At 33.2% G+C, this 72,089-nt stretch overlaps 1 protein-coding gene, 1 long non-coding RNA gene and 1 pseudogene across 2 annotated transcripts; 1 reads left to right on the forward strand and 2 right to left on the reverse strand.

Annotated features, from left to right (window-relative positions):
• Positions 1–28,604: 28,604 nt before the first annotated feature.
• On the reverse strand, positions 28,605–39,572 carry LOC145039932 (protein FAR1-RELATED SEQUENCE 5-like; annotated as a pseudogene).
• Positions 39,573–47,318: 7,746 nt separating this feature from the next.
• On the reverse strand, positions 47,319–50,346 carry LOC145039933 (uncharacterized). Its single transcript, XM_078987927.1, has 5 exons — positions 50,047–50,346; positions 49,794–49,982; positions 49,618–49,717; positions 48,347–48,843; positions 47,319–47,657 (listed from the first exon to the last, which is right to left on the reverse strand). The coding sequence occupies exons 1-5, from the start codon at positions 50,344–50,346 to the stop codon at positions 47,319–47,321; spliced, it is 1,425 nt and encodes a 474-aa protein (XP_078844053.1).
• A 4,497-nt stretch (positions 50,347–54,843) lies between these two features.
• On the forward strand, positions 54,844–55,704 carry LOC145038701 (uncharacterized). Its single transcript, XR_013679503.1, has 4 exons — positions 54,844–54,884; positions 54,999–55,032; positions 55,161–55,234; positions 55,550–55,704. It is a non-coding gene; the product is annotated as an uncharacterized LOC145038701 (long non-coding RNA).
• Positions 55,705–72,089: the final 16,385 nt, after the last annotated feature.

Genomic DNA, 72,089 nt, shown 5'->3' on the forward strand with positions numbered 1-72,089 from the left:
GTTATAGGCCAATTACACAAGTTTCTCAAATTGTACGATTTTATCAGAAATCTTTTGTGATAAATGATACCTAAGCAAGAGAGTTATGAGGCATAGATGTGATCAAACATGTCTAATTAAATTTGTTATTAGCGATCCCGTAAATTTAGGAATTATATAGTGAGATATAATTGATAATCGATATCTATCGGGTTGAATTCAAATGGATGGGATAAAGGATACCTAACCATTTATATGTTTTGCAACTTGGATCGTAGACTTTGATAATTAATGCTTTTGGAAACTAGAAGGGTATTAATTATTGAAGATTAAATATTAAAAATACTTAATGAATTTTGTTAAAATTTTGTAGCTAAATAATCAATTCTCATTATCATGAATTGTCATTTTCTTTAATGACCATGAAATAGTAACATTCAATAGATACAACTTCAATGAATAGGTTCATGTCTCAAGAGTCAATCTTGTGAGATATATGAAATTGTATACACTTAAGGTTCCTAGCCCTAAACTATTTGATACGAGCGATTAAACCTGAATATGATACCTAGTAAGGGCGTCACTGTTATTCATGACTTCAAGTAAGTCTTGGATAATATAAACATATATCTGATGATATAACATATCAAATAATATTCCAATAAATATAGTGATATTTTATTTAATGCAAGTTTAAACATTGTAATAATGAAAGGCTAAAAGAATCATCTTGTGTGATCCAGGAGGCCAATGTTTTATGGACTGAACACCTTTAAGCCCAATAAATCTACTAAAGACCAGATAGATGGATCTTGTTTCTTTTGTGAAGAAACTAGACACTCGAAGAGTATTTACTCCTCTTATTTGGAAAGAAATTATGGAAGAGACTAGTAATTCTTGTATCTACTAATAGAACTCATACTTTTCATATAACATTTAGGTACTTGGTACTTAAATGTTAATCTAATATCTATAGATGGCTTGCAGGTATTTATTGAAGTTTAACCAACTGAGCACAATCAAGCAGGAACTACACTCTCGCAGTGATTTTTGCTTAGAATATAGATTACTTGTAATGTAAAAAAATATTTGTTTTGGAACAATGTATGTTTTAATTTAGCATGTCTAAACTTATATCTCAATTATTTTATTAGAATGATTGATAATTTACTTAATCATTTTTCATAACGATAATATTCATATTCTGAAATGATTAACTTCTATTTATGAGACTATATCTATTAATAGAGTTGTGAAGTAAATATCAACATTTCATAAATAAAATTAAGCTCTACATGCAAGCACTTTTTGACTTAAACTTGTTTTAAGCCAAACTCATCTTTGATATTGTTATCATTATCATATAAATGACATTCACACATTTCAACTTCAAGAATAAGGATATTTGAAGGCAAATATGGTAGTTTATTTGACATATGTGAACCTTATTTATATTGAAATAATTCCTAATGATATTTTCACTAAGGTGTAGAGAAAATAATTAAGGAACTATACACTTTGGTGTATGACTTCCTTTCTAATGAATGTATGAGATTAAGCACAAGATACCAAATTAACTTTATTAACAACAATAATAGTTTATATTGTGAAATCTTTATTGAAGGCTTCAAAACGTTGAAATACAAACCAGGAAAAATCTTAGTTGGTACGATTTACTTTCTAATCGGTAGAAATATCCTCCTTTAATATTTTTGGGATAATACTTTAATAATCATTAATTGTATCTTGAATACAAATACAAACTAATAAGTAGATTAAACACTTTATAAGATTTAGTATGGAAAGGCTCCATCATCATCTTACTTAACGTTTTTTGGGTTTAAATTCGATGTTGGACTAAAGCTTCTAAACCCAAAATCTATTAAACACATATCTATATAATACTCTAAATGTGGCTTAGATTATCATATGAAAACCCGCAGAATAAGTCCTATTATTCTTGTGAAAGCTAAGTTAGTAGAAAGCAAGCTTCTAATGACAAAGCAAGTGGTAAGTACATGGAACTTGAAGCAGCTCAAGAACCATAACCTTATGTAGTAAGAGTTGGCACTAGTTTTAACAAGAATTCTTAATACTGAACAATATCTATTCACAAATACAAATTGTTCGCATTAATGGTAAAAGTCATATATGTCTTGAGAAATATGGAATCACTCATCGATGAGATTTTATTGATGGTTTCTGGAAAATCCATCAAAAACCAAGATGTTATGTCAGATCTCAAATCTGATAAATGACTTCGAGTCATGAACATAAGATGTAATCCATGTATAAGAATCAAGTATGGGCTTGATTAAAATTTATCCCTATAGGAAGGCTAGAAGGATAAAATGATTCTTCTAGTAAGAATAAATAAAATTGGATAACCATACACATTTAAAGCAAGACTTGTAGTAAAAGGATTCTCTTATACTCATGTCATTGACTATGGTCCTCATCATACTCATGACATTGACTATGATCAAACCTTTTTCACAAGAAGCTATGATTAAATCAACAAGGATATTGTTTGCTATAAATTCATATTCTTAATATGAGATATAGTAAATAGATTTCAAAAAAAGACCGCTTTTCTTAATAGACATCTACAGGAAGATATCTATATAGATTAGCCTGGAGGTTTTATTAATCCATGTTATCCTAAGCAAAATATGTCGAGCTTGAGATCCACTTGTGGATATAAAGCGAACATCTCAATTTCTAATTTTCATTTTAATGTAAAAAAACAAGGTATGTTTTTATATCAAAATGAATAGAACATGTGTGTTTTCTAAGAACTAGTGGGAGCTTAGTGAAATTCCTAATCTAGTATGAATGAGACATACTTAATCATTTGAGATCACATTTTGACTAAGCAAGGTAATTTTTACCTTGACTCAGAAAGTGTTTCTAAATTGAAAGACTTAAGAAGGAGAAGATACATTATTGGAATGTAAAATTTATAAGGGATAGATAAAAGGAATGTTAAAAGTGTCATGTCCTTATACATATATTGACAATATCTTGAAAGGGATCAAGACACAAGATTCTTTTGGAGAATTATTGTCATTGTCATATGCCACCATTTTGAGCTAGCAAAGTTCATAGCTCATAAGTTTGAGATGAAATGATTTATATTCGATTTGCTTGGCAAATGAATTCATCATTTATGTTATATTATGCATAGGATATGGTATTTGATCATGTTGTAAGTATGTCATAGGGTGACATCCCCATTTTTACGGCAAGAAAAGACCGATTTGTTTATGCTTTGTTTTATAAAATCAGAGTAATCTTTTAAAGAAAATGGTTGCGGAATTTGTTCCCAAAACAAGATAAGATAATAACTTATCAAAACATTTCTCAAAGAGAATGTATTTTCATTTAATAATAAAACCTCGGGATATCATGTTCCGATACAGACATATAAGCATAAACAGAACTTACATTTAATTACACAATTGATTTATATCTCCTTTAAATCACTCTGTGAAATATGTCTTCGTATTAATACCTGTGATACAAAGAAAACTGAGTGGGTCAGGCTTGGGAGCCTGGTGAGCATATAGGGTTTTCATCCCACAATGTTATATCATATATTTATAAATATAGAACATTCAAACTTGTACAATTTCACCATATAAAGGCAACTCTTATCCCACCTCATCGATCCTCACAACGACACGATCTAAACTCTCGTATCTAAAATTTTCCTCTTTACCTGATCCCTACTCACGGATCTAAAACTAACCTTTTTCACCTGATCCATACTCACGGATCTAAACCTACCTGATCCATACTCACGGATCTAAAACTAACCTCCTGATCTGATCCATACTCCCGGATCAATAATTGTACCTAATCCATACTCCCGGAATAAGGACAATTAACTATACCTTAATCCTGATATGATCCATACTCCCAGATCAATAATTGTGCCCAATCCATACTCCCGGACTAGGGACAATTAACTTAGTCTTAATCCATACTCCCGGACTAATAACAAGTTTTATCTCTTTACCTGATCCATACTCCTGGATCTAAAACTAACCTCTTGGTCTAATCCATACTCGCTGAATAACTAGATCAACAACAACAACATCGGGGCCTCTCATCTGTTTATCACACATCAACTATCTACCCATGTTCTACCCAACATATTAGTAGAATAAAATATATATTTTTATACATAGTTTAAAACCTGTATAACATTCTTATTCAATACCTATTCCACATAACAGATGAGGCATACCCACATAACACGTATTTCATAAAGAATAAATCAGATCTATGAGACAGAAGAAAGTGAATATACATTCACGCATATAACAACAAAATATACACATAACACATATTTTATATTAAATACTTAATAATTATGCGTTAGGAGAAAGTAACCACACACTCACTTGATCAGAAGATGATCAGACAGCACTACGACTCTAAGAGTAGTACTTCTTCGGTGAAACCGAGATTACTTCACACACCGGGTTTCTCGCGGACAGAGCTTTGACTCGGAAACTCTTTTTCTTCTCGAGATCTTCGGGCTTCGGGACTTGCTTCGGGTCTCGGGATGATACCGGGGCTTCGGGGGGGGGGGGGGGGGGGGGGGGTAAAATAGGGCTTAGAGAAGGTATCGGGAGTGAGAGAGCAAGGGAGGAGCAACCAAAATCGGCTGATCCTTGATTTCTATTTATAGGGTGAGATTTTAGGGTTCACGTCGTGAGTTTTAAGGCTCACGTCGTGGGGATTGATCGTCACTGCATGCGTCACTCATCCACTAGTGTCTGACAGCTCTGGAAGGTCAAATCTCAAAATTCACGTCGTGAACACAGTGTTCATGTCGTGAACTCTGACACAGTACCGGGTTTCGTGCCCCGAACTTCAAAAATTCATAACTTTCGCATACGAACTCCGTTTTCGACGTTCTTTATATCGCCGCGAAGGTGAGATTATGATCTACAGCTCTCGTTTAGACTCCATTGGCTAGTTTTGACTTTATTTTTAATATATTATAAATATATTACTTTTAGTAGGCCGGGACACGAAAACTCCATTTGAAATTCATAACTCCTTCATCTGAACTCTGTTTTCGTCTGTCTTTTTATCGTTGGACTAATATTGATGAGATCTTCAATTCTCATTGAGAAAGTTTTGGCTAAATATCACTCGACCTGAATCTCGAGTTTCAGGCTGCATATTTCTAATGCTGAAACTTCGAAAAATCATAACTTCCTCATACGAAGTCAGATTTAGACGTTCTTTTTATCCACGCTCTCGGTTTAACGTATTCTACGACTTTCATTTAGATCGCTAAGGACAAATATTGCGCTAACGTAAATTCACTATTTACGTCGACTGTGTCGTGCCGGTTATGTCGCGAAACTTCGACAGGTCATAACTTCTTCGTTATAACTCGGATTTCGGCGTTCTTTATATGCACGGAAACCTTGTAACATATACTATAACTTAATTAAGATTATTCCTTCAAAATAATCTTCCATAAAAAAGTCATTTTTGATGCTTAACGTCTCTAATTGACTAACCCGGATCTACGGGCGTTACAATTATCTCCCCCTTAGGATGATTACGTCCCGGAATCATCAACGAAAATAGAAATTGTATAATGATTCCATACACTATCTCTTCATCCTAGGTAATAACCGTAAATTCTATGTTTCCTCGAAAGAGTTTTTTTAACTCTATGGCTTTCTTGACCGCAGACGATGCCCAATCTTGCATTTGCTTATCGTACTATGTTGTACTTTCAATCGTAACCCTCGAGTTATCAAATAAGTCTTTATTATGGACTCCTTCTTCTTCTTAGGATAAATACTTTCCTTTATCTATTGTAACAAACCGATGGGTCGTGCTCTACTGACCTCTCATCGCACGATGCGACACTTAGACTCGGTCTTTAATGAAGTTAAATTCCAGAATGGAATATACCTTCCTTCATATTCTAATGTGATATAATCACATTTCAGCATGTAGCATTTCTACCTGCAAACTTCTTTTAACAACGAGCGTGACACTATCAATCACATTTAACTTCAACCTTCTGACTTAAGTCAGATGTTACATCTAACTTGGTCCTCTAGACCACGTAACATACTCCTCGTAGTCGAACTCAAATTTAAACATGACCACTAGGGTCGGAACAAGAACCATATTACTAGTCATTACCGAAACAATGGTAATGACATACCAAAATAAAGTGGAATCAATTACTAGCTTCTTGGTAACCTTGTGACTTTCCCTGATCCAAGTGTGAGTCCTGTGCTTCCGGTAGTATATGCATCTACTATCTTTCACACCTACTCATACTCGTCCCAAGTATTGTCCCGCAGTCGACCAAGTCACCATACAAGAAAATCACAAAACAGTTTAACACATACGAATGTGTCCAAGTAATCATAAACAATTTCCCTAGACTCTACTAGGACTTCTTCATTGCTCAATCTTCAATCATCAACTCTACTTCAACTCGATTAGTGATGAAAATATCAGACGATGAGACAACTTCAAGAATTTCACCAATCGTTCCATCATCCTGCCAATCGAAGGTGTACTTTAGACGTACCGTACTCCTCTAAACGTATTTTTATTTCATAATACATACTCTAAAGGCAAGATACCACTCTTACGATATCTTCTGATAGGTGTCATCCACTATCATAAGCCTTCTTCATTTCCTCCATTTACTCAATTTCTCTACAAGTCTTCACCATGACCCCTTCCAAGCAGACATTCAGTGTACCAAGCGAGAATTTTAAGATAAGAAAGTTTTAATTACGATAAACGTATATATCTCCTTATCACTCCGAAACGTTTACATGCTAGTTCTAATTTCGTAGCCGTACGCTTAGAATCCTAAACACATAAGGTTTCCAGATCCGGTCGGCAACAGACCATAGATCTGAACAAATAATAGCATCAATTTAGCTATCACACAAAACAGTTAGCACATAAAATCTTTTTAGGCATCATTCCTAAAATAAACTAGTGCTTATGCCAATTTAGGTGTACTACCTAACATATTTTAGACACACTCCTCACAATCATTACTTAGAATTCTAAGTTTAAGTCTAGAAACTTCCTACAAATTCCTAGTTCGCTTAAACTAATGCTCTGATACCAACTGTGACATCCCCATTTTTACGGCCAGAAAAGACCGATTTGTTTATGCATTGTTTTATAAAATCAGAGTAATCTTTTAAAGAAAATGGTTGCGGAATTTGTTCCCAAAACAAGATAAGATAATAACTTATCAAAACATTTCTCAAAGAGAATGTATTTTCATTTAATAATAAAACCTCGGGATGTCATGTTCCGATACAGACATATAAGCATAAACAGAACTTACATTTAATTACACAATTGATTTATATCTCCTTTAAATCTCTCTGTGAAATATGTCTTCGTATTAATACCTGTGATACAAAGAAAACTGAGTGGGTCAGGCTTGGGAGCCTGGTGAGCATATAAGGTTTTCATCCCACAATGTTATATCATATATTTATAAATATAGAACATTCAAACTTGTACAATTTCACCATATAAAGGCAACTCTTATCCCACCCCATCGATCCTCACAACGACACGATCTAAACTCTCGTATCTAAAATTTTCCTCTTTACCTGATCCCTACTCACGGATCTAAAACTAACCTTTTTTACCTGATCCATACTCACGGATCTAAAATTACCTGATCCATACTCACGGATCTAAAACTAACCTCCTGATCTGATCCATACTCCCGGATCAATAATTGTACCCAATCCATACTCCCGGAATAAGGACAATTAACTATACCTTAATCCTGATATGATCCATACTCCCAGATCAATAATTGTGCCCAATCCATACTCCCGGACTAGGGACAATTAACTTAGTCTTAATCCATACTCCCGGACTAATAACAAGTTTTATGTCTTTACCTGATCCATACTCCCGAATCTAAAACTAACCTCTTGGTCTAATCCATACTTACTGAATAACTAGATCAACAACAACAACATCGGGGCCCCTCATCTGTTTATCACACATCACCTATCTACCCATGTTCTACCCAACATATTAGTAGAGAAAAATATATATTTTTATACATAGTTTAAAACCTGTATAACATTCTTATTCAATACCTATTCCACATAACAGATGAGGCATACCCACATAACACGTATTTCATAAAGAATAAATCAGATCTATGAGATAGAAGAAAGTGAATATACATTCACGCATATAACAACAAAATATACACATAAAACATATTTTATATTAAATACTTAATAATTATGCGTTAGGAGAAAGTAACCACACACTCACTTGATCAGAAGATGATCAGACAGCACTACGGCTCTAAGAGTAGTACTTCTTCGATGAAACCGGGATCACTTCACACACCGGGTTTCTCACAGACAGAGCTTCAACTCGGAAACTCTTTTTCTTTTTGGGATCTTTGGGCTTCAGGACTTGCTTCGGGTCTCGGGATGATACCGGGGCTTCAAGGGGGGGGGGGGGGGGTAAAATAGGGCTTAGAGAAGGTATCTGGAGTGAGAGAGTAAGGGAGGAGCAACCAAAATCGGCTGACCCTTGATTTCTATTTATAGGGTGAGATTTTAGGGTTCACGTCGTGAGTTTTAAGGCTCACGTCGTGGGGATTGATCGTCACTGCATGCGTCACTCATCCACTTGTGTCTGACAGCTCCGGAAGATCAAATCTCAAAATTCACATCGTGAACTCTGACATAGTACCGGGTTTCGTGCCTCGAACTTCAGAAATTCATAACTTTCGCATACGAACTCCGTTTTCGACGTTCTTTATATCGCCGCGAAGGTGAGATTATGATCTACAACTCTAGTTTAGACTCCATTGGCTAATTTTGACTTTATTTTTAATATATTATAAATATATTACTTTTAGTTGGTCGGAACAGGAAAACTTCATTCGAAATTCATAACTCCTTCACCTGAACTCCGTTTTCGTCTGTCTTTTTATCGTTGGACTAATATTGATGAGATCTTCAATTCTCATTGAGAAAGTTTTGGCTAAATATCACTCGACCTCAATCTCGAGTTTTGGGCTGCATACTGCTAATGCTGAAACTTCGAAAAATCATAACTTCCTCATACGGAGTCAGATTTAGACGTTCTTTTTATGCACACTCTCGGTTTAACGTATTCTACGACTTTCATTTAGATTGATAAGGACAAATATTGCTCTAATGTAAATGCACTATTTAAGTCGGCTGTGTCGTGCCGGTTATGTCGCGAAACTTCGACAGGTCATAACTTCTTCGTTATAACTCGGATTTCGGCGTTCTTTATATGCACGGAAACCTTGTAACATATACTATAACTTAATTAAGATTATTCCTTCAAAATAATCTTCCATCAAAAAGTCATTTTTGACGCTTAACGTCTCTAATTGACTAGCCCGGATCTACGGGCGTTACACATAGGATGCTAATTGAATACATGGTTAAGTCATTAGATGACTAAGAGAGCATTCTAAGAGTACTTTAGAAGAATTAAGAGAATGTATATGAGACAATCAGTTTAGAAAGAATCGTTTTGGAAAGATTTATACAAGATGTTAATTTCTAAACAGATATAAATAATTATGAATTATAATTAGAGTTTTTACTTCATTATGGAGTGAAGAGTAAGTTTTTTTGGAATAAGGTCAAAACAAAACATACCGACACTATATGCTACAAAAAAAAAGAATAAACTACTTTAGAAGTTGAATTCAAATATGATTGGATAAATGAGATCATTGAAAAAACTATGTTGATTTCTGCCATTCAAGGATCACATAGAAATCTTTGTGACTTCGAGAGTATACTTAATCATGCTAAGAGACTCTATGTCACGAAAGAACACCAATCATATCTCAAAGAAATTTAACTATACTTAGAGTAAAGTTAAGTATGGAGATAATAGTATTCACAGAATTTACACAAATCAAATTTTGACAGATCCATTGATAAAGTCATTCTTTTGAGTTAAGTATGATTTGTCACACTTTAACTATAAGACTTTATTATTATAGAAATGGGTTTTTGATTTGGATTTAGTATTTGGATATTGGAACATTATAACAACAACCATTAGATAATGTTAAGATATATTGGGATATAGTTGTCACATTAATACTTGTTGTGTTCTATATTAACATGTTTAATCCATGAATAATTTTATTATTCTAAAAGTTCATAGTCGGTTATAATAGTGGGAGCAGTTATAAAGTAAGAATAATATGAATTGGATTGGTTGACTCTAAGTAGATGAAAGTAGGCAAGTGGTTGTAACCAAGTTTTATAGATACTTGTTAGACAACTAGTATTGAAGTGACCCGCATCACGATCATCACATGGATCGCTATCGTGAATGATACTTGATTAAAAGGTACTATCTTTGTATCCTTAACACATGAGATACATAGTGGGACTTAAGTGTAGGGAGTACTATGCTTGATATGGTCAAATGTTGTTCCATAAATGGTCAGTTATAAAAGCCATTTTCAAGTATGGTGTGAACTATGCAAGAGGCTTATGTGGTTAAGATGAGATTTGTTCCTCTTATGTGTTGAGAGTTAGACATCTAAGGTACCTTACCAAAAGTTGAACAACCAATGATATTGATTGCGATATGTATCTCATGTTCGATATGATGTCTATAGCAAAGGGAAAACTGATAAACTTACCTTATACACCAATTGTAGCTTTGAACTTTCTGGGAATTAGGCGTTGATAGAATGACACAAATAGTCGTATGGTATTAAGGGCAGTGAATTGTTGCTAGACGTTCGCCATTGTCTATATCAATCTAATATGAGTCTTGCGCAAGTGGGAGATTAAAAGGCCTAGTATGCTCAAGAATCATATTAAAGTGATATTGCTAAATAGCATATGATACTAATGGGTCACACTAACAACAACTTGATACAGTTGATTATGTATTAGAAATTGATTGTAGCAAATATTCAATAAAACTCTTATAATTAAATAGGAAATTATTGATTTCTAGGAAATAATAATTTTCATTAGCAATTAATATTACATAATTCATATGGTATGAATTAATAAGTCATGTACAACATTTTGGACCATAAGGATTTTTGTCTTTTGTCGAAATTATACTTTAAGGGACATGGAGTGATGTTAATAAGAGGCATGGGAGACAAGCTTATATGAATGGACACACTTATGACAAGGGGAGACAAGGTTGTCTAAAGGTCTTAATGGTTAAAGACCTTTGGATCATGTGTATTCTTTAAATAGCTAAAGTCTTGCAGTCTTGGGGTATTCTTTTTCTTGCCATGGTCGAGAGTATCTTCCCTCTCATCCTCTTTTCTTTTGCTTTGAACACTTCAAGATTTAATGCTTGCATTTTTCTCTCTTTGAACAATACTTGAGTTTGGTTCAAAACTTAAGAGTTTTACACAAAGAACTAGCATTCTACATCAAGTTGAGTCATTCTTGGTGTCTCAAAGGTTACACATTCTTCATGAACCTCCAAGTCTCCTAAGAGGACTCGAAAAACTACAAAGGTTGTTATTTCTTCATCTCTTCTTTGGTTGGTGTTTAAATCTTTCTATAACTTGCAAGAAGGTCCTTGGTGGGTATAAAATGTTTATGTTATTTAAAAAATTAAAGTCTTCCATTGCCATATTTCTAGTTTATGAAACTATTTTTGAACTAAAACCAACAACATCAACTTGAAATGTGAAGTTGTAGAGCATTCCACCGAAGGGGCATTTGCGACATTTTCAGAAGATGATGACCTATAGAAGTATTGCAAAGTTTATCGTTGGTGTAAAGAGTATGGTAAATTTTGTAGGTTTATTCTGAATGTTTAATAATAGATAATAGTTAATTTGTAAACTAATGTTGTGAACAATCTTTTAATAATGACCAAACACTTTATCAAAAACTACTTATTGACTTTTCCACCACAAATCTAAACTAATTCAGACACTTTTAAAAAAACTCATTTTTCACCAACAAAATGTCCTTCAATTTGAAGTTCAAAATGAAATCCAAAACACATATTACCTATTTACTTAATATTTTATCTAAACTAACTAAGTAGAGTGAATCACTTAAAATGAAACTTCGACACCATATGTATTTATCACCTTAGGTCTTTATATCTCACTTAATATTCGACACAAGGTAAATGTACAAATAATATAAGAAAACCCGTTGAAAAATGTGACATTTGGCCATGGTTTTCACTGTGGCACGACTTGTCACGGAGTTTTTTTTTTTTTTTTTTCAGGTTACAAATTTCAATATAATTGAATCGCTTAAAATGAAACATCAATACCTTTTGTCTCACTTAATAACCGACCCACTATAAAAAAAAAGGATGTTTGCCCAAGGTTTTAGGCCGTTGCACTAATTGTCAATTTTTTTTATGTAAAACAGACATGAATGTGTGAAGTCTGATTTGTAATGATGATTCGTTTTCAGTAAACCATCGTGGAAACAATCATGTAAATTAGTTTATGACCTTTAGTGACGAGAAATATGAAAACCAAGAAGACTAAGTTTTCAAAAATCGACAGCATAGCGTAGTTTTGTACTAATGTATATTGTTATTTTTGTCCATTTACAGTTCCACAAATGCTATAGTCTAAAGGTATCTACACATAAACGAGATTCAAAACTCAAATTGGATGATAACAATTTTTCTAAGGGATTATGACTTACTTTCATTTTTATTCACATTTAGTTAGTTTTTTTCTCTTACATTATTTACCAATGAACTTGATTTCGATGCTAAAAAAATACTCTTACAACGAGTTATAGCCAATTGTAATGGTAAATTTTGAAAAAAAATCCGTTGGTATGGTGTAAGAAAAAGTGATTACATATAAAGATAAGTGAGATTTTATTTCCCTTTTAAGTCATTATCTCTTATCTATTTACGAGTATAGACACTCAAAGAAAATGCAAATGTTGATCACAAATGATCAATTTCTATTTTATTGGTAGAATAATCAGACTTGGCCAAGATGAGATAATGACCTGCATACTCAAACAAATTGATTTATTATACCCGTGGATTAATATAAATTAACGAAAAGTCACATGCATACTCAAACAAACACTATACCTAAAGAAATGTAAAGAACATGCCAACGGTAGGTAAGGTGAATGAAAAAAATCATTGATTTTCAGGTTTGATACGTATGATAATCAACCTATTTACAAGTGAACGACCAGAATAGCCCCAACCCCAAGCCAAGGTAATGAAGGAGCTGAAAGGAATAAGGCGACAATTCTATTTTTAGAAGAGTCGAGATAAAGTAAAATGGCAACCTGGTATTCTGCAAAGATTTATCTTTTCTTTTTAAAAAAAAATTAAAAACAATCAATGATATTTTCAAAAAAAGAAAAGAACAATTTGTGAAAGTCACTAAAAACTTGCATAGAAAGATTGCATGTATTTCGTTCATATACTTGCAGTTGGACAATTAAAGTTCTGTTTTCAATAATCCTAACTAAAGAATACCAAGAAATATCAAAATTGAACGAAAAATAGAACCAGTTGCATGCGCGAAACGCAACTTATTACAAAATTATTGTCTACAAAAAGAATTCCATCCAATTGAAGGTTCATGCACCAAAAATTTCTGTATATAAAATTGTTTACATTTTCAATAGGGAACTAGAACTTTTTGAGATCATAGGCCGACAACGCACCTAAGTACAATGTCCACTTTCCATTAAAGCCCAATTGAGATTCAATAAACTTTCGGAGCATGTTAGTGTATGTAAAGATGATTATGGTATGCGTATAGCGGCATAGTAGGATTTTGTTTTAGTTTAGGTCAAATAATTTATAAAATATGAATGTAAAATTTTTCAAACTATAACAAAATGTAATTATATGTGTACTCAAAACTAAGTTGTTTATTCAAGTGTTGCACACGGTGTTGTTTACATAATTTTTTTTTAAAAAAAAAAATCTGAAATGGAGTCTAATCAACATTTGTAATGATGTGTTTCCTTCTACTAAATTTCAAGTTTTAAATAAGATATGTCATATCACAATCATAATCCAATATATATATATATATATATATATATATATATATATATATATATATATATATATATATATATATATATATATATATATAGAAAAGTGAATATACCCTTAAGGTATATAAGCTTGGGTACTCAAACTCACTATACTACATCGTTTTGTATTATATATTAAAATTGTAATTGTCTAATTGTTCTTATAATTCAACTTATAACTTGATTACTTCTAAGATTTTTATAAATTTCACATTTATCTTCATCTTACATACTTTTCATTTTCAACTATAATATATATAACCTAGTAGGTGTTCGGCAAAAATACATGATGTAAGAGGAAGATAATAGTGAAATTTCGAAAATCTTCAAAGTAAATCATGTTAGGGCTTGAAATTTAAGAACATTATAATGAATATATCTAACAAAACTACTAATTATGGTGGATTTAGGTATCTAAGTTTATTTAACCTTAAGGTATATTCACTTTTCCTATATATATATATATATATATATATATATATATATATATATATATATATATATATATATATATATACCTAACAACCTTATATAAGCTTAGGTACTAAACCTCATCAAACTACGTCATTTTGCATTAAATTTTCATTGCAATCATCCAAGGTTGTTAAACGTCATCCCTAAACTTGATTTACTTCAAAAAAATTTGGAAATTCATCATTATATTTCTCCTACATCCTTTCATTTGTAGCGGTATGATATGAAGCCTATAGGTGGTATTCGATAGAAAGACGTGATGTAAAAGAAAGATATTGTTGAAAGTCCAAAGATTTTGGAAGTAATCAAGTTATGGGGTTGAAGTTTAAGAACCTTAGGCAATTAAAATGTAAATATGATACAACCGATGTAGTATTATGGAGTTAGGTACCTAAGCTTATATAAAGTTGTTAGGTATATATATATATATATATATATATATATATATATATATATATATATATATATATATATATATATGAAATCTCAAATTTGTATGGGTAGATGAATGTCCACTCTTGCACCTATACAATCCTACTTTGCTCCGTAGTTGTTTTAGGTCCATATAAATCCTTTTTAATATATATATATATATATATATATATATATATATATATATATATATATATATATATATATATATATATATATATGGGTTAGGTTCATGTGAGACCACTTGATTTTGTGAGACGGGAAGACCAAATCTTGACCACTCATCCTAAATAATCAAAGGCTAATATTAATTCAGATTAAACCATAAAATAGGCGGTGGCAATTTTGTAAATTAATGGAACTTTGGGATTAGATCAAGACACGGAGGGGCATTAATGGAATTTTGCATTCTTTTTCTTTCAACACACAAAAACAAACACCCGGTACGAACCCTAAAACCCATTTGATCCAAATCTCGATCATCGTTCTGCTTCCAAAATCTCGATCATCGTTCTGCTTCCAAATCTCGATCATTGTTTCAGACTCTAATTCTGATTATACCTGAAATTCATCTTCCGATTATTACACGAAAACCACTCGATAATCAACTAGAACATTAAAAACATTTCGATTTTGAATTTGATATCGAATCAAATGGCTCATTCTACAAATTCTGATTCTGATTTTGTATCAACAGCTGTTCCAAGTAAGTATAATACTACAAACCTCTTGTTCTTACACAATAAACCTATCTGTTCTTATTATAGAAAGTTTTTTCACTTTAAATCGTTTTGTGTATTCAATAAATGTGTAATAATCGAGATAGTTCACTAACGATTTATATGTTGAAGTCAGTATGTAAAGGAATATAGCATTATAAAGCATACAATCTAAACCTAAATCTCAGTGTGTGATTTATATAGAGTCTATGTATCTAAATGTTAATTGTACAGAGTGTTCTAATTATTCCCCCATTTCATTTGATCTAAATATTCTTAATCAAAATCAGCAAAGATGTTATGTTATTCTAACTAATTGTTCATCATTTAATTAGATTTAGATCCATAAATTGTCTAATACTATAGATTTTGGTAAAACAAATCTCTTATTATGATTGTAGTATATTGTTTAGCCAAAAAAAATCTTTGTATTCTGGTGAATTTTATGTTGATTGATAAATAGAAATTTGTTGTTATGTATTTATAGAACTGTGACCAGATTATATATCATAAACTAATATGAATTCCAATGGAATTTGATGTTATTGATGCAGCTAAAAAAGTGCAAACAAATGCAACTGTAAGAAAAACAGGGAAAGAAATTTATATCGATATAGGTATAAATTGAGATTACTTTTAGATTATATATTATAATTACTTTTATTAACCTCTAAATGCTTTTACTAAATATTCTAATTGTTTTTATTTGATAATTTTCTTCATACAGATTCAGCAAGTCAAGATATGGTTAAAAAAAGGTATGAACACCCTTTCTTTCAAATAATTCATAAAAAAACAAATGTTTGGATTTATTTTTCTAATTGATTTTAATTGTAAATCAAAAGAAAAAGAAGACAAACCTTATGTTGATTGATAAATAGAACTTTGTTGTTATGTATTTATAGAACTGTGACCATATTATATATCATAAACTAATATATTCTAATTGATTTATTTTTCTAAGTTAGTTATTCTGAATATTCTAATTTTGTTTTATCATGTATTCTAATTGATTTTAATTGTTAAATTTCATGACAAAAGATTTGCAAATTCTAATGGAATTTGATGTTATTGATGCAGCTAAAATAGTGCAAACAAATGCAACTGTAAGAAAAACAGGGAAAGAAATCTATATCGATATAGGTATAAATTGTGATTACTTTTAGATTAAATATTATAATTGCTTTTATTAACCTCTAAATGCTTTTAATAAATATTCTAATTGTTTTTATTTGATAATTTTCTTCATACAGATTCAACAAGTCAAGATAGGGTTAAAAAAGGTATGAACACACTTTCTTTCAAATAATTCATAAAAAAAAAAAACAAATGTTTGGATTTATTTTTCTAATTTTGTTTTATCATATATTCTAATTGATTTTAATTCTTAAATTTCATGATAAAAGATTTGCAAATTGTAAATCAAAAGAAAAAGAAGGCATATGAAGGAAAATCAAAGAAAAAAATTAAAAAAAAAAGGTTGTTACTTCTGAAAGCGACTCCGATTCTTCTTCTGATTCATCCTCACATCATAGAAAAAGAATTAAAAAAGGTATCAACAATCATTCTTTAAAACACTTATTCTAATTTTTTGGATTTAATTTTTTCGGTTGATTATTATGAACATTGAAGTTGATTAAAATAAATATTCTAATTTATTTCAATTTTTAAATTTCTTCATACAGCTAAAAATACAAAAAAGAAGAAAATACTTGAAAAGAAAAAAAGACACTATGTTTCAGATTCTTCATCTTTACAGTCAAAGACATCAGAGTCAGAGACATCCACAACAGAGAGTGATGAATATGGTAAAATATGTTGTCTTTTATAATATATATGTTGACATCCAATAAAAGTATATTATATTTTTCTAATAGAATAATTATTGATGTAGATAAAGTAAATAAAAAGAAAAAAAGAAAAGTCAAAAAACATTTCAAACGCCACAAGAAATTAATCCATAATGATGTGAAGCACAAAAAGAAAAAACATGTTTCTGATTCTTCAACAGAATCAGAGACAGAATCATACACACATTCAACGGGTAAAATAATCTAAACTTTTTTTTTCCCGTGAAATATGATTTTATACTTTACAATTCCAATATTATGGAACAATATAAATATTAGAGTGTTTCGAAGAATATTTTTCATAGACTATGTTTGACATGAATTACTTATGGATCATAATTGAAAATTCTTGGTATTTTGATGTGAAAGTATTTTTCTATTGTTGATTGATGTGAAAGTATGTTTCTATGATATTACACATTCTATATATTATTATATCATAAATCATGTTATACATGATTTTTTTGTTGTTTTACTTAGCTGATATAGGATTTTGCAAACATTTGAGTTTAATTTTTTATAAATAATATAATTTGAATTAATATCTACATTTTACTTAGATGATATAGTATTTTTGGATTAAATTCCGTAGAATATTCTGATATAATAAGTGTATATGTATAATATTCTGTTTGGAATATTACTTTGTAATTAAATGAAATATGATTTTTGGATTTTTGTGGGGTTACTGACATCTATGACTGATGTAATAAATTAGATGATGAATCTGATGAAGAAATCTATGTAAAAAAGAGAACCGGTGATAGAAAATATGTTGAAGGAGTGACAAAGATTAAAAAAGCAAAAAGGAAGAGGAATAGTAGGGACAATCGTGCAGCAATAAAAAAACAAAAAACTGTGAAAGAGCAAAAGACTGTGAAAGATATATTGAAGGAGTTGCCTTCAATAAACACCAGATCAACACCTGGATTGATGACAGATGCTGTAAGTTCTTTGACATCAGAACAAAAAGATTGGGTGAAACGGATGGGATTTAAAGCCTTTTTAAAGATCAACATTAAGAGTATTCCCTTAAAACTTTGCCATTTTGTGCTTAAGCATTACGATGAAGGCACAAACAATATTCTGATTAAAGGAAAAAGAATAAAGATCACAAAGGAAAAAATTCATAAAGTGTTTGGTTTACCCAAAACTGGAAAAAGCTTATTTGATTTGCACAAGGTTAGTGAAGATCATCAAGTGTTTGATGGATGGATGAAGGAACTTGAAGACGGAAAGGCAAATGCAACAAACTACAAGAAGATTATTCAAAAATCCAAACAAGTGGATATGAATTTCAAGCTGGGTTTCATAGCTTTATTTGTTAATACGTTTGCAGAATCCATTCTTATGGGGACAAACAACTTAGTTCCAGTTAGAGCACTTGTTGAAGTAGATGACATTTCTAAAATCGATTGGTGTGCATATTTGTTGTACTGTGTGAAAAAATCAAAAGGGAGATGGCATCCAGACAACCCCAAGTGTTATTATATAGGCCCGATGTTGTTGCTATTGGTATGTTTTTTCATATAGTTATTTTTTTTCTTAAAAATGGATATCTAATATGATGTTGAAATAATGCAGCTAATTTACTGTGATGAAATTGAATGCAAGCTCCAAAAAATAGAACGTAAAACACCATTAGTTACGATGTGGACAGCAGATAAGTTGAAGGAAAGACAATCTTTTGAGATTGAAGCTGGTGGATTTGGGGTTGGGAATCTAATTGAATAAAGTTCAAATTTAGAACTTGAGAAGAATGAAAATCAGGTGAATGAGAATCAGGACATGCGTATTGAGGTATATTGTAAGTAGAATATATTATTAAATTATGTTTTAGAATATATTTTAATTATATCCTAAATTAATATCAGAAAAATATTCTAATGTCTTTTTTTCCCAGGAGTATGAAGAAAAGTATGAAAAAATTTTCAACAATGTCTCAACTGAAAAGAATGATATGGAAGATATTATTTTTCATTGTCTATCGAAGTTCCCTGAAGACAATAAAACGAAGGAGATGATAAGAAAGTTTAGAGACATATTTTCAACTACACTTTTTTCTAGTCGAGAGAAATCAGAAACTATTAAGGAGAGAACTGAAGTCAAATCAGATAGAGATGAAGAGCTTAATAAAACAAACATTTCTGATTCTGATGATGATAAAGATGAAGGAATGAATACAAAGTTGGTTGCATTTTTAGCTATTAAACCATTACAACAGAAGTTTCCAGAGAATGAAGAAACACAAGAAGAAGATCAAGATATGAATGTTGATGACCGAATAAATTTGGGTTTTGAGAATAATATTGGCGAGGAAACGATTAGACATCCGCATAATCCAGAAAGAAAAATAGAATTTGAAGGCATAAATGTTGATGACAAAATAAATTTGGCTTTAGTGGTGAATAATATAGACGAGACTATTGAAAAAAAGAATTTAGAAGATAATGTTGATAGCAAAAATCTTGTTAAAGGTGGTGAAATTATTGGTGGGGAGAATATTAGGGAGGGGAATATTGTAGAGAAGGTGGTTGGAGACAACTTAGGTGAGAGCTCAATATTTACACCAAAACACAATCCAAAAGGTATATCTGTTGATTTTTCCCCTTGGTCTGATTCATTCATAGAAAAAATGGATGAGGATTTGCTTAGAATATTCTCAAACAGAAATCCAGATTCAAATACAATTCAAAATCCAGTTGTCAGATCTCATGTTCCAAAAAAGCTAACATTTGAAAATTCAGAATTTCCCTCCTTTGATCTTCAAATAACCCAACTAATAAACAAGGCAGAAACTGGTGATAATTCTGAGGGTAATGATGAAGATGGAGAATTAGAAGGGAATGAAGAGCATATTTTAGATGAGAAAGGGAAAAAGGGTCAGAATGTGAATGAAAGAGGGAAAAGGAAGGTGACTAATCCAGATATTTTTAGATCACCTTTTGTGAATAGGGTAATTGACTTAAGTGAAAAAGTCAGTACTGAGCAAGAGATAATGGCGCAAATCATGTTTAGATGCGTTGCAGACAAAGATCCAATGTAAGTAAATTCATAATTGTGTAATATTCCTATTGGAATATTTTAACTACAATTCAATATTTTTGTTTTGAAGGGAAATGCTGTTTGAAACTGAGTCTGGAGACATAATGGATAGGGTGCATTTTGAGGGTATGCGTCCAAATCGTAAGATACGTCCTTTCGTTATTGATTGTTGGGCTGCTGTTTTTAATTTTGAAGAAGAAAACCTGAGAAACAAAAAATCACCACCACGTGTCTTCTTCAACACTCAAATTATGGTACTTAATTTTTAAATTTATTTTCTATATTCTAATTATAATTTAAAACAATGTATTATAATATTTCTATTGTTCTATATGTACAGACAGAAAAATTACTGGATTCTTCAATACCTTTTGTTGAAAGATCCCGACTTTTTGATGAGGCTGTAAACAATTACTTATATGACATCAAAAGAAAAGTGGATTTCAATTCTATTAATCTGGTATGTATTTTTGATTACAAGATAACATATTCATATTAAAATTTATAAAAATTCATTTGTATTTATGTTTGAACTACAGGTGTTTTTTCTAATACACAACCGTGGTCATTTTTATTGTATTCTTTTCAACCTTACAAATCCAGAACATATAATCATTGACAACATAAGATACACCAAAAAAGTAGAAGATGTCTATGGAGAGATTCCTAAACTTGTGGTAAATGTTTCTTCCATAAATCTAAAAAATTTATTTTAATCATAATTGTTTACTTTAAAAAACCACTCTGTATTAGTAAATAAATTCTGATTAGAATATAAAATATAATATTTATATTCTTATAAGATTTATTTACTTAATATAGTTATCATTTTAGAAAAATAATGGTATTTTATTAATATGCATTGCAGCAAATGTACTTTTCAAAGTTTTTGGACAACAATCGGCGGGATAAGGTTTCTTTGTTTAAATCTATGAAGCCAAAGAAAATGAAAATGGCATGGCAAACAAAAACTAAGACAAATGATGATGGTATATTTTTGATGAGGCATATGGAAAAATACATGGGTGAGAAAGAAGAAAAATGGGATGTGGAACTGGGAGAAGAAAGTGTTAGGACATCTAAAAAGATTGCAAAGCTGCGTACATTTTATGTTTCTAAGCTAGCAAACCATCAAATCAACAAGCAGAGAAAATTGAATGTTACAGAAGCATTGGAATTTTCAAAACATGATAAGAAAACTAGGTGTATGTTGGTGAAAGAAGGCAGTGAAGCAAGAGACAATTTGGAAATGAAGAACGTTTGAAAAAATTTTATATTGGCTTATTACATACAGACATTTTATTTTCTATTTTGTTTTTTTTTTAAAATGCTTATGTTTGAGGATATACTTAAACCATTGATATTTTGCTAAATGATATGCTTAAACCAGTTAGTTGGTATCTTGATAAAATATTTACTGCTTAATAGTAAATGATATATTGCGTATAAACTTTTTGTTTGATAATGCCTATTTATTTGATTAAAAAATTGTTTGGTAAAATGATAAATGATTAAAACACATATTGTTAATATTGTATTAAGCTTATTCTAATTTGTTTTATGTGAATTATTCTGATTATTCTGGTTTCATTAAAATACTTAATAATAAAACGTTTTAATATAATATGTAATTTTGTTTTACAATATTTTAATAAAAAGAATAAATGAAATTATATTTAGTATCATGTTACAATAATAAAAAATTACGATAATAAAAATTTTAGTCTACTTTATAAAAAAAATACATTGTCTCTATTAGTATAAGTAAAATTTTAGAATAAATGAAAATATTTATTTTAGAATATTTGTAATTAAGTAATTTTATTTTACAATTAAAATAATATTTGAACCAAACTGTAAGTTTTTAAATTAAAAGGGACTAAAAATACTAGGACTTATTTTCCAGGGACGAAAAAGGGACAAACGTGATAACTTTGAGATTTTATACTTATGCACGATGGAAGAACATTAAAATAAAAAAACTCAATTTCTTCATCTGTGTTCTCAAAAACCGTCTTCCAAAACTTCTTATCATTTTCGGTTTTAAACACTCCATCAAAACCCTAACTTCTTGTGCTCTTGAACTCGTCATCTTCGATTTCTCCGTGTATCAATTTCAATTTTCGATGTTGTGAATCCGATTTTCACTTGATAACATCGATAAAACCCTAAACTTAATTTCATTCTTATCGAGTATTTCTTATCAATGAAAATGGCTACATCAACACGTGCTTCAGAATCTACACCATCAGATCACCTAAATGCCATTATTACCAAAACTTCTCAAGAAATTCCAGGTATTTTAGTTCTGTTAATTATCATTTATATCCTTGAGTTCGTTTGAAAACGACGATATATCTTTGAGAATTGACCTTCTATTGTTCCTCCAGTCTCCATATCTACATAGTAATAATTAGGGCATGGGCTCTTGTTTCTTAGTGAATATGAGCGTTTTTGTGTTGTTTGAGTATGTATTTATAACAAAAATATGCCCCTACTTATATTACATTTAATACATTCTTATGTGGGATTCTTTGGATTAATGATAAATAAAGCTTTAGCCTTTCATCTATTTGCAAGGACATTCAGTTTTGATTTCAACCAAACACATTTATTTATTCATTTTGAGATTTTGTGTGTATGTGAAAAAGGAAATATACACAATTGCTTTCAAGGCAGATATGAAAAGAAACATTCTCATAGTATTGGTCCTGGTGGTCTTGGTCTGAATAAGAATAATAAAGTTTTTCCATTAAACAATTGCATATTATATCCTCTAATAATTCAGAACTTGATCTGAATTAGTATAGAACTCATCACATAAACAAAAACAAAATTGTGTAATTAACAATCAAGTTATTATAAGTGTTTTCTGCATTTTCTGATAAAATAGAGAGTTATCATTCCACTTTTGACATCTTACTATGTGATTCAACTTCTAACTGTTCTTTTACACAAAACTTTAATAATTATATAAACTTTATGCATGGTTAAGTCAAGCATCACTAGGGTAAGTGGATGGAAAAAATACTATGTACAGGGACATCTTCATCAATATGCTTCTGTTTTTAATGTGTATGTATGTAACTGTGTTTATAGAAAATTCGAGTAATTTTAATCTCATAAAGAAACAGTGCAGGGGCATATTGGTCAATTTGCTTTAAATTTATTATGTGTATCTTTATATGTTGTTTTCTTTGTGTGTATGTATTATGATGAGTTAGAATATAACTTTGAAATAAATGTAAGTGTTTTTCTATTACAGATTACATTTAAATTGTATTTAACATTAATTATTTTCATGCAGATAATATTATAACAAGAATGACAAAATCAAAAATAAAAATGATGACACTGGGTAGAAGTAGTGAAGTTGAAACTTCAACAGGCAAACAGTTGGTTCAAAAATGAAAATCATCGAAGTCGATCAATCAATTAACAACTACAACATCAAAAGAAAAACAAAAAAAAGGTATATCATCAATTATTCTATTCTAATAAAAATATTTACCTCATTTATTTCTGTTATTCTATGTATTATAATAAAATATTATATATTCTATTATTGTTTTTCTATATTCTATTAATTTTATTCTAATATAATATTTTTAATTGTTAATCTAATTTGTTTATGTTATTCTATATACTTTAATAAACTATTCTATGTATTATAATAAAATATAAAAGAATAAATGATATATTGTGCATTCAATGTTTTCTAATAAAATATTTATCTCATTTTTTTATGTTATTCTATGTATTACAAATAAAATATTCTACATTCTATTAATGTTTTTCTATGTTCTATTAATCTTATTCTAGTAGAATATTTTTAAATGTTACTCTAGATATTTGGGTATGATAAATCAATTATTATTTCCTAATTTGATTATGAAAATGACAATAAACAGCAAGAAGGTTGTATATAGATAAAACTCATGAAAAAACTTCAATAGCCGAACGACTAAATGAAAGAAGAAAATCATTGAAGCTTATTGATGAATCAGCCAATACAATAGCAAAAGCCAAAGAAAAAAAAAGGTATATCATCAATTATTGTATTTGTACTATAATATCTTGTGTATTAATGTTATTCTAATAGAAAGAATGTCATATATAGATAAAATTCATATTTGTTATTATTGATTATGCATTTACAATTAGAGTTAGCATAAGCATTTTACATCATTATGATTTTATACTTTACAATTCCAATATTATGGAACAATATTATGTTTGACATCAATTGCTTATGGATCATAACTGAAAATTCTTGGTATTTTGATGTGAAAGTATTTTTCTATTGTTTATTGATGTGAAAGTATGTTTCTATGATATGAAATATTTATGGTTCATATTACACATTCTATATATTATTATATCATAAATCATGTTATACTTGATTTTTTTTTTGTTTTACTTAGCTGATATAGGATTTTGCAACATTTGAGTTTAAATTTTTATAAATAATATATTTTGAATAAATATCTACATTTGACTTAGATGATATAGTATTTTTGGATTAAATTTCATAGAATATTCTGATATAATAAGTGTATATGTATAATATTCTGTTTGGAATATTACTTTGTAGTGACAAATATTAAAGAAGGAAAACGGAAGACGAATAGTGGGGACAATCGTGCAGCAATAAAGAAACAGAAAACCGTGAAAGAGCAAAAGACTGTGAAAGATATATTGAAGGAGTTGCCTTCAATAAACACTAGATCGACACCTGGATTGATGACAGATATTGTAAGTTCTTTGACATCAGAACAAAAAGATTGGGTGAAACGGATGGGATTTAAAGCCTTTTTGAAGATCAACATTAAGATTATTCCCTTAAAACTTTGCCATTTTGTGCTTAATCATTATGATGAAGGCACAAATAGTATTCTGATTAAAGGAAAAAGAATAAAGATCACAAAGGAAAAAATTCATAAAGTGTTTGGTTTACCCAAAACTGGAAAAAGCTTATTTGATTTGCACAAGGTTAGTGAAGATCATCAAGTGTTTGATGGATGGATGAAGGAACTTGAAGATGGAAAGGAAAATGCAACAAACTACAAGAAGATTATTCAAAAATCCGAACAAGTGGATATGAATTTCAAGATGGGTTTCATAGCTTTATTCGTTAATACGTTTGCAGAATCCATTACTATGGGGACAAACAACTTAGTTCCAGTTAGAGCACTTGTTGAAGTAGATGACATTTCTAAAATCGATTGGTGTGCATATTTGTTGTACTGTGTGAAAAATTCAAAAGGGAGATGGCGTCCAGACAACCCCAAGTGTTATTATAAAGGCCCGATGTTGTTGCTATTGGTATGTTTTTTCATATACTTATTTTTTTTTCTTAAAAATGGATATCTAATATGATGTTGAAATAATGCAGCTAATTTACTGTGATGAAATTGAATGCAAGCTCCAAAAAATAGAACGTAAAACACCATTAGTTACGATGTGGACAACAGATAACTTGAAGGAAAGACAATCTTTTGAGATTGAAGTTGGTGGATTTGGGGTTGGGAATCTAATTGAACAAAGTTCAAATTTAGAACTTGAGAAGAATGAAAATCAGGTGAATGAGAATCAGGACACGCGTATTGAGGTATATTCTAAGTAGAATATATTATTAAATTATGTTTTAGAATATATTTTAATTATATCGTAACTTAATATAAGAAAAATATTCTAATGTCTTTTTATATTAGGTTAAAGTATGATTTTATAAAAATCTGGATATTCTTATATTACATGCTTATGGTTCATAGTAAATATTCTTGATATTCTGAGATGATAAAATATTACATGCTCATAATTATATTATTTTATTATTTTTCAGGAATATAAAGATAAATTTGATAAGATGTTCAATAAAGTTTCATCAATAAAGGAGGACATGTATGGAATTGTTTTTGATTGTATATCAAAGTTCCAAGATGTCAATATAACAAATGAATTGAAAGAGAAGTTCATTAAGTTATTTTCAGATCCTATTTTTTCAAGTGCTGATAATCAAAACAATGAAAACAAAAAAAGGGATCACATGAAAGGGTTGAATCTCAAAATGGTGACACAGGGGAGAATTATATAAGTTCTTACAAATCACCATATATGGATAAAGCTGTGAATTTATTTGATAGAATCGATTTGCAGAATGTTCTTTTGATTCAGGTTCTAATAAGATGTGCACAGGAGAAAAATAGAATGTAAGTCACTAACTCTTGGTATAATACATGTGTATATTTATTCTAATGTTGATGACATATTTTTTGTTCATGTTTAAAATTAAGGGATGTACTTTTTGAAACAAATACGGGAGAGATTATGCATAGACAGGATTTTGAGAGCATGCGGCCTGAACATGTTATACATCATCGTGTGATTGATTCTTGGGCTGCTGTTCTAAATTACGAGGAACAAAAATCAAAAAGTAAACCATACCGCCTGTTCTTCAATACCAAAATTATGGTAAATTCTTTTGCAATTGGAACTTCTATATTTTAGTTGTAAATTGTAACAAGATATTCTAATTTTTCTGTTTTTCTATGTTTACAGAGTTCTGAGTTGTTAGATGAAACTAAATCTTTTGACGAGCGTTTTTTAACTTTTGAGACTCGTGTTGATAAGTTTCTATCTAATTTCAAGGCAAATGTAGATTTCAATGATCTTAAACTCGTAAGAATATTTTATTAATTAAAATATTACATTATTAAAAGATAGGAATTATGTTAACTTTTTGATGAATTTGTTGGAATTGCAGGTGGTTTTCCCAATACATAATGGTGATCAGATGTATGTTGTTGTTTTCAACCTAACATATCCACAAGTTCATATTATAGACAGCATACAAACAAAATCGTTAGAAAAAACTTATGGAATGACACCAACATCATTAGTAAGTTTTCATTTACTTTTATTAATTGTATTAAAGTTACAATATAATATATTTAATAATGTAATTTTGTTAATATACATTGCAGAAATTGTACTTTATACGATATTTGGAGAAAACTATATTTATCATCAATAAAATCAAAGGTTTGCGATCAACAACAGTGAAGATGATGAAAATTGACTGGAACACAAAGGAGTTGACAACAGAGAATGGAGCACTTTTAATGAGACATATGGAAAAATATTGTGGAGAAAAGCAAGGAAAGTGGAATGTAGAAATGGAAAAAGGCAGTGATGTGCAAGATGTTCAATTTGTAAAATTACGTGCCTTATATGCTGTTAAGATTGCTACACATGAAATCAACAACCACAAGGATAGAGTTATCAAAGAGGCAATCGAATTTGGAAAATTTGATCATGCGACTAGAAAAAAGATGTTAGAGGAAGGTATCCAAAGGATGGATGAATTGGAAATGAGTAATAGAATTTGATAGAAGTTTGGAATTTTATAAATGTGGTTATGGTGACTTAACAACAATTCCTTTTCTAAGATCTGTATTATTTTGAACAAATTAGACAAAAAAAAAAATGATGCCTAGTATTATGTAAGAAACTTGATATGGTTTATTAGGTTATTAATGCTTAATGTATAGTAGGTATTATGATCACTTCTTAATGATATGGTTTATTAGGTGATTAATGCGTAATGTATAGTAGGTATTATGATCACTTCTTAATGACCATGGTAGAATATTCTAATAGAATAATGTATAATGGCATCAGTATTCTATTAGAATAATATTAGATGCTGCATATACCTATATAACATTCTTACATGCATAATCTTGTATTATAATATTTTGATAACAAAGCATTATACTGCAATCATTCGTATATACTTCAAAAAATTAAAGATTGAAAATATTAGAAGAATCAATATGTTCTCAAATGTATAACACATCATCACAACCCAAATGTCTCATACATCATCACAAACCAAAACAATAGAAAAAAAATCCAAACTAAAAAATTCAAACTTTTATCTATATGGTATTATTGAACTTTATTGAAATACAAAAAAAATCGAAATATATTTCTAGACACAACTATGCACTTTGTACCTTGGAGTTATTCAACAATGTCAAACATTTCCTTGAATTATGCCCTTTAACCCCACATGTTTTGCATGATCTTGATTGCTTGTTACCTTGAATAGTAGCCTTCTCCAAAGCACTTTTTAAATGTTTTCCTGTACCAGAACCTTTATTCTTCACCATAGGTGGATTTTCAACATCAACAACTTCAGGATTCGTAGTAGCTCTGTAAAGTTTATCAATATGAGCTTCTTTTGTAACCGGTAATTTGTCTGAACCTTGTTCACCAATATCAGTCATAAAAACTTCAAGCTTCTGCATAAACTCTTCTAACTTCTTTTCATCATTACTTAATGAATACAGGCATTGATCAAGCATGGAAAAAGCTTTGTATGCAACCTTCTCAACATTTCCAGACGAATCACTATATCTAAACGTCCTTTTCAAAATTGTGGTGGGGATAATATCTCTTCTCCATCTCTTAAGAATGTATCTTGACGGAATCTCTTGTATGTCATAAATCTTTAGAATACAGAAGATGTGTCTACAAAAAATTCCAAACCGCTCAAAAAGTATGCATGAACATTTCACCGTTAGATATTCTCTGTTGAATTCAACTTGTTTCAAAAAGTATTAGCATAATAAGCATATTCAAAAAAGAAAAATTAGAATATTTTTTCAAAATTATTAGAATATTAAGTATATTCTAAAATGTCAACATTACCTCAAAATCACATTCACTTGTGTTAAAATTCCATTCAGAATCGATGTCAACTTTTTCTTTTTTCTCAACTACTACCTTCTTCTTTGATATATTTGTCCTTTTATGTTTGACAATGCATATGTCAGAAACAACGCCTGATGTAACACTCTTCTGTGAACAAGAAACAAGTGAATGAAGAATCTCCCTCTGCACCATGAGAAAAATAGTCCTGGTGTATACCATAGATGCATGTTTCTCCATATCTTCAAGAGGTGTTTTGATGATTGGAATTATAGTAGATGTATCAAAATCAAATTTGATCTGATTATTCCTTTGCCTTTCCATAACAGACTCAAAAGCATTCATAAAATTGTTTAACGTATAACCATGATGCGATACCCTATTGAATGCTGAATTCTCACTTTCTGACCGAGAAGTTGTTCTCATTAGACCTGACATCGGTACATCTTTAAAATAGGCTGGAATCCAACTGCTTCTCAAATCAAACATATCTTTCATCCATTTATTGTCTTGCAACTTATATTTTATCATTAATGCATCCCATCTCATTTCAAAATCATTGACAACAATTTTGGAGTCCCATACTATACTATTGAAGTCCGCCTTAAAATCTGATTCATTCATTGTTTCCCAGCTTACCTTCAAAAACAATTCATATATTATTCTGTTAGAATATAATATAGTATAAAAAGGCATTTCATTTAATCTATTATCCTAATTACAAAAAATATTTCATTTAATATTCTGATAAGAATATAACAATAATGTTAGTACCTTCAATGGAAGTTTACTTGTGATATGCCACATACAAAATCTATGTTTTGTGTATGGAAATACTATCTCAATAGCTTTTTTCATTGCTGGATCTTGATCGGTCACGACCATGATTGGTGCTTTTCCAAAACACTTCAAGAATGACCAAAGTAACCAAATATAGGAATTTGTATCTTCTCTACACAACAAACTAGCTCCAAAAGTGACGCACCTTTTGTGATTATCAATGCCAGTAAAAGGTACAAATACCATACAATACCTAAAAAACACAAAAAAATACCATTAGAATATATAACTAAAAATGTTTATATTTCTAGAATAAATACCTGTTTGTACGATATGTTGCGTCAAACGAAACAACGTCCCCAAATAACTCAAAGTTTTGTTTTGAAGTGTCATCAGCCCAAAAGAGAGCATTTAACTACTTCTTGTCACATCTGTATTCGTATGTAAAATTTGTAACATCCTCTTTACGATTCTGAAGCTTTGTAATCAACAAATTTGCATAAGTGCCCCCGATGTGACAATTTATATCCCTTTTAAAATTTTTCCAATCTATCTCTATTCCATCAACAAATTCACATCCTCCTTTTATAACGCACATTAGTCTATATGCTGTAGTTGCCCCCACCTTTGCACTCGAAAGCTTATGTGTAAAAGCTTGATCAACAACATTCAACTGACGTTTAGCTCTTGAAAGATGCATACAATCTTGATTGATCAATTTGTGGTTGTATTGTTGTTCAAAGCGCCACAGGTAAACTTCTGAAGAATGTGGTATAGCTTTGAATGCAACAAAAGCTTTGCAATTTGTGCGTTTACAATTACTATTTCTCAATTGCTTATTATGATCATCACTAATTGTGTCTAAGGTAGAAGTGTTTGGCAATCCCCCTCTATTGCATATAGAATATTTCGAAGTTGTGATTCCACTCTTTTTCCTCTCTGTTGATTTTCTAATATCAAAACCAGATCTTAATGCATATCCTTTATACCACTTAATAGCATCTTTGATATCTTTAAAAATTGAACCCAAAGTAGGTATCCAACCAGGTTCAACCTCTGGAATCCAAAATAAAGAACCATCAGCTCCAATGAATTGTTTGCAAGAGCCATATTGTGCTGCAACATTGTCACTTTGAACTATAAAAAAGAATATACTACCATGTTAACATATAATCATAATAATTTGCATGCATATGAATGTAATCATAAAAAACCACAATCTTATATGTGCATTATTCTATAAGCATAATATGCAGTAACATGAACTTATCACCAACATCATTCTATTTACCTTGGATTTCCAATTGATTTCCATCATTATCCAGAATCTCTGAATCACCAGATCTGAATTGATGATTTTCTTCATCGTAATGATCATTTCCGATGTCATTCATATCTAAATCATACATAATTGTTACTACATTAAAAATTGAATATGTTATATGCAAATAACAATGAAAACAATGATTACCTTGGGTTTCCGATTGATTTTCCTCGTTATGAAGAAACTCTGAATCAGTATAACCGAACTGTTGATTTTCTTCATCAAGATGATTGTTTTCGATGTCATGCATATCCAAATCATCCATAACTGTTATCATTATTGATATATCAATGTATGTAAAATATTCTATAAGAATAACATGCAGTCTCATGAACTTATCATGAACTTATCACTAAGATGATGTTAATGAAAAGCAAATAGATGATGTTAATCAAAAGAAAACAGATGACATATTGCTGAAAAACATAATGATTAAATGAAAAGTTAAAAAACAAACAATGAAATAGGTGATGCATTGTCAAACAACATATTATAGATTAAATTGTTTTCTAGCTCAAACAAATTCAACAACAAATGATCTTTGATTGCTGAATTAGATGTCTCAACAAAAGATGATGTTTGATTTCTGAAATCACAAATCATACAAATATAAAATTGGAGAAATCGATAATAGCTTGATGATTCAATTCACGAACTAGGTTAAAAATTGAATACGTTATATGCAACTAACAGTGAAATCGATGAAAACTCAAACCTTGATCAATTGACGATTTCATGCTGTTGAGTAAAATTCACGGCTTGAAAGATCATAAACAATTGTTGAAGATGAGGATTAGAAGAAATCGTTGAACACTTGAACCTCTACTGAAATCGATTATCACAAAGTTAAAATTGATCAAAATCACTCGGCTTATCAATTGCAGATGAAGAAGAATCAAGAACATGAACTCGAATAACACAAAAATCGTGAATTTAAAAGCTCTGATTTAGCATCGTTCGATCAATGTCAAAAATCAAATCGATTATCGGTTGAAAGAATATAAGATTGGAGATAGAATATCGATCAAATTGAATTGAAGAACAATGAATGTTGTTTCATCGTATAAATTGGTAGAAACACATGAACAGGTGACATGATTTCTGGATGACATGAAAATTAAGCTAACCTGATATCTTAAATTTAACCTACTGACTAATCTACCCTTAATTAATTAATCAGCTAGATTAATTAATATTAATCCTTTTTTCTATGAGCCACAAGATCAAATCTGATCAAAGGCTAAGATTTGGTCTCCATGTCTCACAAAATATAGGTGGTCTCAAATGAACCTCTATATATATATATATATATATATATATATATATATATATATATATATATATATATATATATATATATATATATATATATATATATATATATATATACCACCCATAAACATTATATCATCTCAATAGCTACGAGGTGACCATCCTCACCTACCAGTAGGACCGATCGAATGAAGTAAGTCACCAATTGTGAAAGAAACATATAAAGGCTTTACAATTTACAAATAGTATGCTTCATATACTCATATACGTATGTATCCATATTTATAAATCATCATGAACTCACCCTGGATTAACAAAAATTCGTTATTCCCTTTTCCTTCGTGCTCTCTTAATTACAAAGATTCTAATATCCATTATCATAAATAAATAGAACATACAATCTTACAATAATAGAATGAATAGTTGGATGCCGTAAGTCACACTCATTTTGATCTTATCAGGTTTTACTAAATTTTTTATAATATACCCTTATACTGTCGTCATTGTTAACCTTACAAAATTTAGTGACTATTATTGTTGATCAATTTTTTTTTGAGATTGTTCTTTATTCATTTTGGTTATTGTTCAAAGTTTTGTTTTTTAGTTATTTATGATATTTTTCTATATGCAGATGTTGGTATTCATTTGCTTTGCTTACTGCTAATCTGGTTCCTAAGGATAGATCAACCACCAAATTTGATTTTGACGGATGTGCTTATTACAAATCAAAGAACCATTAGATGTATCACAGTCCATTGTTACTCAATAAGGAAAAGCAACAACATAATATACTATCTAGATTGTTTCAACTACCATTTTAGCCACGTAACCCTCATATACCACAGTCTACTGATGTTATACCTACATTAGAAACAAATGTTCATGCCACCACGACGCCACCTTCTGCCTTGGATACTCAGGTTATGCAGCTAATATAATATCTTGTTTACAATCATACGACGATGCCTACATTTATGTCTCATTCAGGTATGTCCTTATCCAATACTTTAGATATTCTTTTCTCCTTATGGATCTTGGATTCTGATGCAGCACATCATAAGTCACGTTGTTTGCCATCCTTTGTTTTTTTGTTTGATAGAACACTCATTTTGGTAATGTCTAACAGTGTTACATCTATACATGTAGATAGTTTTAGCTTCGTATTTACTCCTCATAGATTACTTACTAATGTCTAGTACATTTACATAATTGCATTAAACCTTAATTCACAAATGATATCCAGCCTAGCTACCGGGTTTATAACCCACAATGGGGTGAGGTTGGATGTTCAAATCTTTGGGACTCCATAAATCCTCTTTAATTGCTCATTGTGGGGAAATTTTCCTTGGAATTCCCATCAGGGGCTGGGTTTGCTCGATCCTGGGGTGCACGTTTAAAAGTACGTGTAGGCTTCGTAATTCATTTGCCGTTTCCAAAAAACATTAAACCTTAATTCAACCAGTCAATTGTATAAATATGGTTATTGTGTTTCCTTTTCTATTTCTCTTTGTTGTGTACTTGATCCATGCTTTAAAAGGGTGATTTAGAAAAGTCGCAACATAGAACAACTATATGTTATGGATCAATTGAAAGTGTCTAACGTCGCTGTAGTTCCGGTTTTTCATATATATATATATATATATATATATATATATATATATATATATATATATATATATATATATATATATATATATATATATATATATATATATATATATATATATATATATATATATATATATATATCTGTGTGTGTGAGACATTCCGGTTTGGAACATGTGATAAGGTTATGTTTACAATTTCTAATCTCTACATGTGTTTTAGGTTATTTGAATATTTGTGATATTTTTTATTGTAGTGGTGGTAAACTAGCTATATTTTCTGCATTACCGATTAGTAAAAGCGTCTCTTGTTTTTTTTGCTCCTTTTGATCTTATGCATTCTTATGTATGGGGTCCATCCCTAGTGCATCCAATGGGAGCTTCCAGCTATTATGTTTTCTAATCCTCAAAGTGGTAGGAGCGGGTGTCACCACCTGTCCCGCTGATGCTAGGCTGGGACACTGGGATTTCTTGTGTCCCCTCTGATTGCACTGAATGCAAATCTGGTCAAATGTTGTAGTCGTGGTGGTGGTAGCAATACAATCCCTGCTCATATGTCCAGTTCAGTTGCACTTGAAGCAGCCGGAACTCCCTGCCTTGCACACCTCATCGTGCAACTCGCCGCATTTGCCACAACGGCTACGGCTCTGCTGGCCCTAGACGTATGATCAGACACCTTGGACTTTTTTCCCGAACTCACCATGCCAGACGCCACCTCTAGCTTCCTCTTCCTTTCCATCTCTAAATCAATCTCTCTCACGAGACCTAGCAATCATGTCCTCCAGCCTCTTACAACTGGAGCGACTCACAAACTTTCTAATATCACTCCTCAACATCCCGTGGTATCAAACATTCTTCATCTTCTCGTCCTCCATGTACTGCAGAACAAGAAGGGCTCTCTCCTTGAACCTGGCGGTGATCTCCGCCACTATCTCTGTAGTCTGCTGGAGGTCCTGAAACTCTCTAGCAATCTGATGCACCTCAATAACAGATGTGAACTTGGCCCTGAACCTGGTTGTGAAATCACTCCAGGTCATCGCATCCAACACTGTATCATCACCAATGGCTTGTTCGACTTCCTCCCACCAATAACGTGCGATGTCCTTCAGAAGACAGGATGCTAATCTAACCTTTTCCCCCTTGGGACAACTACTGGTGCGGAATGCGTTGGCGAAATCAGCCAACTACCTAGTACTCACCATGGGGTCCCGAGCCCTATGGTAGTCGGGAGCACCACATACTCTGAACTCTCTAAAGGTGAGTGTGCGTGACCCCATCATGGCCGCCACCTCAGTGCAGAAAACACTCAATCTCTCATCCATAAGCTCCAGGATACCCTCCTTGATCGAACCAAAGATTGTGTGTGATCTCTGAGGAGATGAGCTCAAGAATATTGTGTGTGATCTCTGAGGAGATGAACTCCCTAGTCTGCTCATCTAGATGGTCGGCTCCACAACCTGAGCCTGATCCCTCACTGGCACCTGAACTGCCAACTGTCGCTCTAGGGCGTAAAACCACCATTATGAAAAACACATCATAACAACTGTCAGAACATTAACATAACTCGAGGAATCACATACATTACAAGTTTCGTGGATTCATCTTAGCCTCCCTTGACTCGAGTATGGATCATCTACTTTCAGTAGTACGGGCCCATACTACCTTCCACATATATCCGTACTTTCCTCAAGAACCACCTTGACTTCACTAAGTCCCTTCTACTACTAATGCTTCACACGCTACTCTCATCCTAGGCTTGTCCTAGGGTAATCACCATCCCACTCTCTTCCATCAGCTGCATAAGAAGTCCCTGCTACCTTTCCCTAACTAGCTCGCGAATACTATTACATATCACTAAGAGTAGATAATTCTTCGAATGAGAGGTTCTACCCTACAACAGTTAGACTCAAATGAGAGCTGTGAATAAGGCTAAACCTAACCTTATGAAATTATTTAGTCCTTGCAAGATGTAACTTAACATATTCGTATACTAGTTAGTAAAACACAACTAGAACTCCTAAAAGCACAAAGCAAGCAGCATTCAAGCATTGAGTACACATAATCAACACATACTAATCAAGCTATCATACTGTCTAATCTATACTAGCATGCATTTCATAAAGCTGATACACATATAACATGTAACGCCCTGATTTTTCAGGTATTGGTTTTGAGAGAATTGTATGGATTTCAAGGTCTACTCGGCGAGTTGGCTGCCCTACTCGTCGAGTAGCAACGAGTTTGTCCGCTTGTTTTAGTAACCTACTCGCCGAGTCCAAGAAGGGACTCGAAGAGTCGGAGCTGGATGATGAAACCCTAATTTCCGGGGTTTTACACCCTATTTAAGGACCACTTATCCCCCTTAGCCTCTCTTACGGCTCCCCTCAAATTTAGAAACCCTAATTGTATTTGTTCTCTATATTGATGTGCTTCTTAGCTTGAAAGAGGAATTTTGGTGAGGAAGTTTAAAGATCAAGAATTTTTGAGAAAGGAACAGCTGATGATCTGAAGTCCACCTCAGTTTATCACCATTTGGAGGTATCAAGTCATCACCTTGAGCTTCTTCTAGTTAGACCCCTTCTATATTTGAGTTTTGGGTCCATTTAGGGCATTTGGTGTTGCATTCCGTGTGATGAACCAAGATCTAAAGTTGCAACTTCAGATCTATGCTCATCTTGACTCTTATCATCATAAAGTCTCAGTCCTTAGCATGTTGGTGAAGATCTTTTTCCAAGAACCTCTTCTTTAGCTTATTTTGGGTCATTATCATCTTACATGCACGTAAAGTTTGCAACTTTACGTGATAAACATGCCCTAGGAGGTTGGATCTACAATATTGAACCTTAGCATGGCTTAAAAAGCCTCTGTATGGATGAAGGACTGATTAGACTCGGCGAGTTGGATGAATATAGTCGTAGACTCGGTGAGTTGGATGAACGACTCAGCGAGTCAAATAAAGATTTCCTTGGGCCCTGCGAGTTAGTCGAATGACTCGGCGAGGGTTTTCCCAACCTTCGGACACGTATGAACGCGACGAGTTGTAAGGGGAAAACTCGTCGAGTTGGCCGAGGAGTTATAGCCACTAATACTAGGAACTCGACAAGTCACTCAAGTGACTCGATGAGTTGGTGAGCATGCAAGGAACTCGGCGAGTGACTGGTTGTACTCAACGAGTTGAGGTCAATATGGATAGTTGACTTTGACAGTTGACTTGGACCTTGACCAAGGGTTGACTTTTAGACTTCTAGGACATTTTGGAAAATTGGAAATTTACAAGCATAGTTCTATGGTGCATTTAGGTGGTGGAATTGTATCGAAAATCCAAGAGCTGGAGTTTATCTACGAGCCGACAGTACGAGGTGAGTTATCCTCACTATATCAATAGGGTCTAAGGAATCAAGGCCAACCCTTCATGTATTTGTATCTGGATTATGGCATGATACGTTCATTGATTACATCCTGGTCAATTAGGATAGCGATTTGCTTATGATTAGTGACCTGGTTAGGTCGGTGTCCTGGTTATAGGATGATACTATGTTAGTGATCGGTTAGGTCTGTATCCCGGTTACTGGGATGTTGCTATGATTAGTGATCTATTAGATCGGTTTGACTGTTATATGATATGAGCTAGTATATGATGTTTATGTGCATATGATTGTTTCGTTGGGGGTTGGGTTGAGGCGATCCTGCTTTGTGTTGTAGGCCAACATACCCGGCGAGCGGCCCGGATAGGTTGTAGGCCCTATGAGGCGGTCCAGTCATGTCGAAGGCTCGGGAGTGGTCCAGATAGACTGTAGGCCATGCGAGGCGGTCTAGTCAGGCTGAAGGCTCATTATGCATGTTGTTCTATAATTGTTATATGATGTGGTTATATTTGTATGGCGTTGGTATTTTGGGGGAACTCACTAAGCTTTTGGGCTTACAGGAGAAGGCATGATCGTACAGCTCCTCATGATTTGTCTATGTTTCTAGGAAAAACTATGATATTAGATTTTGAAAACAAACTTTGTAATGATGAATGGTTTAAATGTTTTGAAAAAGTATTAATTTGGCATGAAATTTTTGGGTGTTACATAACAGGCACATAAGGCATCCTTCCTAGATCCTTAGTCTTAATCTAGTATGCAGTTCTCATAAAGCTGATAATCATATCATAACATAACTTGTATGGGTAATTTGGGAGTACTTACTTGAGCTCGGCTGATTACATGCACCACACCTTTCCCTCTTTTCAAAGCTTTTTTCTAGAATTCTTTTCTTTTCACAAAAATCCTTTTATAAAAATGGTTTTTTTTTTAAATTTTATACCACTTCCTTAGTTTGAGCTCAGACACACTCGAAAGTGTGTCTGAATCCCTCAAACCAAGGCTTTGATACCAACTTACTAGTGGAAGTACCTGAAACCAAAACTGAAAATTGTAAGAGCGAAGCTTGGTGAGCTCCCCCAAACTACCACATACGATACAATAACACATACTGGGCCTTGCCCGACATCAGACTAATCTGGCATCGGGTCCTGCCCGACATCAGACTAATCCAGCATCGAGCCCCATCCGACGTCAGAACTATAAAGAATAAAATTTAAAAGATCGATAAGATTCAAACAGGTAAATCAAGAACATAGTAATAATCAAACAAATGTTGAATGATTAAAAGTCACGCCTTAGTAGAAATCGATAAAGAATTCTCACTATAAAGGCGTGCTAGGGTTTACAAAGTTTTCAAAGATAAAACGTTAATGTCTTCGGTGCATGCATGCACTATAAATACTTAAACCCTAATTAATGAGACGACTGTATAGGCCCAATACCGTATACAAAATGGAATAACTATTATAAGCCCAATGACGCAACATCTAACGCCCAACAATCTCCCCCTTTGCATTAACTGAGGCTGGAGATGCTTCACTGTTGAGTCTTCTTAATTTTCTTAAACAGCTTAGGTATCACAGCAAGTAAAGTACTATGGAAGAGAATATACTATCGAATCATATCATTAAAGTTCTTCATCGCAGCAGCATCATTTGACTTACACTTGTGGATAATCTCCAAAATATGTTCTAAGTAAGACGTGGAGAATAAATGTGTGTCTACCAATGCAAAGAGACATTTTTGAAATGACCCAGAAGCATCCATTCCATGCTGGAACATGACAATGTAGTGCTCCAAATCCATTTTTCCCATTCGCATTTCGCTCATATCACTTGCTCTTCGAATTGGATTGACCGTGGGCTTTCGCTTCAAAACACAAGCAATCTCGATATCCAGCTTCGCCATTTCATAGATATATAAAAACCAACATTCGATTTAAATGAGCCAAAATGGGTTGATACTTTTGTTCTTCAATAAGCAAAGAGTTCACCAGCATAATTCAATCATGAGGATTGAGATTGGGCAGATTAGCAAAAGTGAATTCGTGTGGAGTATTTTCAGAGCCTCAGGTGACCTGGAACTTTGCATTCATAAAGCCCCCGATAAAGATTGGCCCTAAAACTTGATGGTGATTATCTTTTGTGTACTCCATATTTGATACTGTGGTTTGGCATGAGTGAGATAAAAGTCAATTAAGGCTTTATCCACTTTCGTATCAGGAGAATGGATCGTAGCAATGGATTTAAAACAATGAAAAACAAAGGATTTTCGTGTTATGGGCATGTTAAACTGGGAATCCTTTGTGTTTTCCAAATCGAACGAGAAAACTGGATCCAACGAGTGAACACTTCGGAGTTCGACAGCCTCATGAAGCATACGCTCCAACGTCCACAGTGGAAAGAGCGTTTTTCTTCTCTCCAAAGCATCGTGAGCTTCTTTTTCTTTTCTCTCTTTCTCTTTAGCTTCTCTCACAATGAGAGCATTTTCATTCAACTCATGATCATGAGCCTTTCTTTTTAGTTGATATTCTTCAGTTTCTTCATCTTCATCTTCATCATCATCCCCTATTGGTTTCTTGCCTTTGGAACCCGAAGCCACATTAACATTCGGTTCTTTTTGCTTTGGTTTTTCTCATTCCTTAGTAGCTTTATCTTCTCCCACTTATTTTGAAGGAATAGGGGCCTCAGAAACACCTTCAATCCTGTTCAAAAGAGCGATAGGACGAGGCTTATCAACCAAGTTTCTAGGAATGGTGATGGTGAAAATAGGATCGTATGCTTCAACAATATTGGAAAGTAAGGAATTGACATTGCTGATGCATGATTTCATAACTGCTCGTTCAGACTTGAGGTCGTCGATTTCTATTTTTGCGTGCTTGAGCTTGATTGTTTGAGCACGGAGTTGAGTGGTACGAAGAGCAAGTTCTTCCATGATTTTACTTTCAACAGCCAAATCATCTTGGACGTTGGTGAGCGTTGAGGAAATATAAGAATGAAAGGTTGGGTTATCATCACAGATGTCTGAACGTAGTTGTCCCTATTTCTCTCGTTTAGTTTTAAGCGAAATGTTAAGCATTGAAATGGCTTCATTCGCCTTTACATCATTCGCTTCAGCCGTAGTATTAAGCTCTGAGATAAAAAAATTTCATGTCTGAGATTAGTTTATCGACTTTTTCGGTCGCTTGTTGATTGGAAAGAGTGGAGTTCTCAACGGCCTTATTTTCTTGTTGAAGATTCACATCATGCTCTTTCACCAGAGTATTTAGCATACTCTTAACCACTGCTTCAGAGTAAGCTTGGCTTGAAGAGGCAGTAGAAGATGCCAGAAGAGTATCCAGCTTGACGTGTAAATCTCTGAGATGCCTTTTAGTGAGAGGGGCATCATCATCACTATCTTCTTGTATGGAGAATGCACTATAATGAAAAGTATCAAAGTCTAGTCCATCTGCACCGAGAGGATCTTCAAAACTATGTTGAGGCTGAGGATAAATAGGAGATGTGGTAGAAGTGTTTGCAAAGCCTGAAGTCTTTGACCCTGCATCAGATGCATTGACATTGACAGAAGGTTCGCCTATGGTGGTAGTAGTAGTGGTTTCAGTGAAAATGGGTGGTTGAGTGGTGACAAGTGGTGTTTGAGTAGTAACAGGTAGTTGGCAAGGTGCTATTTTAATATGAACAAAAGTGGAAGTAGGTGATAGTGGAGGTGTTGGAATAGAGAAGTTTACATCTTGTTCATTTCAGATGACATCATCCTTGGATTCACTTTGATAAGCATCATCAAATTCGCTCTCAGAAGATGTTGAGGAAGGAATGTAAACCTTGCGAGCTGACTTCTTGACACGTTTTGGTTTGGGAGAAGAATGGGAAGGCTTTGAAGAATTGCCTTTGGGTTTTTGCTTCTTGGGAGTCTGAACTAGGTCAAACGAACCCACTTTCAATTGCTTTGGTTTGCCCCTTATCTTGGCTTTATCTGCGTCATCAAGAGTCTGTTGCGTCTCTGGAGTGATGACTATTAGTCCTAATGTTGGATGTTTCTTGTATTCCCCAATTAATTTGCTCACCCCAGACACAGACCTATACATGGATTCAGGAATTGAACCCACAAAGAGAAACTTGGAGTTGTCAGCAACAATGATCTTGGTAGTGTGAAAACAGCAATCGAAGAAATCAACGAATCTTTCATGACTAGAATGTTGATCTTCGCGATAGCACGCTGTACCACAATGGTTCAAAATCTACCAATGGAAATCTCGTTATGTTAAGTGGTGGAGTTTGTGCTTTAAACCAGTTGAACCCACAACACTGAACCATAGTCTAAATTGATCCCATGGTAGAGGCCATAGAGGATCGTCATAAAGGACTTACACGCACAGTCTGAACCAGTTACCCTTTCAGAAAAAGCCTTGAAGAGAAGGGTAAATAGACCATTCCATTGGGGAGGAAGGTTAGATTTCTTGAACTTGGTGATGGAGGGGATGAGATCGGTGTAACCCATATGATAAAACATGCCGATGATTTGAGCAGAGGAGATCGAATATGGGTTGACCATGGAATCGTCAAAAGCACGCCTTAGAAGAGAGCAAAATGTGGCCTTTGTGAGGGAAATTTTCTTGTCAAATACCTCAAAGGAATCCTTTCCTCTTCTCAGATGTAGGCTGTAGTAGAATAAGCTTTTGATAGAAGCGTCATCAAAACACATTCAACCTTGGTTAGAGCAATGACTAAAGGCGAGTACTTCATACATTCAATGATTCACAACATGAACGAATCATATTTGAACGGATCCAAATATAGAATCAAGTTTTGATTCTGTTTGATAGTGAGAAAAGATGACTGAGCAGATTGTTCTTGAATTGAGGACGAGTCGGCCATTGTTGGAGGTCGAAGAAGAAGATGAACATTTGAGAGAAAAATTGCCTTTTAGGATATCTAAAATCTTTGAGATTGGTAAAGGTTAAAGTGGTGCTTGAAAGCTCTATTTATAGTGAGAGAGAGAGAGAGAGAGAGAGAGAGAGAGAAACTAAGCAACAATTGAGCGCCAATCCCCGATTTGACGCCTAGAAAAATGGAATGTGACAACTGTAGCAGCTGACAGGGTGTCAGGTAACATCAGGCGGTGTGCGAACTGGAATGTTTAAAATTCCACATGCCTTTTATTTCAAAAATGTTATCTTAAATTGTCGTGTCAACAACACTTATCCCCAATCGTTGCAAATTCCTGATGATCTTTGAAATATATAACCTCATTTCGCTTGTGAGAAAAAAAACTTCATAAGAGCACTGATAAGCGAAGCTTTAAAACTGAAAGATACCATAAGTAACACGGACAAGACTTTTGGAAAATCATAAAGATCTTCGTGCAGAATTGTGTCAAAGATAAAGAAAAAAAGCAAATTATATCAGTGGGATTAAAGTGATGTCAATAAAGACATGAAACTGTGGATCCCAGGCACAAATCTCTTCCTTCTAAGTCAAGAGATACCAAGAAGTGTCTGTGTAGTTTCCCGTTGAAGTAAGATCATTTGTTTGTTAAGAAACAATGAAGGACATCTTTTAATTCGGCTTATTGGGTGGCTAACTCTCCAAACAAACAACGAACTTACTATAAGAACGAATGTAGGATGAAGTACTCGTGTAACCAGTGCAGTTAGTTGAACGAGTAGGCTTGGAATTAGTTTGGTGATGAGATAAAACTTTGAAATCTCAAACAAAAATAATACTGGATTTTTGGGAATAAATGAATTGGTAATAGAACACTTCACAAAGATCTCGCAAAAATAAAAGGAGATTTCACGGTACAATCCACAAAGGTGGATTTTCGTTAATTCCAGGGTGAAAAGCTAGAACTTTTAATTGTTCACTGTCAATGCATGTAAGTGTGTTGGATTTTAGGTTTCACTCAATTCGTGGTGAATGAAGCTAAGATCATGAACACATATGTTTCGTAACCATAAACCTCAGTGGTATTGCTGAAAGTCTCAAGGGTTACATTTATGAATGCGAAGGCTAATAGTGAAGAATGAAGGTGGTTAAAGAACCGAAAGTACCTCTGCTAAAATTAGATGACAAAGCAGCTAACTCTTAACTCGATGTGAGAAGAGTAAGGTAGCTCATAACTAATGTGAATTTAGCAGCCTAGTTGGGAAGAAACGAATGGTAGATATGATTCATTAAGGCTTCACATAGAGTCGATTGAGGCTTCGGACAACATGCATCAGCACGCTTCTAGGGACACTTAGCTAGTACAAAGATATGGAAATAATACCTCCTCATCATTCGTTTTATTTAGCAACTTAACATGCAACATGACTTAAAGAAACGAAGATATGAAATGAGGAAAAACAATATGTTGAGATTTGATAATTTCTGAAAAGAAAGAAACAAAAGAAAAATAAAATATTTTTGTATTTTAAATGAGAAAGAGAAAAATAAAAACCAAAGAACGTTCGTTCTATTTCGCTTGTCAAAATAAAACTGAAAGCGAATAGGTAACCCAAAAGCGAACGAGCTATTTCGGAGGCAAGAGTCGTTTTGGAACTGATTCAGCTTCCATCAGTCCTAGGCCTTGTAGTATTCTATTAAATGATGCTTCCGAAAAGGCTTTCGTGAATATGTTCACCAATTGGTCTTCTGATCGAACGAAATGAATCCCAACATTGTCGTCTTCTACATGATCCTTGATGAAATGGTAACGCAGCACTATGTGTTTAGTCTTTAGATGTTGCATCGGGTTGTGACAGATGCGAATTGCGCTTTCGGAATCACAATAGAGCGGGATTCGCTTCATGTTCAGGCCATAGTCTCGTAATTGGCTTTGAATCCATATGACCTAAGAAGTACAAAATGCAGCAGCAATGTACTCGGCTTCAACTGTTGACAGTGAGAGACATGTTTGTTTCCTGGACTGCCAGCTAACAAGTTTGCCATCGAGAAATTGGCATCCTTCGGTTGTGCTTTTTCTATCTAATCCGCTCCCACCAAGACCAGCATCTGAAAACGCTTGAACAAAGAAACCCGACTTCGCATTTTACCATATACCAAGTGATGAGGTTCATTTTAAATACCTAAAAATATTCTTAACTGCCATCATGTGAGGTTCGCACGGATTATCTTGGAACCAGGCACAATAGTAAACGGAAAACAAAATATCTGGTCTATTGGCTGTTAGATACATTATTGACCCTATCATTTGACCGTAAAGAATCATATCAGCAGCTGGTTTTTCCAGAGAAGGTGTTAGTTTCGTTCCGAATTCCATTGGAACCTTAACTTTGGAGTCTCCCATCATTCCGAACTTGGTCAGTAAGGTCTCGTGTATGCTTCCTGATTTATGAAGATGCCTTCTGGTCCCTGTCTTATATTCAATCCAAGGAAAAATTTAGTTGGACCCATAAAGATCATCTTAAATTTAGTTTCCATCAACTTTCAGAATTCAGCAGTTAACCTAGGATTAGTAGAACCGAAGATGATGTCATCAACATAAATTTAGACAATCATCAAGTGGTCACCCTCTTTCTTGCGAAATAAGGTTGGGTTAACCGAATCTTGTTTAAATTTAGACATTTTGAGGAAATAAGTAAGAGTTTCATACTAGGCTCTTGGAGCTTGCTTCAGGCCATAGACTACCTTGTCCAAAAAATAGCAGTGATCATGATACTTTTCATTCACGAATCCATGTGGTTGTTCCACGTATATAGTCTCTTCTAATTCTCCGTTTAGGAAATCACATTTAACATCCATTTAAAACACTGCGAAGTTTTTATGTGCTACATATGCCAAAAATATGTGAACTGATTCCAACCTTGCAACAGGTGTGAATGCTTCTTCGTAGTCGATACCCTCTTCCTAGCAATATCCCTTAACCACGAGCCTTTATTTGTTTCTTATAACATTGCCTTCCTTGTCTAATTTTTTGCAAAACATCCAATTCAGACCAACCACAGATGCATCCGGTGGAGTAGGAATCAATCTCCAAACTGTATTTATTTTTAACTCATTAAGTTCATCTTGCATTGCCTATACCCAATCGGAGTGATCAAGAGTAGTATTGACAATTTTAGGTTCTGTCTTGGAGACAAACGAATTAAACATGCTGTATTCAACTTGAGATAATAAAGCAGTCTATTTTGCTTTCAAGTGAGATCGTGTAAGAACTCCTGCAGACGATTCACCAATCACTTGTGCTTTCAAATGATCTTTGGTCCATTTCGTTAGTGGAGGGTAGTTCAAATCATAATATGGATCCAATTCAACTTTCACTTCTTCAAATTCTGATTGAACATCTGTATCATCATTCGCTTTTGTATTCTCCTCCTCGAATGATGAGTGTATTTCAAAAAATGGATGCTCTTCTTCCTCCTCTCCTGGACGTTCTTGTGCAACGTTTGAAGGCGTATACTCCCCCTGGAGAGGATCATTGGATTTCTGTGGTGCAGAAGGTTCCTCTTGAGGACTTGTATTGGAGTTAGAAGTCTCCCCATGGATTGGAGTGCTTTGGTATTGAGGCACGTTCGTAGTTGACGGTTGATGATCCATTTAATTCGTAGCTTCATCAATTATCTTCTTTAATTTAACGACCTTGTTGTTAGTTGCTTTCACTTCAGAAGAGATAGACTTCTCGAGTTCATTAAATAGAAGCATGAATTTTTCTTAAAGATTGGCCAATAGAATGGTCACTTGGTTTGTTTGACGAAAGATCTCTTTTGCTTGACAATCATTCGATTGAGTTTTCATTAAGTAATTATCATCAAATGTGACATAATAGGTTTCTTCAATCCCTTTGGATCATTTGTTGAGAACCCTATATGCTTTTGATGTTAGCGAGTATCCCAGAAAATGCCTTCGTTGGCCTTCTCATCAAACTTGTTTCGCTGTTCTTTGGAATTGAAAATGAAACATCTGGAACCAAAAACATGAAAGAACTTGACGTTAGGTTTTCGTTTATTGATGATTTCGTACGGAGTAATAGAGAATCTTTTATTAATAAGAGATTTATTTTGAGTAAAGTAAGCAGTGGCAACAACATCAGGCTAGAAGTAAAGAGGTAGATTAGTGAACGAAAGCATGGTCCTAGTAGCTTCACATAGCGAACGGTTTCGTCTTTCAACAACCCCATTTTGTTGCGGAGTATAGGGAGAAAAGAAATTATGAGACACTCCCTTATTTGTAAGAAATTCGTCGAAGGCTTGGTTCTTGAACTCCAGATCATTGTCACTTCAAACATTGCGAACCACCTTTCGCAGTTGTAACTCTATTTGATTGATAAAATCTTTGAGCTTAGGAAATGCATTGGACTTCTGCTTAAGAAATAACACCCAAGTGAAGTGAGAAAAATCATCCATAACTACGAGAATATACTTATTACCACCAATAGTTCGAGTGGCTCAATAACCTTCGTGTTCACTATAGTTAGATGACTTTTCCTGCTTTGCTTTCCCAATTCGCAGGCGGCACATAGATGATCCTTGTCATATTTCAAGAGGGGAAGACCTCTTACATGATCACCAAGAACTATCTTGTTGATGTCTTTGAAATTGAGGTGCGAAAGTCTTCTATGCCACAACCAACTATCGTCTATAGCAGCTTTAGAATGTAGACATATAGAAGGCTTACCTCATATTGGATTGATGCTCAATGGATGCATCCCGCCTTTTCATTTTGATTTAAGTAGCACTGTTTTCATCTTCTTTTCGATAATTTTAGATCCTTCATCACCAAACGGAACCTTTGATCTTGTACCAACGACCAACTGTGAAACACTTATTAAGTTGTGTTGCAGTGCCTCAACGTATGCCACTTTGTGAATAGATAATTCGCCATTAGTTATCATGTCGTAGCCTTTGATTTCCCCAAGTGCATTATTACCAAACTTTACTAGACCACCATTCTTCAGTTCCCTATATTCTCTCAGCTCCTCCTTTCTTCTTGTCATGTGACGCGAACAACCATTGTCGATATACCATTCTGTATCAAACTGTTTGTCACAAATAACCTGAAAAAATTAAGCAGATTTAGGAACCCAAAGGTGTTTGGGTTCTTGTGAGCCTTTTACAGTAACTGGATAAGCAATAGAGATATCAATCAAGCAAGTTCATTTTATTAAGGTTGTTTGATCATTCTTCTTTATTGTAAAAACCTTAATATGATCATCTTTCAAGTTAGTTTGTTTTTGTTTTTGTTTGATTCTTATTTGATTTAAAACAAACTTTCGCTCTTCCTCCTTAGATGTGAAAGGAATGTGAGACCCTGAAGCGACCTTTGCCTTCCCTTTTCATGTCGTGAGAATTTGGAAGAGTGCAAAACTCCTGGTTTAGAAACGAAGGGGGTTTTAGGAGATGAATTGTGATTTAAATGAGAGGTGGGTTTTGGGACTGTGGATCTACGATAAACTTTATGCTTCAGATTCTGAGTGTTATGAGACTTATGAGGTGAGACACCTTTCAGATTCGCTTGTGAAGAGTCTTTTTGGCTTTTGGAATTAGCAGTTTATACACAGTTTGTCTGAGGGTTGGAACGCTTTCCATGATGAACATAGTTAGAATTCCTTGACTTCAAAAATTTCTTTCGCTCCTGCAAAATTTTCTTGTATCTGGCATTTCATTGATGTTTTTGTGCTGCGAACTGTTCAGCAGATTTGTGAACATTTGCTTTTTCCCTTATCTTTCGCACAAGAGTGTTTGCCTGAACTGAGGAATTATCAGTGGCATTATCCTTTGTTCCGCCGAAACTTCCCTTTTCGGAGGTGGCATTAACCTTATTTAAAGGTTCAGCTACATACCTTCCTTTAACTCTCCAGGAAGTCTTTTCAAAAAGACATATGGTTTTGCCTGCATTGTCAATCGGGACAAACCAAAAGTACTCATCACACCGATCAGCATTATCAGTTTCAACTAAGTGTGTTAGTTCAACTATTTGACATTTAGTTACACCGTTAACTGCGAAAACTTGGTTAGGTGTCGGTTGGACCTTTGGAAATCCAGTCGCATTTTCCTTTGGAAATTTTGGACTAATTTGAGAAAGATGTGCCAATTCAACTGAATTTTCTGAAATAAGAACTTTCGCTTTTTCATGTTCGCTTTTAAGAAATTGCGAACAGTCAACCTCACCCTCTACAAATATTTCACTCATCTCACTGTCCTCATCGAATTCAGAAATATTTTCAATATTTAATTTATTGACTGAACTCAATTTGAACTTCTTGAATCAAATTTATGTACAATTTCGGTTTTGATCTTTAACCGATCATTTTCATCAAGTAACTGTCTAAGCATGTCCTTGTGGTTTTTGGACTGAATATATGATTCAATTTTGTCAAGACTAATTTTATAAGCCTCTGAGGTTTCATCTGATGACAAGATAGATTTACATTGAAAACAATCAGCATCAATTTCATCTTCTTTTAATTCCAAAAAGGGCAAGATCATTTTATGAATTTTCTTACCAATTTCACAATCCAAATGTAATTGAGTAATATTAAAGTAAAGCCTCTTAGCAATTAAAAAATGTTACGTTGTTTCAAAAGCTTTAAATTGTCTCTTTGTAAATAAATAGACTCATCCCTAGACCTAGAAAGCTCAGACTCTATCTTCTCGATCCACATCCTTCGCTCCTCACTTTTTGATGACACCCTTCTAATTTGATCGTTTAAGTTAGCATTTGATAGGTGTGTTTGTTTTTATAACTTATACTTGAAAAGGTGAATTTTAAGTCGTTTAATTCAGCTTCATAATTAGATACAGGAACATTAAGAGATTCAAGAATGGAATGTACCTTATTAATCAGCTGATCACATTCGCTGATTTGTGCAAGAATTGGATTCGCAGCGAAGCAATTGTCATCTCTTTTTCCATTCGATTATTCTTTTCCTTCATCTGTAGCATACCCTCGCATTTGTGACATGCCATTTGTCACCACAAAGCATTTCCATCCGTATGTGAATCCCCTTCATTTACCACTAAGCTTTTTTCCATGAGTGGGTTTTCTAACTCCTTCATCCTCTGAATCAGTGGACCACACTTCCACTCCACCAAACTCATCTTCATCATTCTTTCCCTGCACAACCAAAGCAAGCATAGTGTTATCATCTTTTTTTTTTCTTGATTTCTTCAAGCTTGCGAAGATGGTACGCCTCATCATCCTCTCCATCCTTCTTTTCGTTCATTCTCCTCAACATGCATTCTTTTGCCAAATGGTTCTTATCGTGACAATAGTTACAATCATAGCCCGAATCAACTACAAGATTTTTCTCTTTCTTATCTTCTTCTTTCTGGAAGCTATTCACCTTATCCTCTTTCACTATGTCTGAAATGTAGCTTCCCTACCAATTTCGGTTTTTAGAGGGAAACTTTTTTTTTTTTTGCGAATCTCCTAGGATTTGACACCATTAGAGAGAACTCTTCATTTGTGAGTTCATAGTTAGAAAGATTAGACTCAGATTCATCCTCAGTCACTTGCTTCCCCTTTGCAACTAGAGCCAACAAACGCATGCTAGACACAAATTTCGTTTCTTTAGTCACTTCACTTTCATGTGACTTCAAGATACCTACCAGCTTTGCCAATGTATAATTTCTTAATTGCTCGTGAGCTTTCACCGTAGAAACCAACGCCATCCATTCAGACCTCAATCCATTCATGAATGTCACCTTCTGCTTGATGATTTCTCTTCCAATCTCATGCTTCATCATCCCGCTCAGTAGATGATTGTAGCGATTAAACGTTTGACTCTAATTTTCATCAGCCTTTTGTGCGAAAGCACCAAATTCAGATAACAAGAGCGTTTGAGTAGAAGATTCCAGACCTGCGCCTATTGAATAAAGATCTTTAAGTCTATCCCATATAACTTTGGTAGTATCAAAGGAACTCACAAGGCGAAAGGTATCAGCTTGCACTACTAGAAAAAAGGCCTTTTACAACGCGCAAAACACGACGCTCTTTGATTTATGTTACGCATTAGAGAGCGACATTAAAAAAGTGTCATCTCTTCAAAAATTTTAAGGATTTAGGCCGCGCATTACTGAGTGCCCTTAAATTAGTGTCTCATGTAAAAATATTTAAAACACGGAGGGCACCTATAATAAAAAGGGCATCCTCTACAAATGTCGCTTTATAATTTTAATAAACACGCGTTTCTGGGACTCAAGGGGGAAACTAAATCCCCCAAAATTTTGAACACCCGCTTCCTCTTCCTCTCTACTCTCTACACCCGCCAAATCGACTTCATTCTCTCCCTTCTTTCTCTCTGCAAACCCCTTCTTCTCCGATCGACTTTCACTTCCTTCTATGTGCAAACCCTAATAAAAGATAACACATTTGAAATAGTAATATCTTCTATGTGCAAACCCTAATCGACTTTCACTTCCTTCTATATGCAAACCCTAATCAAACATAACCCCTGCTACTCTCTGTAAAGCCTAGCAGCCGCCACCACTAGAAACATGGAAAATCCCCCAACATTTTGAAGTACCCTGCTCACTCCTCTTCACCTCTACCCTACTCCATCTACAATGACTCCCCACGTTTACAAACCCTAGTCTAGTTGCGCTTCTAGCCTTGGTCCTATTTCTTCATCCATTCAGCAAATTAGGGGAACACGACTTCTCATTCATCCCTCAACTTCATCTTTTCAATCAAGAAAAAAGGATTCTGGTTTTTTTCGTGCATCTCCATCATCTTGGTGGCGATAAACTCTCTAAGGTTTGTTAATAGTAACCCATTCCCGATTTTTTCTCCCAAATATGGTAAAGTTGTTCATTTAATTGAAGTTTCCTTTCTTCAACAAAAATTGTGTTTAACTACGGCCGACAACTACGATCTCCTATTTCTCCCCGGAATGGGAGGTGTTACTATGCTATGAAAAGGACGCTTCTACCATCTCCTATTTCTTCAACAAAAAAGTTTATGATGGCAGAGTCGACAACTACGGCCGCCACGACTACTACTGTGAGTATGTTTTTTCTGATTTTTCATTATATTGATTAAATTTCAGTTTAAAATTTGTGTTTAACTACTTGATCTTTGTCTTTAAAATGTTGAGAGTGATGAATCTGTTTGGTTTTATTTTTGAACAGAAGAACTTTATTTCTTCATCCCCTGTAGATCATCTCGAAAATCTCTACCCCTCTCTTAATGTTATTTAGTTGAACCTCAGTTTGATGTTTTATTTTATATTTTACAATGAATCGATGCTTAAAGTATGTGATTTTGGCATTTGTTTTCGATGGTTATAAATGTACAATTAAAGTAAATGGGTCAGAAAAAAGAGAGCATATATGCACTCCAAGTGATCGACAAAATGCTTGAAAGAGCAATCTTCTACATATGAAAACAATGTGTACCTGAATTAGATGCCAGATCTTGTTCATGGTAACTGAGTTACCACTAGAAGAATCCAGACCAAGATTGTGATCATATGCATTCTTAAAAGCAGTAGCTGACTGAAAAATGGAACAAAATACACATTAATAAATAAATCGAGTAACAAAAGTATGATAAGTTGATGGACTTACTTTATATTCTAAACTACGTTTTCTTGCATCATTGAGTTTTCTCACAACCTGGACATATGTTGCAGCCTTTTTATCAACTATTGCCAAAAGCTCCATGTTAGAAGGACCAGATGAAATGTGAGGACTAGAAAATAGAGATAATATTGGCCCTGATCGGTTAGCCCCAATGCTTGAATCAGTTACATTGGTCCTTGCTAAACTGGAGATGCGGCTCAAGCTGTGAAGAAAGTCCCTTTTTTCCTTTTGCCAGTCATCCTGACAGATAGAAAAAAAATAGGTAATTTAGTATTAAACAGGCGGTAAAAGGGTAATTTAGTAGATATCAGAATACAGAATTGAAGTGTAACTTTGACTTTGTGTAGAAACTAACCTCTAACACTGTCATCATGTAGTCACTAAAGTTTCTGAGATTATCTTTCTGGGCTTCCTGAACAGCAGAAACCATTGCCATTTCACGAACCTGAGATTATGAAAATGTAACATAAAGAGCATGAATGTATAACCATGTGAGCCTCCTGCAAATGGGCTAGGTTAGAGTCCTTTTTTCTATTAAAAATGATTGAACATTTAATCTTTTTTATTTTATTTATATATTTTGGTATTTAGGGCCTCCAAATGGGGAAAGCAACTTTGAAGAAGTAGTGGAGTTTGATCCAATTAAGCATCATAATTTCTTCTGTCCTTGGGTTAATGGAAATGTTGTTGCAGCAGGGGTTGAGGTGTTGCTGCAGCTTCTTTCTTACCCTTCTTGAAGTTTGTCTTCAATAGCCGTGCATCCAATTAAAGTAAGATCATTTTCTATTAATTATGCCACTTGTTTTTTTTTTTTTTTTTGGAGTTTCACATGTTTTTAAATATAAATATAAATATTTTTTTGTTTGTAAATTTTGAAGGAGTTTCACATGTTTTTTTTGGGGTTAGTTCAATGCTTTGTTTTATGACCTAATTTAAAAAGCTTAACCGAACCGAAGCTTATCTGATTATTTATTTAGAGGTTTTCTCAGTCTCCATTACACTCCAATAATTTGTATTCTTAGATATAAAGTTCTCGAACTTTTTTGTTATAATATATTGCGAAATTCAACAAATATCTTCCTCATGCTTTCATGGACTTTGACTTCAAGAAGACACCATTTCTTTCATTGCTATTTTTATTGCTTTATGAAACCAAAAAAACATAAAACGTGAAAAATAAATCCAAAAAAATGACCTCTAATCTGTTAATCTTTATCATGCAACAGTGCTTCGGTGGATTTTCTACCTGAACCACAGACATGGGAGGGTTCTGTTGCATGCATTAGCGAAACCACTGCTTCAGCTGCTAGACAATTAGGCTTAACAAGTGTATATCGCCCATCTACCCCTGGTCTTCACGGGTAATATATATATATATATATATATATATATATATATATATATATATATATGTATATATATTTATTTATTTATATTTATTATTTTATAGTATTAATATAAAATTGGCTATGGAAATTTTACATATACATGAACATAGACAAATTTTGCAATTATTCAAATAACTGTAACCTGATTTTTATTTCACCACAGGTTGGCGAGCTAGCGGGAATAGCTCTGGGGGCAACTGTCATGCTTAATATTCTTATAGATGGGTACGTATAAATTGAACCTTCTTAATATTCTGATAACTGGGTATGTTGATAGAAGTTTTTTTTTTTTTTTAAAAAAAAAAAAAAGGGGGTAACCTCTTTGTTTACATTTTTCCCTTTGTTGAAATGATATAGGCCACTGACAGGAGCATCAATGAACTCAGCAAGAACCTTGGGACCAGCAATAGCTGCAAATAACTACAAAGGCATATGGATCTACCTTACAGCTCCCATCCTTGGCGCACTAGCTGGTGCAGGTATTTACACAGCAGTGAAACTGCCTGAGGAAGATGATGTATAGCATTTATGTGACCATAATGCCCTGAGGAAGTTTTCTAAGATGTTTTAACCTCTCAAATGTGTATGAATCTGCTGACCGGTTATGATGGTTCCAAGTTATGGTGGTGATATCATAGAGAAGTGGGGAAATAGATGATTCTTTCATTGCTGACCTGGTGGTTGGTCTTGCCTCTTGTCAAATCAAAGCAGGCTCTCCTTCTCGTGGAGAGCGCTTAGCCAAGTACAATCAGGTAAAAACTGAACAAAACTTAAATTTGTTTACCAATTAATGAAAATCTAGATATTTCTTGAGATAAACAAATGAATGCAACAGATAGCAATGTGCTTTCTTTGAAAAATATATACCATTTATAACATATTTTATCCAAATAGAAAGGATATGTAGAAGATTTTTAAATTATAATGTCATAATAAGAAAAGCAAATGGAAAGCAAAATTTTATTCTTTATTAAGTTTAATGCCCGTGTCCAAGAGTGATCATATTTGATTAACAAACTTCTGACGGGAGTGTGAAGGTGGCAGTTGAGCTATAATCACGACCAGGCTCGAGTTGTGGTTGTCGATCGATTTCAGGTGATGTACTTCAGATACTTTTCCTACATATGGACCCAATATTATCCCTCCCCGGACTTAAAATGCTTTCAGTTAAGTTTCTAATTATCTACACATATAATCAGCATAAAGAATCTCTTATATTTTATGTAAGTTTAATTAAAATAAATAGTCCCTTTTTTTTTTTCAGGATACTAGGAGAGATTCTACTTCAATCTAGGTGACACTGGCTTCAAGGTCCGTTTTTTATACAATCATACCCATGTTTCATATTAAATTGGCACTTTGACTTTTCAATGTAAGGGTAAGATAGTCATTTAGTCCTTTGATAATTTATATTTTATTGTGCAGGTGTTCCAAACCAAGTTTGCTAAGATAAGCATGGGTACGAATTTCTCAATCCTTTTACCTAATTGCTCTCCTCCCAACACGTTAAAATTAATGAATGTTTTGATTTTTTTTGGCACTAACACTTGGATGATGCTTACTTTGACTTGCTGTTGGAGAGGGTAGTGGAGTGGGCTTGCTGAGTGCTGATTGTGTGTTTGATGGATGAATTGGTCCTGATTTGTGGCTGGATACTAAAGGTGATGAATGCCACAAATTATTCTCATTATTGTTTTTTTTTTTAATTTTAGTTTTGCGAGAACATATGTATTTAGCTTTCAAGGAGATGACTGCCTCATCTGTGGTGGGTCACGCTCCATATTACTGCTTGCAGCAGAAGCAGAAAACGGTGCTGATTTGATTCTTTCTACTTAGTATTTCTTACTGGTTTTGAACAAGCCTCTCATCTCACATTTGAGTTTATAGGAATCAACAATCACTATGAAACTTCTAGTGTTTAGATTTCTTACTGGTTGTGAACATTTGTTTCTTCCCTTTTTACCCTTCACTTGCAGGTTGATGATTTGTCAAGAATGTTCATACTATTTTCCAAAAATACCCCATGGATTGGATCCTGTCTCTAGTATGTTTAAAAAGGTTTGTGATTTAGAAGCTTTGGAGGAAACGAGACTCAAGCAAAAGTAAACACATAGAGAGTTGTTGGAACATAGTAAGCTAGATAATGCAATTGTATATAAATGAGTTCATTTTATTATAACATTTACTCACTATTGGAATAATTATTTGTATTTGACATATTAGTGAAATGAATTATCTTTGTTATTTATGGTATTTTATTTTGTATTATGAGATTTTTAATGTATTATTTAATTTGAAAATTAGTAAATCTATAAATAATATTTTTTTAAACATTTAAGATTATGATACGCAAAAATGTGTGTTATCTTCATTTATGACATGGCCTTTCTTGACAGGGGCTTTCTTGATACGCATTGCGTGTCATTAACACGCGCGTCGTAAGGTTATGACACGCGAATGCGTGTCGTCTTCCTTTATGACAGGGTCTTCCTTGATACGCATTGCGCGTCGTAAATGCATGTCGTAAATGAGCGTCGTAAATGTGCGTCGTCTATAGACGACGCGCAAAAGCGCGTCATCTCTCTTTATGACAGGGCCTTCCTTGACGCGCATTTGTGCGTCGTCTGAGCCTTTTACGAAGCGCAATGAGCTTCGTAAAAGGCTGTTTTTCTAGTAGTGTTGCAATGCAAATATGATGATTCTTATTCTGTTGATGTTACTCTGCAGCTTGTCTCACTCATCTTGAGGAACTTCTTTGACATCAAGAAGAAGTCGATTGAGATCCATCTGAGTTTTAATCACCCTTCTTGTTCCAGAATGGACAAAGGCTCCAATAGTCCTAGCTTTCCAGATCAAGTAACCATTATCTTCCAAACCTAGAAGATAATCTTCAAAGTGAAGTGCCTTGACTTCATAATTGCTGTGAAAGAGAATGGGCATCCTTGTTGTTGACCCAATGCTACTGATCAAATTGATTTGAGAATCGCCGCGCCTTCGAAACCTGTTTCTGAATCAGACGTGTAAAAACTTAGGGTAATATTGAGATCCTAATAACAACATCAAGAACACAGAGATGACGACGGAAAAAGATCTAATATTAGTGGAAACCTTAATAGCTTCTTTTAACAGAAGAGATGCATATAAATTACACAGTCTCCTGCTCTGATACCAATTGTAAAGAATAAAATTTAAAAGATCAATAAAATTCAAACAGGTAAATCAAGAACACATGAATAATCAAACAAATGTTGAATGATTAAAAGTCACACCTTAGTAGAACTCGATAAAGAATTTCCACTGTAGAGGCATGCTAGGGTTTACACAGTTTTCAAAGATAAAAACGTTAATGTCCACAGTGCATGCATGCACTATAAATAATTAAACGCCAATAAATGAGACTAGTGGATAGGCCCAATACCGTATATAACATGGACTAACTATTATAAGCCCAATAACGCAACATCTAACACCCAACAAGACCGAAGTTTGGAATACATATCATAACAACAAACACATAACACATAAGCATATAACATATAAACATAATAGACTTACTCGGGCTTGCCCCGACATCGGACCGAAGTCCGGTACACATAACATATAAGCTAATTCTTCATCGCGCTCGCCCCAGAATACATAACACATAACATGCATGAATCACAAAGACATCAAGCATATATACACTTCTCGGGACTGCCCCAACATCAGACTGAAGTCCAGAACATATAAGCTGCATCGAGCTAACCCCGGCATCGGGCCTAAGCCCGACGTATACTAACATACACAAACGGGCCAACATTGGTTCCTTCAACCCATTCCTACTAGAGGAAAACTCACCTCGTAAGGCTGACTACTGAAAATCGAGTGTAGAATCTCTGACTACTGCTCCGACGACTCCCCGACTATCAACTACATAATACACTTAATCAAAATATGATAATCCTTGACCATTTTACTCATGGTCAAATTCAACATCCACGTCAAATTCAAAGTCAAAGTCAATCAACTCTCATTCAACCCCAACTCATCGAGTTATCTCCCAAATCGTCGAGTTCATGCATTACTTAGCCTCAGAGTCAACTAAATCAACTTATCGAGTCCCTTCCCAGACTCATCGGGATCTTCTTTTCACAACATCGGGACATATCGACTCTAACTCGTTGAGTCCCTCCTTGGACTCGTTGAGTTCTTCAGCTTCTGAGTCCTAATCTTGTCTAACTAACTAAGTCATCTCCTAAACTCAATGGTTTCACTCACAACCAGAAAAGGGGTTAGGGTTCATTACCCAACCCACCAAGTCCAAGAAAAACTCGTTGAGTCCTCCATGTGACATATCTATTTAGTCGATTCTAATCCATTCCAATACTTCTAACTCATAGATATGGACTCCTTAGACTAGCATTACACGTAAAGTTGCTAACTTTATGTGCATGGATGGTGCTATGAAGCTAAAACACCCAATACAAGCCAAAATGAACGTCTAAGTCATAAAATGGAGTCGTGGTTGATTAAAGGTGGCAACTTTGAGCTTCTAAAGCTCAAGAGTGTCTAGATCTAAAGTTCTTTCATCTCCAAGAGTTCAAATCTCGGAATGACCTTGGAAATGGCCCAAAAATGACAACATACTATTGGATTAGTGTCTAAGTCCATAACTATTTTGGTATGTACTTGACCCGATGGTGCATGGTCCTTTTGGGTTGCCTTCACCAAAGCAACTTGATTGGAGAAATGAATAAAGAGAAAGAGGATAATATGATTTATTAATATGTTATAAGAATAATATATTAAAGGAGAAATCATATTTGTTTAATTATTATTGGTCAATAATTAATTAAGAAATAATTTTGTGATCAAGTGTAATTAATTAAACTAGAGGGGCTGAATTGTAATTATGTGATAGTTACAATATAAGGTAAGGATTATCTTATATAGATGGTGAACGAATTAGAGGTGTAAATCCCTTAGAATTCGAGTATGATAAGGATTCAAGGATTATCTTATTGGTTGCTTAATGGATAATCAACTAGATAAGGATAATGACTGAAACCCTATCTCTACACCTATAAAAACACCCCTAGGGTCATGAATTCGTAAATCCCTTCCCAAGAGGTCCTAGATACGAATTTTAACCTCTCACCTCTCTCTTTATACCTTCTCCACTTGCTTATGGTGTTTGTAAGCCATTAGAGGAGTGACACTTGTGACTCTAGGCATTCCAAAGCTAATTCAAGGAGGAATTGGGATTGTTATTGCTACATAACAATCAAGGTATGTTCTTAAACCTAATTACATATTAATATGATTACTTGAATGCTAGAATTAGGGTTTATAGTCTTGGATTCAAAGCATGTACAATAGAGAAACCTAGATCCAAGCATTAGGGTTTGTATGAGCACATAGGATGTCTTATGACCAAAACCCATCAGTGGTATCAGAGCCTAGCTTGGTTTCAATTGTATTGATGCATTGTATAACTGGAAAATCGTTTTTTGGGCTTTATGGATGAGGAACTCGGCGAGTACCACAGTGTACTCGGCGAGTAGACCTCAACTCGGCGAGTACAGTGTGGTACTCGGCGAGTTCGAGCGTCAGATAATGCTCATCTCGAGATTTCTTGCTGTTTTTGCATTTGGATAGTTACCTTATCATGTTAGATCAATATAAATCCGATTTTATGATATATATGACTATATTCTTGATCTAATTAAAGATAATTATCAATTAATAAGATAATTGTTTCCTTATAAGATAATTGATTAATTATTTTGAGTAAATTGATAAATTGTTTTGCAAGAAATCATTAAACAAATCAAATATGGATAATTATGTGATTAAATGTTAATTTAAAATCATTTGTTATTTGATCCTTGTTGTTATGAAAGGTTTCATATTTTCCCCTTTAGGTTTTATAGTTTAAATTTGAACCTAAAAGTTTTGGAGTTTTAAAATTTAAATAGTTAAAACCCTAATGTTTTGAAAAAGGTTACTTGCCCTCAAGTTTTGGAATTTAAAAGTTGATTAAAGGTTTAATTAGAAATGTTAAATTCTAAAACCCTAGTAATGTTTTGAAAAGTTCAAATCACACCCTTATGGTTTTATTAATTAATTAAGGAGTATAGTTAAAAGAGGTTTAATAAATCCATAAAAGTTTAGGTTAACCTTTTAATTGGATTAAAAGTGTAATTGTTAAAGTTAACCATATAGTATTTTAAAAGTATAAAATACACCCTATACTAAAAGTCTAACATTATATATATGTATGAGTAAAAGTCAGTCTTACCGTTAGTAGGCCTCATTCACGAAGCTGGTCTTTAAGGGGTGTTTAAGGAAATTGCCTATAAAATGGCGATTGAATGGGTATCCACTCTTACCCACCGCACTCTTGACTAGTGGAGGGTCGTTAGCCGAACGGGTAGGATAGGACGAAACCTTCCATTATAAGTATAATGAAATACAAAGTAACTAAATGTTTTTCAAATTCCCAATCTTAGTTACTTAGGCAAAAGTGAATTGATGCAATTCCATGAAATTACACTTTGTGCCCTTGCGAAGATGTTAGTGGAGCGTGTGTGGTTTACCGGCACACTAAATGGTTCTAAGCAAAGGTACCAAAGGGTGACTCAATGTTTGTCATAGTTCGGTGGAGCGTGTGTTGTTTACCGGCACATCGAATAGGTGATTGTAACATGTGAGGGCACCATGTAGTTTGCATGGTTATTCACACCCGCTTTGTGATCCTCGGCATCCCAGTCACAAACAAGAGGGGCATATCGAGATTTAAACATGCCATTGAAATGTTCAATGAATCTCAAAGGATCTAGGAGTTTTCATAGGTTTAAAACTTAAATTTCTTTTTCGTTTTTCATGGTGGAAATTAGTGAATCGTCATTCACTTACCTTCAAATGTTCTACAATTTGGGTTACGGCATCCCTCTCCCGAGTTGTAGGATATTGTGTTGGGTCCTAGCCTTGGAATTTCATTTGGGTGATTTACCAAGGACTTAATCAATCAACTAACTTGAATTCGTTTTTCTCCCGAAGTCAAAGTTCGACAACTACGGTCTTCTCAAATCCCGTGGAACAAGCATTCCACATGAAGATGATATTCCACGATTCGATCGAGGAACAAGAAATCATGCTTCACTTCCTCCTCCTCCTCCAATTATTCTCCCTAACCCACAAGATTGTAAAATTGAAAAGTTCAATATCACTCAAGCCCTTTTGGCAAGTAAACATAAAGAGGGCAAGTCGGTGTGTGCACACGTCTTAGGGATGAAGTCACACATTGATAGATTAAGAATGATGGGATCCGTTGTCGGTGAAGCGATGGCTATTGATTGGGTTCTTCAGTCATTTCCTAACTCATATAGTGAGTTCGTAAGAGAGTACTATATGATGAAACGCGATGTGACCCTTATAGATCTCACCTATATGCTTATTGCTACTGAATCAGCAATGGTTTGGCGCAATAGAAAAGCAAAGTTGATTGGTGAATCTGCCTTCAAGACCTCTATGGATATAGACAATGGCAATGGAAGACATGCAATGATCGAAAAGTTTGATCATAAGTTAAAGGCGATGTCTGAAGTAGTTCCATGTGTTGTTCCAAAAGAATCAATTTGCTTTTATTGCCAAGAGAAGGGGCATTGGAGACGAAGTTTCCCTATTTACCTAAGAGATCTAAGAGATGAGAGACTCAAAAGTATGACTACGCTTTAGGTAAGAATCCACTATCTAACTCCATTAAGTTCCTATTCATTGATTCTTAATACATGATGTGATAAGATTGCATTTGAATGTTTTGAAGGATCGGTAAAAAGAAAGGAAGCTTGATAAGAGAGCAAGATGAATCTAATCACAAGAGATGGATCTTGATTACATGGACTTGAAGATTGAATTTTGAGCTTAGATAGTTATGGTAGAGTTGTTAGAAATTTTATTTTTACATAGTTTTCAATAGATTTTGCATTGTAAGGACAAATGATTTTCCGCTGCTTTTATAAATAAAATAAATTTTGTTTGACTTATTTATTTGTTTACTTCCTTGCAATGAAATCGTTATGAAAAATTGATGTTTGCATATTTCTACAACGAATGGATATGATTCTTAGTTATGTTATTTATGGAAATGTCAAGAATTTACCAAATAGGGAGAGTTTCTCATCGCCCATGTTTCAATTGGACAGAAACTTGGAATCACGAAACTTGGTTGCACGATGAATGAGAAATTTCGTATTTGGAAATTGGACTAATTCATTGACAAAGTGTCAAGTGAAGGACTAGGAGATCGAGTACACAAAGTTGTGTGTTGATCAAGTTCACCATAAGAGTAACAAAGATATTCGTCATGATTTACTAAAGGCTTAGTAAATATGATTACACTTACAAGTTTAAGTGTAATTTTGAATTGATTAAAGGGTTTAGATCAATAGCAAAACGAATAAGAAGAATCAAGTAGGCAGAAAGATAAGAGTTTCTCCATTCTAAGAAGAAGGGAGAGTAGCTTTTATGCTTTATGATAGGTCTTAATGATTAAGAACCATATCTCAATTGATCCTCTAATGAGTCTTGGTACAATTGTATGTCCAAGAAGAGGAATCAAAGATTGAAGAAATGGTCAAATCAAGAAGTCAATCATACTTCATTCCAAAACAAGTCTTAAAGTCAAGATTGTGACATTGAGTGAATAGTATTAAGAAGGTTTATAACATTCATCAATTGTGGAAAGTTGTGATGTCTTGGATAAGACAAAGACCAACTAAGACCAAAATTATGAAGTGTTTTGTTTTGATATAAGCTACACTAACTCTTGAATATTTGTTTATCAAAAAATGTTTTGATAAGAGAATCGTATATGTCAAGGAGTCAGTGGGAGTCTTAATAGTTTTGAAAAGTTTCAAGAATAAATAAGCCTTATCGATTATCACTAGGACACGAGTTGAGGTTTACAACCTATCGTGAAGACATTATTTTGTTTCTGTGCCAATCCAATCGAATTAATTATGCATGTGAGTCCTATGAGTTCTCATTTGAATGCATAAAAGGAAAGGACCTTGATCAATGGAAAGTACATTGATAGGAAAAGGTGAGCTGCTTAACTACTTGGAAGACGTGGTGGGCAGCTGTGCTACCATAAGGCAAGAAATCAAGATTAAGGAAGTTCGATCCATATGAGTTTGAATTTGTCGTAAACTTTGGTTTTAACAAATTCACATGGATAGGAACACATACACCGTTTAAATCTAAGTGTCATAATATTTCCTCCTTCATGAAAATGATTGTGAGAAAATGCTTTCACTAAGAAAGATTTTAAAAGATAGTGATTGTAAAATTGCATTCTCGAATTCGATCATGGTTACGACATCCCTTTCCATAATTTGAATTGTGAGGTTTGGCAATTAGTCTTAATTGTTTAAGACACACATATGAACTATCTAAGGCAAAAGTGTATAAGTTCAAGAAGTCTTGATAAAAGATTATCAAAGCACTAAGTATTAGAAACATGAACTTAAGAAATTCAATAAGTATTGTTTTTCTGAAAGTTAAGATGTTTATGAATACATGTTGAAGCTAGTGGGAGCATAAGTGTTATGTTTTATAATAATCATCATGATAGTGGGAGCATAAATGTTATGATTGTATGATTATTAAGACACGTATTGCAAAGTTCGTAATATTAATTATAGAAAACAAGAGTTAAACCTTGCAAAGTAGTAAGTGTTATAAAGTTATTTTGCTATAATTAAGGGAGAGAATATTATGCTTCATTTCAAATCTAAAGGATTAGGTTGTGGAATGTTAATAAATTTAGTCAAGGGTACATAGTGTGTTCTTAAAATTTCGATTATGATTACGGCATTCCTCTTCATAATTCGAATTTTTGACAACATAGAAAATAAAACATTGTGCGTCGTGTCCCATACCCTTAGGGTATAGGATGGATTGCAAATGCTTTAATGTTTGACCATTCTAAAATTTCCCAAATGTCTAGTGCATTTAGAGGGAAAAGGGACTAGAATCGGTTTTGACTAAAATAATTAGACAACTATCAAAGGACAATCCAAAGTTCGACGAGGATTGGTTGCTTGTGAGTAGTTGGAAGTACGGTATTGGAAATTATGGAAATGTTTCCATAATAGATGGACAATATCGACATCATTACGAATAGATAAGATTCTATTAAAGAAATTAGTTGTCATATGGAAAATATGGAAGCGTGTCCATATTGGGAAGTAAATATTGAAAATCTATGTCTAGATTAGAAACTTTTATGCAAAAGGATGTTCAAAGGAATGTACTTTGAGTGAGAGACATCATATCTAAGGAATTGTCTTGTAACAATCTCCGATAGAGGAATTACAAAAGGATCGTTGCATAAAGTGTTAGAATCTAGTAGATTCTATAAGTAACAAGAATTTGATATTCTTACACTTAAGGAAATGGATTTGGAGTTGTAAAATGAGAATGATTGGAAACGTGTTCAATTTGTCTATTTCACAAAAGTAAGAACCATAGGTAAACATTGTGTTCATGCTAGGAGCATGGGACAAGTGTAATAATTCAAGTATGAAGTTGATTACCCGAAACGACAAATAATGAGTAATCGATATGGTGATAAATAAAACGTGTTTTGTTTATACTCAAAGGTTTGAGGCCATATGGGATTAGTATTATTCTTGTGTTTCACTTTGCATGTTTTGACTTCCAGAATAATTGAGTTTATTAAGAATAATCGAATTATTCAAACGGGCCACAATCGTTCATATGTTGGAAGTAGATATGAATGAAGACTGTCATGAATTAGTGTGTGGATTGTCTAAAAAAGTATTAGACATAAGCAAATGTTTGCTGCAACGTTCATGAGTGCTTATGAATATGATTTGAGCATTGGATTAGACCCACGCTCACTTGGATCACTCCATGAATTGTATTACGAGTGATTAGTGAGACGATAACATCTTATATTCTTGAAACCGAGATGTGTGAGTTGTATCTTGCGAATCGGTTGCACATTGATAGTATGTAAACGCACCAGTAACTTGGTGTTATAAAACATATTGTTGTGTGTAATTCGGTGAGTGAGTGCAAGCGAGCATTGTATCAAAGTTTATCTGTTCCTCTTATCCAAAGTAGGATAAAAGCGATATCTTTGGGCCCCTCGATGGTTTAGTGATGACATACGTAAATGCTCGGCCGGGCTAGGGCTAATTTGATTTGTTCAATTAGTCTGTCGTCATAAATCAGAAATCGAGATATAGTACAAAGAGAATGATTAGAAATCATATCTCATACGATATCTGGAATGGAGGAATATATGATCCCTTATCTAAGGACACGCGTATCTGATATGATCAGAGTTGACAGCGGCTTTGGAAAGCTACGATTGCAGATCAGGATCTAAAGTCATACGCAGAATAGTTGTTAGACTTATCCAAGTGGGAGATTGTTGGATTAGTGTCTAAGTCCATAACTATTTTGGTATGTACTTGACCCGATGGTGCATGGTCCTTTTGGGTTGCCTTCACCAAAGCAACTTGATTGGAGAAATGAATAAAGAGAAAGAGGATAATATGATTTATTAATATGTTATAAGAATAATATATTAAAGGAGAAATCATATTTGTTTAATTATTATTGGTCAATAATTAATTAAGAAATAATTTTGTGATCAAGTGTAATTAATTAAACTAGAGGGGCTGAATTGTAATTATGTGATAGTTACAATATAAGGTAAGGATTATCTTATATAGATGGTGAACGAATTAGAGGTGTAAATCCCTTAGAATTCGAGTATGATAAGGATTCAAGGATTATCTTATTGGTTGCTTAATGGATAATCAACTAGATAAGGATAATGACTGAAACCCTATCTCTACACCTATAAAAACACCCCTAGGGTCATGAATTCGTAAATCCCTTCCCAAGAGGTCCTAGATACGAATTCTAACCTCTCACCTCTCTCTTTATACCTTCTCCACTTGCTTATGGTGTTTGTAAGCCATTAGAGGAGTGACACTTGTGACTCTAGACATTCCAAAGCTAATTCAAGGAGGAATTGGGATTGTTATTGCTACATAACAATCAAGGTATGTTCTTAAACCTAATTACATATTAATATGATTACTTGAATGCTAGAATTAGGGTTTATAGTCTTGGATTCAAAGCATGTACAATAGAGAAACCTAGATCCAAGCATTAGGGTTTTTATGAGCACATAGGATGTCTTATGACCAAAACCCATCACATACGTGCTAGGAAGGAGGTCAAAGTGAATAACAGCCAAGGTATGAGCTTTATACCTTTATGAAGACAGAATTGAGTCCTTAGCTTTGGATCTCCAACCTTCCTTCTGCAACTCCAAGCCTTTGCTTCGTTCTTCTAGCTTTAAATCATAAAAATGGAAAGAAATATCTCAATATCACACAAGGTTGAGTAAGGTTTCAAGAGTAGGTTGCGGAGGTGATGGAGGCTGGGGTGGATACCTATTATGATGCTTAAATAGGATGCAAACCCTAAAGATTAGGGTTTCCTCCTGACGGACCTACTCGTCTTGTCCAGGCTTACGACTCATGGAGTAGATCACTTAAGACCCACGTCCAAATCTGGCATCTACTCGATGAGTTAAGGCTACCAACTCATCGAGTAGCTCTAAAAATAAATACTTAAATGGATTAAATGCGTACCAGGAATAGGGCATTATAGTTTTGAAGACCTTTGACATAAAATACATCCTTTAGCTCAACTGATTTGCACTTTATAGTTTCCAAGACCTTTTATAGTTCCTTTACTACTATCTCCAATAGTAACAATAGAACCATCCTTACCAACATAATCATTCAAGAGAAACTTAAAAATAGTCATATGTTTAGAACATCCACTATCTAAGTACCAAACATGCTCTGACCCTAACACATGAAGGAGGAGTTTCCAACTTTGCAACTTTCACTTTTTTGTAACTTGAAAAGGATCAGTGTTAAACATGTTGAGGCTATTCGCATGGTCCTCATCAATACGGTCCACAAGACGTTTAACCTTTGGTCTTCATCTTCTGTCGACTCTTCTCCTTCTACCCATTCCTCGGTTCTTTCCTGATTTGCAATGAAGGCCTTTGGAAGATAGATGTTTTCATTCTTCATGTGGGCCAACAACTTCTTACCTCATAGTTTTCAAAACTTTTAGGTTCTTTATTCTTTTTACAATCCATGGCAAAGTAATCAGGACTTCCACAGTTGAAGCAATTTCCTTTATTCTTTCTTTTAGAGTTGCCTCTTTTCGCTGAACTATTCACCTTAGGTTGAAATCTATTGGCTCCGTTTGACCTACTTTCTTCATATTATTTGACAATAACTACAATGTTGGAAACCAGTTCATCAGGAGAATGATCATCATGCATTTCACCTTAATCAAATTCATCAGAGTCGCTGAAAACACTGGATTTTTCTTTCCTGGAGACAAAAGCCACATATTTTTCTTTGTTGGAATCCTTCATTATATCTTTTTAAAGATCTTTAGTTTCTTCATAGTTTCATATATTTCCAAATTGGGAATTGAGATCCATGGAGTTGATCTGCTTTCTATTTATGAGAACATAAGCATGATGTTCCTATCTTTATTAAGAGAGTTCAAGAAATTCATAACCAACTATGAAGAATGCTTGGTAATGCCCAAGTTGTGCATATCATTCACTAAGCATCATGGTTGTAAAAGTCGCTAGGCGTTGGTCAGGCAGTCAATTAGGGTAATAGGTCTAGGCAAGGATTAATGGGTATCTAGGTGGATACCATTAATTTTGAATAGAATTTTTGTTTTAAAAATTAAATATTACCTATATCCTAAAAAAGTAAGTAAATAACCATAAAAATTTAGCATATTCAGTCGTCTAAATATTTAAATCGTAGTATATAATAAATTTTATACTAAATGAGGACATTTTTAATTGTTTTAGTCATCAATCATCATAATTTAGTTATCCAATCTAATAAATTTGACTAAATGTGGATTTAGTTATCCAAACTAATAAATTTGATTGTTTTACTTTTTACTAGCTTAGACCGTCTAGACTGTGAGAACTGTTAATTTTGGATCAAACAAAGTCAACTCGACTAGTATTAGGATTTTAGGATAAACGCTATGTTCCTAATGTACAACTTACAAATATTAATACAAAGTATGTTGTTTTTCATCAATTATTGAATAAAATTCATACTTAGGATTAACAACGTGAAATTCAATACTTCAAGTATGTCTTGTTTTGGTAAAAATAATATTGATAAAACCATGTACAAATATTTTTGATGATATCGAGGCTTATGATTTTTTATGATTCAAAATTTCATAAGTATACATTATTTTACCACACTTTTTATAAAGTATCATCTTTTTTTTTTTATAAAAGAGCCAACATTATATATATATATATATATATATATATATATATATATATATATATATATATATATATATATATATATATATATCCGGTAAGAAATTTTTTTGGTAGGAAGGTAAGAAGTTTTTTTTCTACATATTTTTTTGACGAACAAAAAAAAAATGAATCACTAGATGATTAATTTGTAAGATGATTTACAAGAAAAAATTCTCAAAAAAACATCTTTATGATTCATTTTTGAGTAAATTAAGAAAAAATTCACTTTTATAACAATTTTAGTGAATAACAACAAAATCATTATATAAATGAATCATCGAGATGTTTTTTTGAAAATTTTTTCTTGTGAATCATCTTACAAATGAATCATCTAATGATTCATGTTGTTTGTTCGTAAAAAAAATATATATATATATATATGTAGAAAAAAAACTTCTTACCTTCCTAACAAAAATTTCCTTCTTATTTGATCTTGACTCTCTCTCTCTCTCTCTCTCTCTCTCTCTATATATATATATATATATATATATATATATATATATATATATATATATATATATATATATAGAGAGAGAGAGAGAGAGAGAGAGAAAAGGGTTATATTGAAAACAAAAAACCCTAAAAATACATAAAAAAAAAAAAAAAAGTACTTTCAGATCACAAAAATCTTTTTTTTTTGACTTTATATTCTTAGCAACTTTTTTTATATATTGGTTGAAAGGAAATTTTAATAATTGATTATTTATTTTTATTTTTATGTTTTTTTTAAGAAAATTTCAAAAAATTTATATAAAAATGTGCGGTTTTAAACAATATAAACTAAAAAAAGATTTGTGATCTCTACGTTTTTTTATGCATTTTTATGATTTTTAGGGTTTTTTGTTTTCCATAGAATCTAAACATCTCTCTCTCTCTCTCTCTCTCTCTCTATATATATATATATATATATATATATATATATATATATATATATATATATATATATATATATATATATCTAAGAGTTGACTTTGTCCATAATTAGACATGACTTGCCTTATGTTTTCCAACAAACTTTTGACCAATACACATTCATGCAACACCCCACCTCATCCTCCCCTCTCCCTTCTCTTTTTAATTGCGGCCGAAGTGGCCTTTCCCCACTTCATCTTCATCACTTTTCTCCATTTTTCTCAAGAACAAGCTCCAACCTTCCATAGTTATGTGCTTTCAAGTGGTGCTTATATTTTTGGTTAGCATTTCCTTGTTAATCTAGTGATTTAACACACATAAATACTATCTTTGTTACATTTACACATATTAACATGTGATAAAATCCATAGGGTAATCCAATCTCCAAGTGTTCTTCAACCATCTTCAAGTGTTCTGAGCTTGAGGATCTTTATTTTCATCTATTTATCCAACCACATACACACTCAATGTGAGTTCATATCGCTTATTTTCTAGATTTTTATGTTTTAGGGGTGGGGGGAATACAAGTAAATTTTATATAACAACTTAAGTTGTTATACATGCTTCACCTCTATGTTGTGTATATAGTATTATTTTGCATAAAATATAGTATTTACTAGTTACTTAAACATTTATATGTGGTATGTTGGTTTGAAATGCAAAACTAAGAAGAACAAGTATAAACTTGTTATATGTTTCTTAATAAAGAGTTATAAGAACAAAACTATAAAGACCAAGTTATAACCACAAAACTATAAAGACTAGAGTTTTTATGAACAAAATATGACTTTTCTAGTAAAATTGCTTATAACCTAGTTATTACACCATTTTTATGGGATATAAACTAAAACATGTTATTTGGGTCATATGTCTTGAAAGTAGTCAAAAATATCAAAGATTTAGTTTTACAAAAAGAAAAACTTAAAAATCTATTATTTTATGTAAGAGTGGGGTTTCTAACAAAAATGATCATAACTTGGTTATGACACCATTTTTGTGGGTTTAACCAAAAATATGTTGTTTTGTACATATAAAGATAACTTCACTTAATTATTCCAAAAGAGTAAAATAAGTTTTACAAAGTTATACTTCACTTTTTACCGGTTAATGTCGTCAAAAAGGGCAAAAGCTAGAAAAAAGGACTATGTCATAATAAATGTTTTTATACTTGTGCTAGATGTAAGTTATATAAAATAATCTTTTAAAAACATATAAAGATGTTAACTTCTATATATATATATATATATATATATATATATATATATATATATATATATATATGTATGTATGTATATATGTATGAATGTATGTATGTATGTATGAATATGTATGGACGCAACAAAACATTCATAATAAACTATAATGAGTATAGTTACGGGTCATTAACACTATTTAACCATTTTTTGGTGAACAAATAATGTATAATTATTTTACATTATGTAATCATTATGGAAATGTAATATTTCCGCTTACAATGGGTTTTTCATTACACTATACTTAAACATATTAATACAATTTTGTGAGACATAGTCTTCACTGTACCTAAAAGAGTACATACTAAAGTCCTAGAATTATAACCAGAATCTCTATATGAGAGTGTGTCACTTGTGTATAGTTCTATATGGCACTGGTAATCCCATACCTAAGCTGTTAGCTACAATTAGTCCGACAGGTCTGGGGTGACAATTGTCTAACATTCCGATGCCTGAAGAACATTGCAGCATGCCATCTAGTTTTAGTATGGTTATAATAAATTACATAAAGTATTAACTATACATTTGGTTTACGGTGATAACATTACATTCAAATGGCTTTATAAAATGATAAAACTAGATAACACTATTTTCATGTACATCAATACTTATACATCTTTGGTCTTAGGGTTTTAAGACTACAACTCATTTTTAAGAAAATATTGGATTTTCTAGAAACATACACTATCATCTTACAAGGAAAAGTTACAGACTTTCACATGCAAAAATCTTATGAACGCACCAACTTAATTGTTAACACATTTCAAAACTATTTTTATTCTTAGGAAAATCAGTAAACAAGTAACCCAAAGGTTTTGAGGATGGGGCATCACAATGTCCCGTTAATTATTTTTTGTCACATGTATTCGATATTGAATCAAACAATGTTTTAAATACAATGTAATCTTCTTGTTTATAATTATGATGGCTGTATGGTTTTGATCAATATTATTTATTATGTTATGATACAATTTATGAAAGTCATGCACCCCCAGACATTTCTGTCATCCTGGTTTTGGGGTGTCACATAGACCACCTACATCCATTCAGGACCGATTCCGTGTAAGTCAACTGAATAGCGTTAATCATAGAGAGTAAGAGGTTGTCTAGTGCCTAGGCACCACCTAGGAAGCCGCTTAGGCTGATTTTTTCAACACTTCTAAACAGTTAAACCTATTAAAGGTTTAGATTAGAGACTTACCTTGCTGAAAAAAATGATTGTATCGCTTGTTAAGGTTATTGATGGTAGTTGCTTGAACTTCTACAGTGCCTTCATAGGCCATAGTCAGTGTCTCTATCATCTCTTGAGCAGACTCGCAGTTTTGAATCAGATGATACACGTGATAATGAAGAGGGGTTTCTATGGTTGTCCTTGCACTTACATCAAGACTTGTAAGTCCTTTGTCATCACTATCGTTGTAACGCCCGTAGATCCGGGCTAGTCAAATAAGAGGCAATAAGTGTCGAAAACGACTTTTCAATAAAATATTATTTAGAATAAATAATCATAACCAAGTTGTAGAATATGTCACAAGGTTTCCATACATATAAAGAACGTCAAAATCTGAGTTATAACGAAGAAGTTATGACTCGTCGAAGTTTCACGACAGAACCGACACTATACCAGGAAGCGTAAATAGTGAATTTATAATAGAGCGAGATTTATCCTTAGCAATCTAAACTAAAGTCGTAGAATCCGTTGAACTGAGAGCATCCATAAAAAGAATGCCCAAATCTGACTTCGTATACGGAAGTTATGATTTTTCGAAGTTTCAGCTTAGCAGTGTACATCCCGAAATTCGAATAATAGACCGAGCAGTTTTAACCAACACGACCAAAACGAGAAATGAAGATATCGTTAAGAGTAGCATAACGAGAAAAAGATGGGCGAAAACGGATGTCGGATGAAGAAGTTATGAGAATTTA

Source organism: Lactuca saligna, chromosome 4 (genome assembly GCF_052625555.1).
Source record: "Lactuca saligna cultivar CGN05327 chromosome 4, ASM5262555v1, whole genome shotgun sequence".
Lineage (NCBI taxonomy): Eukaryota > Viridiplantae > Streptophyta > Magnoliopsida > Asterales > Asteraceae > Lactuca > Lactuca saligna.

What these genes read in the sequence shown, in the direction of transcription:
- LOC145039933 (XM_078987927.1), bottom strand. Translation starts at nt 50,346, where the DNA reads ATGAAGCATGAGATTGGAAGAGAAATCATCAAGCAGAAGGTGACATTC. An exon ending in AGGATGGAGAGGATGATGAG is followed by an intron (nt 49,718 to 49,793) that starts GCGTACCATCTT and finishes TTGGTTGTGCAG; the next exon opens with GGAAAGAATGATGAAGATGA. An exon ending in TCATGGAAAAAAGCTTAGTG is followed by an intron (nt 48,844 to 49,617) that starts GTAAATGAAGGG and finishes AATTGAGTTCAG; the next exon opens with TCAATAAATTAAATATTGAA.